Source organism: Salvelinus alpinus, chromosome 20 (assembly GCF_045679555.1).
Source record: "Salvelinus alpinus chromosome 20, SLU_Salpinus.1, whole genome shotgun sequence".
NCBI lineage: Eukaryota > Metazoa > Chordata > Actinopteri > Salmoniformes > Salmonidae > Salvelinus > Salvelinus alpinus.
The window spans coordinates 12,953,706-13,025,794 of NC_092105.1; the positions used below are offsets into that span (position 1 = coordinate 12,953,706).

General features: G+C 45.1%; 2 protein-coding genes across 3 annotated transcripts; both read right to left on the reverse strand.

The window, feature by feature from the left end:
* Positions 1 to 3,343: 3,343 nt before the first annotated feature.
* LOC139546314 (regulator of cell cycle RGCC-like) lies at positions 3,344 to 18,761 on the reverse strand. 2 transcript variants are annotated; one of them, XM_071354554.1, is made up of 5 exons: positions 18,500 to 18,761; positions 18,082 to 18,267; positions 6,504 to 6,614; positions 5,975 to 6,037; positions 3,344 to 4,351 (listed from the first exon to the last, which is right to left on the reverse strand). In XM_071354554.1, the coding sequence occupies exons 1-5, from the start codon at positions 18,654 to 18,656 to the stop codon at positions 4,344 to 4,346; spliced, it is 525 nt and encodes a 174-aa protein (XP_071210655.1). In that variant the 5' UTR covers positions 18,657 to 18,761; the 3' UTR covers positions 3,344 to 4,343. The 2 variants fall into 2 exon arrangements, with proteins under 2 accessions (XP_071210655.1, XP_071210657.1); XM_071354556.1 differs by having other exon boundaries at positions 18,587 to 18,759.
* A 9,210-nt stretch (positions 18,762 to 27,971) lies between these two features.
* On the reverse strand, positions 27,972 to 51,686 carry LOC139546315 (coiled-coil domain-containing protein 80-like). Its single transcript, XM_071354557.1, has 9 exons — positions 50,188 to 51,686; positions 48,406 to 49,262; positions 47,922 to 48,287; positions 47,229 to 47,385; positions 41,883 to 42,019; positions 39,358 to 39,509; positions 35,649 to 35,752; positions 33,588 to 33,671; positions 27,972 to 29,144 (listed from the first exon to the last, which is right to left on the reverse strand). The coding sequence occupies exons 1-9, from the start codon at positions 50,882 to 50,884 to the stop codon at positions 28,825 to 28,827; spliced, it is 2,874 nt and encodes a 957-aa protein (XP_071210658.1). The 5' UTR covers positions 50,885 to 51,686; the 3' UTR covers positions 27,972 to 28,824.
* Between the last annotated feature and the right edge of the window lie 20,403 nt (positions 51,687 to 72,089).

Here is a 72,089-nt window from a genome sequence, read left to right on the forward strand (position 1 = left end):
TTAAAACTGACTGCCCTGGCCCATAGAGAACTGTATGTAAAACTGACTGCCCTGGCCTTTAGAGAACTGTATTTAAATTTGACTGCCCTGGCCCATAGAGAACTGTATTTAAATCTGACTGCCCTGGCCTATAGAGAACTGTATTTAAATCTGACTGCCCTGGCCTATAGAGAACTGTATTTAAATCTGACTGCCCTGGCCCATAGAGAACTGTATTTAAATCTGACTGCCCTGGCCTATAGAGAACTGTATTTAAATCTGACTGCCCTGGCCCATAGAGAACTGTATTTAAAACTGACTGCCCTGGCCTATAGAGAACTGTATTTAAAACTGACTGCCCTGGCCCATAGAGAACTGTATTTAAATCTGACTGCCCTGGCCTATAGAGAACTGTATTTAAATCTGACTGCCCTGGCCCATAGAGAACTGTATTTAAAACTGACTGCCCTGGCCTATAGAGAACTGTATTTAAATTTGACTGCCCTGGCCCATTGAGAACTGTATTTAAATATGACTGCCCTGGCCCATAGAGAACTGTATTTAAAACTGACTGCCCTGGCCTATGGAGAACTGTATTTAAAACTGACTGCCCTGGCCTATAGAGAACTGTATTTAAAACTGACTGCCCTGCCAGTTGGTCAACGGGGTAGAGGGTAGAGGGCAGGTGCTAGGGGGGGGGGGGGGGCGTAGAGGGTAGAGGGTAGGGGGTAGAGGGTAGGGTGTAGAGGGTAGGGGGTAGAGGGTAGGCGGTAGAGGGTAGGGGTAGAGGTTAGAAGATAGAGGGTAGAGGGCAGGGGGTAGAGGGTAGGGTGTAGAGGGTAGAGGGTAGGGGGTACATGGTAGGGGGTAGAGGGTAGGGGGCAGAGGGTAGGGAGTAGAGGGCAGTGGGTAGAGCCAGGGGGTAGAGGGCAGGGACATTTGTGCAGGGGCTAAAGGGTAGGGAGTAGAGGGCAGGGGGTAGAGGGCAGGGGGTAGAGGGTAGGGGCTAGTGTGCAAGGGGGTAGAAGGCGGGGGCTAGAGGGGAGGGTCTAGAGGGCAGTGGCTAGAGGCCAGTGGTTAGAGGGCAGGTAGTAGAGGGCAGGGGGTAGAGGTCAGGTAGTAGAGGGCAGGGGCTAGAGCCAGGGGCTAGAGGGTAGAGGGCAGGGGCTAGAGCTAGGGGCTAGAGGGTAGATGGTAGAGGGCAGGGGCTAGAGCTAGGGGCTAGAGGGTAGATGGTAGAGGGCATTGGCTAGAGCCAGGGGCTAGAGGGTAGATGGTAGAGGGCAGGGGCTAGAGCTAGGGTCTAGAGGGTAGATGGTAGAGGGCAGGGGGTAGAGGGCAGGGGCTAGAGGGCAGGGGGTAGAGGTCAGGGGCTAGAGGGTAGATGGTAGAGGGCAGGGGCTAGAGCTAGGGGCTAGAGGGTAGATGGTAGAGGGCAGGGGCTAGAGCTAGGGGCTAGAGGGTAGATGGTAGAGGGCATTGGCTAGAGCCAGGGGCTAGAGGGCAGGGGGTAGATGGTAGAGGGCAGGGGCTAGAGGGCAGGGGGTAGAGAGCAGTGGCTAGAGGCCAGTGGTTAGAGGGCAGGGGGTAGAGGGCAGGGGGTAGAGGGTATATGGCTAGAGGGCAGGGGGTAGAGAGCAGTGGCTAGAGGCCAGTGGTTAGAGGGCAGGGGGTAGAGGCCAGTGGTTAGAGGGCAGGGGAGTAGATGGTAGAGGGCATTGGCTAGAGCTAGGGGCTAGAGGGTAGATGGTAGAGGGCAGGGGCTAGAGCTAGGGGCTAGAGGGTAGATGGTAGAGGGCATTGGCTAGAGCTAGGGGCTAGAGGGTAGATGGTAGAGGGCATTGGCTAGAGCTAGGGGCTAGAGGGTAGATGGTAGAGGGCAGAGGCTAGAGCTAGGGGCTAGAGGGCAGTGGAGTAGAGGGCTACCTCTGCCCTATATCCCCCTGCCCTCTACACCTTGCCTGGTCCATGTCGCTTGTCTTTCCCAATTTTATATACATGCCATTCAGCATCAGAGCACTCACCCACCCTACTGCCCCAACTTCAGTCTGTTTCATAACCACTAGATTTGTTGATGAATTGAGTAATGGTTACAAGAACCCTGGGATTTGGAATGTCTATTTCAGTGTGTCTGTCTCAGCCCCACAGAGCTACTGTATACACAGAGCTGCAGAGACACCAACAGCAGGTAACTGACTGCCACTCACACAGAGTGTCACAGGTATATAAGTCATAGAGACAGGGACACAGAGGGGGACAGTCATATAAGTCATAGAGACAGGGACACAGAAGGGGACAGTCATATCTTTCCCACGGTCTAGTTATCTAGGTTTTGTTGTAGGCTAGTTTGCAGTGTGTTAGGTAACAGGTGTTATCAAAGAGGATGTTGTTGCTAATTTGTTAGCTTCACCCTTTTCAAGACTAACTTTGAACAAGAAGTTAAGTTTAAAATGATCATCATCTGGTGAGTAGAACAGTATTTTTTTATTGCAGTTTGCTTGCTGTTGCTAGCTATCTTTTTGAAAATAACTTATCTGTGAAACATTGTTGGTTAAACTTTAAACATACAATATGTTACTAATTTGCAAAATGTACAATAGGTTACGAATTTGCAAAACGAATTCCAATTAGTTGTGGCTAAATTTAGTTGGTGGCTAAGGCTAACGTTAGCTGGGCTAGGCTAGGGGTTAGGGGTTAGGGCTAAGGTTAGGAGTTAGGCTGAAGGCTGAAGGGTTAAGGTTAGGGAAGAGGGGAAGGGTTCGCATAAAGGGTTAAGGTTATGGGCAGGGGAAGGATTAGCTAACATGTATGTATGTAACTGAAAAGTTGCTAAAATGCAAAAGTTGTCCATCATGAGATTTGAACTAGCAACATTTTTGCTAGACTTTCGTGTAATACATCCACCCAGCCACCCTACTTTTGTCGTAAGTAGCAATCTGTCTTCTGTAACCATACCAAATGTAGCATATCATTCTAATTTGAGTGTCCCGGAGATACATTTACTATATTACGTCTAGTCTATGAGACCAGGCTGGGACGTGGGCTCTGCTCACTCCTCCCTATGTGATTGAATGACATGTTATATCCTTCCTGTTCAAATAAATTAATTACAAAAAATACAATTCTGAGCAATTCTACCTGTCATTGTATGAGGTTGTTACAGCTGTTTGTATTTTGATATTCTGTAGTATAATACAACTGAACTGAGAACTACAAGGGACACTCAAGAACGAGACACTCAATGTGACGGGTCTGGTGTACTACAACGCTGATCCAGATTATAAGTATTAACATTCATTTAGCTAGTTTAGATGTTATACGGGATACCAATAATGTACGCAGGGGAAAAAAGACAAGAGACATGTTTTAAAAGAATAATATTTAACTTTAATATTATCTCTTATAGACAATAGACATTAGCTGTATTAAATACATGTTGTTGGATTCCCGTTTTTCAGAGTTCATCCACATTTTGGTTCACATTCTTTAAAAGCATCAATACATCTTAACTCCAGCCAATGAGTGACAAACCTAAAACCCATCATATAATGCAATGCAATAGAATCTGAAACAATTATTATTTACATATAGATACAAAAATATATATCACAAACAAGTATTATTGATAAATGTACAATGACCAGCTCTATAAAATTACAAATATACTTCTATTATAAAAAGCCATTTCTTAAATACTCTTCCTGCTCAAGTTTTGTATAATGGACGCATAGTATGTGAGATGGTGGTTTTCTGTCTGACAGTGTCCCAATACTTTTACAAAGCTTAATTTCCTTCATCTCCTTCCTAATATCCTCCCCTAGTCTCCTCCATGACTGGTAAAAGTTTATAAACTAGGGCTGTGTCAGAAATAATACCCGATGTTACATAGTGCAATAGAACATGAGGTGCTATTTCACATTTGCCCATTCTAACTGTGTAAACGAACCTATTTAACTTATCCAGTATAATCAGATCAGCTCATGAAGGAAAGGAGATGAGGAAGAGGAAAGGAGATGAGGAGATGACGCTGCTTTATACTATTGGGACACAGCCTTGAGATGAAGTTGTTCAGCACTTCTGACAGCCACTGTGACTGTCCCTGTCCACTCCTGGAGTTTGTGTGTGTGTGTGTGTGTGTGTGTGTGTGTGTGTGTGTGTGTGTGTGTGTGTGTGTGTGTGTGTGTGTGTGTGTGTGTGTGTGTGTGTGTGTGTGTGTGTGTGTGTGTGTGTGTGTGTGTGTGTGTGTGTGTGTGTGTGTGTGTGTGTGTGTGTGTTTGTTGGGGGGGGCGCCTGGGTGTCTGGACAGCCTCCTCTCGATGGCAACTCTCCAAAAAGGGTCTCAGTCACTTTCATTGGGCTCTATGTCACATGCCTAAGGAGAGACAGACAGACAGAACCAGACAGATGTTTAGTAATGGACTGTAGACTCCTCTACGTACCTCAGGTCAGACAGCAACGGACTGTAGACTCCTCTACGTACCTCAGGTCAGACGGATAGACCAAGGGGGCGGAGGTAAACAATGTAGACCCTAATAAAAATGCCAGGCTCTGCTTAACTTGAGAGGCAAATACTGTCCCTTTCCTTTACTTTATGTGACTTGCTGTCCCATTGCCTAATGTGTCTAACTGACTGACTGACCGTCCCTTTACTTTATGTGACTTGCTGTCCCATTGCCTAATGTGTCTAACTGACTTGCTGTCCCATTGCCTAATGTGTCTAACTGACTTGCTGTCCCATTGCCTAATGTGTCTAACTGACTTGCTGTCCCATTGCCTAATGTGTCTAACTGACTTGCTGTCCCATTGCCTAATGTGTCTAACTGACTTGCTGTCCCATTGTCTAATGTGTCTAACTGACTTGCTGTCCCATTGCCTAATGTGTCTAACTGACTTGCTGTCCCATTGCCTAATGTGTCTAACTGACTTGCTGTCCCATTGCCTAATGTGTCTAACTGACTTGCTGTCCCATTGCCTAATGTGTCTAACTGACTTGCTGTCCCATTGCCTAATGTGTCTAACTGACTTGCTGTCCCATTGCCTAATGTGTCTAACTGACTTGCTGTCCCATTGTCTAATGTGTCTAACTGACTTGCTGTCCCATTGTCTAATGTGTCTAACTGACTTGCTGTCCCATTGCCTAATGTGTCTAACTGACTTGCTGTCCCATTGTCTAATGTGTCTAACTGACTTGCTGTCCCATTGCCTAATGTGTCTAACTGACTTGCTGTCCCATTGCCTAATGTGTCTAACTGACTTGCTGTCCCATTGCCTAATGTGTCTAACTGACTTGCTGTCCCATTGCCTAATGTGTCTAACTGACTTGCTGTCCCATTGGTTAGAATGAGGAACATTCAGTACTCTAACCGTTATTAAAGGACTAGGATTCGCTGTCTGTAGGTCTTAAGAACAGCACCTGAACACTTCCATTGGCAAATCCATTCCAATCCTGACCTTTACAGTTGATATTCCACCCCAGGTTTTACACGGGAACATTCCAATGTAACCTTCCCTGACGCAAGTTCCAACACTCTGGAGTACTGGAGAAATCCAGAACAAATACACGGAGCTATGTTGGTCTGTATCCAGTACATAAACTCAGCTCTCTCTCTCTCTCGGGTTACGCTCTTACATAGGCTGTCACTGAGGCGGGGTGTGCATGTGTGTGTGTGTGTGCATGTGTGTGTGTGCGTGTGCGTGTGCGTGTGTGCGTGTGTGTCAAGGTATAATGACATGAGTGACAGCTGAAAGGGATATCTTTTCTTTACCTCCCACCTACCTAGAGGTCTCATCTGGCCCATCCATACATCCCCATACGTCCCAATACCCCAACCCTGCTTAGAGCTGACACCGCTTATTGAGCTTATTGTTTTGGATAACCAGAGAGTTATGACGATCATGTAGCTACAGTTTATGAGTGGTGGTTAGCATCGCTAACAGCGTTAGCAAACCCCTCCCTGAGTAAGTACTGTGAATGGTGCAAGGTATTAGCACTTACTGGCTAATGTCTTGTCAAGGTCAGCAATGAAGTCCTCCAGTTCTTTAGTGTCTCCCAGTTTAGCTGTAAACAACATAGAGAGACAGTCCAACAATGAAATAGCACTTGATAGTCCACCTGCAATTGCATAACCTAAAATGAACACACATCATGCATTGTGTGAATTGAACAACACATGGCACTGTCTACTACAAATATAAATACTACTACCTTACTAAAGAAGAAGAATGAGTCACTTGAACTGTAATGAGTTAATAAATGAACCACTGGAATAGCTGATGCTAGCTGAAGTGCTCTAAGCCCGAGGCAATATGTCTGCCTATCATAACATTTAACTTCTCCTAAAACACACATCATGTAGAATCCTGCCTCTGTTGTTCCGTCTAAACAGGAGTAATACAGAGCTGCACTTTGGCTGTCAAACGGAGATTCTAGTACTAGTCAGAATGACGTGTTTGTGTAAAGGTGTGTGTGTGTGTGTGTGTGTGTGTGTGTGTGTGTGTGTGTGTGTGTGTGTGTCGAGGCTCACCTTTGGGTGACGTTAAAGATGGGGGAGTGGTGGGGGAGGGAGTGAAGATGCTGGGAGAGTTCAATATCTCATCACTGAAACTGAAGCTGTTCCTGTTGAGTGACTCGGCACCTGAGAGAGAGAGAGAGAGAGACGAGAGAGGGACGAGAGAGGGACGAGAGAGGGACGAGAGAGGGATGAGAGAGAGAGAGAGAGAGAGAGAGAGACGAGAGAGAGAGAGAGAGAGAGAGAGAGAGAGAGAGAGAGAGAGAGAGAGAGAGAGAGAGAGAGAGAGAGAGAGAGAGAGAGAGAGAGAGAGAGAGAGAGAGAGAGAGAGAGAGAGAGAGAGAGAGAGAGAGAGAGAGAGAGACGAGAGAGGGACGAGAGAGGGACGAGAGAGGGACGAGAGAGAGAGAGAGAGAGAGAGAGAGAGAGAGAGAGAGAGAGAGAGAGAGAGAGAGAGAGAAAGAGAGAGAGAGAGACAGAGAGACAGAGAGACAGAGAGACAGAGAGACAGAGAGACAGAGAGACAGAGAGACAGAGAGAGAGAGAGAGAGAGAGAGAGAGAGAGAGAGAGAGGGATGTTTGTCAAGTCTCTAAAGGACGTGGCACTTGGTAGACAAACACCCCATGCCGCACTGGACAGAGGACCACCCAGAGACCCCTACCAGACCACTGCACCAACAAGGAGCCCCAGGCCCCTTCAACGCCACACCAGACCCAGCGCACCCCACAGGCCCCACCCACCACCAGACCATCACCACTTCCATCGGCTTAGCCAGACCGGACCGGGCCCAGCCTACTACCCCGCACCAGACCACCACCCCTACCAGACCAGAGAGGAAGCCCCACGGCCCAGACCTGGCCCCCCTCCACTCCACAGGGCCCAACAGCAGGACCAGCGCAGCTACGCAGAGGTTGTCAGAGGACAGGAGAACCCTGTGGGATTGAGTGAGATTAAACAGCTCCTCCAATACATCTGCACTAAACTGCACTAAACACACACGGACGCATGTACACACACACACACACACACACACACACACACCTATTGTACTAAAATGTACTTGTTCAATGAATAGGAATGTTTATATAACAGAAAAAATGTTGGCTGTTATCCTGTTTATCTCGCTCTTAACAACTTAATAGTTAGTTACTGTATTTCTGACTGCTATTCTTTCTTTTGGAACATGAAATCACTGTCAGTTAGCATGTGGAACATTCAGGGCCTAAACTCATCAACCTTTGGACTGAAGAGTTTAGCACTGGAGTTCAACAAAAATCTTAAAGATGTTGACGTCATCATTCTGCAGGAGACATGGTGTAAGGCTGACATTGTCACTCACTGTCCCACAGGTTACAGAGAGGTAATTGTGCCGTCACAAAAACACAGCTCTGTCAATAGAGGCAGAGACTCTGGAGGACTGATCATTTGGTACAAATCCGACCTACAACATCTAATTGATCCCCTCAAAATGGGCAAATATCACATTTGGTTAAAACTGAAAAAAGAACTTGTACTGACAGAAAAAGATGTGTTCCTTTGCGCAATTTATATCCCCCCCTCAGAATCCCCATATTACTCAGAGGAGATCTTCCCTTGAGGAAGAGACGTGCCATTTCCAGGCCCAGGGAAATGTGCTCATCTGTGGGGACACAAATGCGCGCACAGGAACACTACCTGATCTAACGAGCACACGAGGGGACAGCTTTATTACAGGCCATAATGTTTCTAACTGTCTTAATCTCCCCAATAGAAACAACAGTGACAGCACCGTCAACAAAAACGGAAGGGATCTGTTGCAGCTCTGTAGAAGCCTGGGTCTGTACTTTGTCAATGGTAGGTTACGGGGGGACTCTTTGGGGAGATTCACCTACTGCTCACCTCTTGGCCACAGTACAGTAGACTATATGATCACAGACATTGACCCCTTCTCTCTCAGCTCATTCACTGTCAAGCCACTAACACCTCTGTCTGATCACAGCCAAATTACATTGTTCCTCAAAAGAACAGACATGGAAACAACCACACATTCACATCCCAGTAAGCTGTACAACATCAGACATTCATACAGATGGGCCCAAAACAGCACAGAAGAATACCAGAAAGCAACCTGGAACCAAAATATCCAAACACTCTTAGATAACTTTCTGGATACCACATTCACTCACAGTAAAGAAGGCATCAATCTAGCAGTACAAAACATCAACTATATATTCAGGCAAACGGCAAAAGAAGCACAATTGAAATTGATAAAAAACAAAACAAAAAAGATCACAGATGACAACTGGTTTGATGCAGATTGTAAAATTATAAGGAAAAAACTTAGAACACTATCCAACCAAAAGCACAGAGACCCAAATAATGGTGAATTACGCCTTCATTACTGTGAGACTTTAAAACTCTATAAACGTACACTCAGAACCAAAAAAGCACAGTACAACAGAAAGCAGCTGACGCTAATTGAGGAGTCCATAAACACAAACAACTTCTGGCAAAATTGGAAAAAAATAAAAAAATCTAAACAAGAGGAATTAGCGATACAAAATGGTGACATTTGGACAACCCATTTTAAAACACTCTACAACACTGTTCAAATTGACACAAACGCAGAACAACGCCAAATTCATGAGAAGTTGAATGGATTAGAAAGAGCTATAAAGGACAATCAAAATCCACTGGACTCCCCAATTACTGACCAGGAGCTCTATAAGAAACTTCAGGCTCTCAAATTTAAAAAGGCATGCGGACCTGATGGCATCCTAAATGAGATGCTCAAACTCACTAGTGCAAAATTTCAGTTGGCTATATTAAAACTGTTTAATTTGATCCTGAGTGTAGGTTATTTCCCTGACATCTGGAATCAAGGACTCATAACCCCAATCTTTAAAAACGGAGACAAATTTGACCCTAACAATTACAGAGGCATTTGTGTGAACAGTAACCTGGGGAAGGTTTTCTGTAGTATTATAAATGTAAGAGTTCTAAACTTCCTTAATAAGCACAATGTCTTGAGTAAAAGCCAAATTGGATTTATACCAAAACATCGCACGACCGATCATATTTACACCCTACACACCCTGATAGATAAACATGTCCACCAAAATAATACCAAAATATACGCTTGCTTTATCGACTTCCAAAAAGCATTTGATTCTATTTGGCACACAGGACTGTTCTACAAAGTTATTGAAAGTGGTGTAGGGGGTAAAACATATGACATAATTAAATCAATGTATACTGGCAATACGTGCAGCATTAAAATTGGCAAGAAAAGAACAGAATTCTTTAACCAGGGGCGGGGCCTTCGTCAGGGTTGTAATCTGAGCCCAGCACTCTTCAATATTTACATCAACGAATTGGCCACTATTCTAGAAAAATCCTCAGCCCCTGGTGTTAGTCTCCATAATTCAGAGGTTAAATGCCTACTCTTCGCCGATGACCTATGCCTGCTGTCACCCACAGCACATGGCCTACAGCAGAGCCTGGACCTGCTAGAGCAGTACTGCCAGACCTGGGCCCTGGCAGTAAACCCCAAAAAGACTAAAATAATGATTTTCCAGAGAAGATCCAGATCTCAGGGAATTAGACCAAAGTTCTCAATTGGTACAAAATATATAGAGCACTGCACACACTACAATTACTTAGGTTTAAAAATAAGCTCAACTGGACACCTTAATGAAGCAGTGAATGAACTGAGAGAGAAAGCACGCAGGGCATTCTACGCAATTAAAAAGCAAATTCAAATTGAAATACCTATTAAAATTTGGCTAAAACTAATTGAATATGTCATTGAACCAATTGCACTTTATGGCAGCGAGGTGTGGGGTCCACTTGCAAAACAAGATTTCATCAAATGGGACAAACATCCCATTGAAACCCTGCATGCAGAGTTCTGTAAGATTCTCCTACATGTCCAGAGGAAAACTACAAACAATGCATGCAGGGCAGAATTAGGCAAATATCCACTAATAATAAAAACTCAAAAAAGAGCAATTAAGTTTTGGAAACATCTAAAATACAGTGACCCCCTCTCATATCATTACCAAGCCCTGCAATACCAAGAGCTGAACAAAGAAAAGAGTCCCCTCATCCAGCTGGTCCTGGGGCTGAGTTCACAAACCTGTTCTACTAACACACTGAAGCCTCAGGACCAGAACATCCAATCAATCAGGATAAACCAAATTACAACACAGTCAAAACAAAACTATATTGCTTATTGGGAAACACAAGCACAAGCACAGAGCAAAATGCAGTGCTATCTGGCCCTAAATCGACAGTACACCGTGGCTAAATATTTGACCATGGTTACTGATCAAAACTTTAGAAAAACCTTGACAAAGTACAGGCTCAGTGAGCACAGCCTTGCCATTGAGAAGGGTAGACACAGGAAAACCTGGCTCCCTGTAGAAGAAAGGCTGTGCAACCACTGCACAATAGCAGAACCTGAGACGGAGCTGCATTTCCTGACAAAATGTCAAAAATATAAAACAATTAGAGAGTGTCATTTCCCCAAATTTGAAACTCTTATTCAAGGTTTCAAAGACCTCTCTGATGAGGATAGGCTACCCGTCCTGTTGGGGGAGGACGCAGAGAGCTGTGGGTTGGCAGCGCACTACATTGCTGCCTGCCATAAGTTGAGGGACAGTGTCTGACAAACCAATCAACCTGCACATGTCCTTTACTGTATGTTTATTGTTATTGTTGAATGTATGGTTATTTTGACCCTTGGTTATTGTTGTTACTGTTGTCCCGTTGACAATTTTGATTCTCATTTTTACATTGTAAACAAGCTTTGGCAATATGTACATTGTTACGTCATGCCAATAAAGCAAATTGAATTGAATTGAATTGAATTGAGAGAGAGAGAGGGAGAGAGGGAGAGAGGGAGAGAGGGAGAGAGATCATCTTTCTGTAGCCCCCAAGAAGCTGTAGGGTCTATTGACTTCCTGACCAGCCGCCCCCCAGGTGGTACAGGTAGGCAACAACACATCTGCCAATCTGATTCACAAAACTGGGTTCCCTCACTGGTGCGTGCTTAATCCCCTCCTGTACTCCCTGTTCACCCACGACTGCGTGGCTAAGCAGGACTCCAACACCATCATTAAGTTTGCTGATGACACAACAGTGGTAGGCCTGATCACCGACAATGATGAGACAGCCAATAGGGAGGAGGTCAGAGACCTGACCGTGTGGTGCCAGGACAACAACGTATCCCTCAATGTGATCAAGACAAAGGAAATGATCGTGAACTATAGGAAAAGGAGGACGAGCACGCCCCCATTCTCATCAACGGGACTGTAGTGGAGCAGGTTGAGATCTTCAAGTTCCTTGGTTTCCACATCACCAACAAACTATCATGGTCCAAACACACCAAGACAGTCGTGAAGAGGGCACGACAACGCCTTTTCCCCTTATTAAGGAGACTGAAAAGATTTGGCATTGGTACCCAGATTCTCAAAAAGTTCTACAGCTGCATCATCGCGAGCATCCTGACCTTTTGCATCACTGCCTGTTATGGAAACTGCTCTGCGTCTGACAGACTTAGACTTAGTATTTTAATAAGTGAGGACTGAAATAATCTCCTCACTTCTCTGAATTTGAGTTGGTTTACTATTCTTGTGAGGACTTCTGGTTCTCACACACACACACACACACACACACACACACACACACACACACACACACACACACACACACACACACACACACACACACACACACACACACACACACACACACACACACACACACACACACACACACACACACACACACACACACACACACACACTACCACTCTCTCCTGCATTCCCCCACAGTGGTAACATTGGTTCAGACGACGTGTGGTCAAAACATTGGCTGTGTGACTTCGGAAGGGACACAATAAACACTTTCATTCCAACAGTAGATGTTTCAGCCACAGGAGATGACAGATCTGTTTCACTGTTTGTTTATATACGGGAAAGGAATGTTGGTGGGAGAAGGAGAGATCATCGTTGTTTCTTCTGAGTAAAATACAGAAAGGGGCTGTATAGTGGAATTCATTCCTCTTCTAAACAGCTCAGTTTAGTTTGACTATGAAGTCTGTATGTTCTGAAGTCAGGGTGAGTCCTGTAGATGGAGGGGCTGTTGTTTTACTATGGTCATGTTCAACAGAAATGTATTCCGTTCCCTGTGTGGTCTGTCTCCAATCCAAAAGGTACTAGAACTCCATTCAACTCCTTTCAGATTGAGGTCTGCTGGTTTAATGGTCTGTGATTTAGTCCTTGTAATACCCTCTTGACAGGTCTAACTAGGAGTATGGTATGGCTAACTAATAGAGGAGACACAGCTTAAAAACCTCCTCTCACTTTCGCTCTGTCTCTCCCTCTCTCTCTCGCTCTCCCTCTCTCTCTCTCTCCCTCTCTCTCCCTAACTCTCTCTCTCTCTTTCTCTCTCTAGCGCTCTCTCTCTCTACTCTTCCTCTCTCTCTCGTTCTCTCTTTCTCTCTTGCTATCTTTCTCTCTCTCTCTCGCTCTACTCCTCTCCTCTCTCTCTCTCTCGCGCTCGCTTTCTCTCTCTAGCTCTCTCTCTCGCTGTTTGTTTCTCTCTTTCTCTCTCTAGCTCTCTCTCTCTCTCGCTCTACTCCTCTCTCTCTCTCTCTTTCTCTCTTCTCTCTTTCTCTCTCTAGCTCTCTCTTTCTCTCTTTTTCTCTCTTTCTCTCTTTCTCTCTCTAGCTCTCTCTCTCTCTCTCTTTTTCTCTCTTTCTCTTTTTCTCTCTTTCTCTCTCTAGCTCTTTCTCTCTTTCTCTCTCTCTCTTTCTCTCTCTCTCTTTCTCTCTCTCTCTCTCTCTCTCTGTTTCTCTCTCTCTTTCTCTCTTTCTCTCTTTCTCTCTCTAGCTCTCTCTCTCTCGCTCTACTTCTCTCCTCTCTCTCTCTGTTTCTCTCTCTCTCTGTTTCTCTCTTCTCTCTTTCTCTCTCTAGCTCTTTCTCTCTTTCTCACTCTCTCTTTCTCTCTCTAGCTCTCTCTCTCTCTCTCTGTTTCTCTCCTCACACAAGAGTTCCACTGGATCCTGAAAGAATATTTATTATGTAGTATTACCTACCCTGACCTCCACCACACACACACACACACACACACACACACACACACACACACACACACACACACACACACACACACACACACACACACACACACACACACACACACACACACACACACACACACACACACACACACACACACACACCTTGATCAGAGTCCAGAGATCTTGGGGTTAGATTGAGCCGCTGCTGCATATTTGGCACACAGCCCCCAAATTCCAACCCAGCCATGTCTCTGTGGAAGCCTATATACCCTCTTAGATTTTATTGTCATAAGCAGTTATGCCATCTCTCAGACGTCAAGCTGTGCATTACCATACTGTGTGTGTGTGTGTGTACACTGTCTTAAAGACGTACTTCCACAGCTGGCTACGCCTCGGGCCCTAACCCAAATGTGATAGCCTCACACAGTTACACACAGACAGAAATATGCTCCCGTTCCCCCACTGGACAACGATTTCATTTCCCAACCACATGTGAGTGTTAGAGTTTCCGAGGGATGATGTGAAAAGAGAACTTCATGTAGTGTGTTCTAGAAACTCCACGTCTGCAGAACGAGTTAGGAAGGGGAGTGTCCAGGGTTAGAGTTAGAGGGTTGGGAAGGGGAGTGTCCAGGGTTAGGGTTAGAGGGTTAGGAAGGGGAGTGTCCAGGGTTAGAGTTAGAGAGTTTTGAAGGGGAGTGTCCAGGGTTAGAGGGTTAGGAAGAGGAGTGTCCAGGGTTAGAGTTAGAGAGTTTGGAAGGGGAGTGTCCAGGGTTAGAGGGTTAGGAAGAGGAGTGTCCAGGGTTAGGGTTAGAGGGTTAGGAAGGGTAGTGTCCAGGGTTAGAGTTAGAGAGTTTGGAAGGGGAGTGTCCAGGGTTAGGGTTAGAGGGTTAGGAAGAGGAGTGTCCAGGGTTAGAGTTAGAGAGTTTGGAAGGGGAGTGTCCAGGGTTAGGGTTAGAGGGTTAGGAAGGGGAGTGTCCAGGGTTAGAGTTAGAGAGTTTGGAAGGGGAGTGTCCAGGGTTAGGGTTAGAGTGTTAGGAAGAGGAGTGTCCAGGGTTAGAGTTAGAGAGTTTGGAAGGGGAGTGTCCAGGGTTAGGGTTAGAGGGTTAGGAAGGGGAGTGTCCAGGGTTAGAGTTAGAGAGTTTGGAAGGGGAGTGTCCAGGGTTAGGGTTAGAGGGTTAGGAAGGGGAGTGTCCAGGGTTAGAGTTAGAGAGTTTGGAAGGGGAGTGTCTAGGGTTAGGGTTAGAGGGTTAGGAAGGGGAGTGTCCATGGTTAGAGTTAGAGGGTTAGGAAGGGGAGTGTCCAGGGTTAGAGTTAGAGGGTTAGGAAGGGGAGTGTCCAGGGTTAGAGTTAGAGAGTTAGGAAGGGGAGTGTCCAGGGTTAGAGGGTTAGGGAGGGGAGTGTCCAGGGTTAGAGTTAGAGGGTTAGGAAGGGGAGTGTCCACGGTTAGAGTTAGAGGGTTGGGAAGGGGAGTGTCCAGGGTTAGAGGGTTAGGAAGGGGAGTGTCCAGGGTTAGAGTTAGAGGGTTGGGAATGGGAGTGTCCAGGGTTAGAGGGTTAGGAAGGGGAGTGTCCAGGGTTAGAGTTAGATGGTTAGGAAGGGGAGTGTCCAGGGTTAGGGTTAGAGGGTTAGGAAGGGGAGTGTCCAGGGTTAGGGGGTTAGGAAGGGTAGTGTCCAGGGTTAGAGTTAGAGAGTTTGGAAGGGGAGTGTCCAGGGTTAGGGTTAGAGGGTTAGGAAGGGGAGTGTCCAGGGTTAGAGTTAGAGAGTTTGGAAGGGGAGTGTCTAGGGTTAGGGTTAGAGGGTTAGGAAGGGGAGTGTCCATGGTTAGAGTTAGAGGGTTAGGAAGGGGAGTGTCCAGGGTTAGAGTTAGAGGGTTAGGAAGGGGAGTGTCCAGGGTTAGAGGGTTAGGAAGAGGAGTGTCCAGGGTTAGGGTTAGAGGGTTAGGAAGGGTAGTGTCCAGGGTTAGAGTTAGAGAGTTTGGAAGGGGAGTGTCCAGGGTTAGGGTTAGAGGGTTAGGAAGAGGAGTGTCCAGGGTTAGAGTTAGAGAGTTTGGAAGGGGAGTGTCCAGGGTTAGGGTTAGAGGGTTAGGAAGGGGAGTGTCCAGGGTTAGAGTTAGAGAGTTTGGAAGGGGAGTGTCCAGGGTTAGGGTTAGAGGGTTAGGAAGAGGAGTGTCCAGGGTTAGAGTTAGAGAGTTTGGAAGGGGAGTGTCCAGGGTTAGGGTTAGAGGGTTAGGAAGGGGAGTGTCCAGGGTTAGAGTTAGAGAGTTTGGAAGGGGAGTGTCCAGGGTTAGGGTTAGAGGGTTAGGAAGGGGAGTGTCCAGGGTTAGAGTTAGAGAGTTTGGAAGGGGAGTGTCTAGGGTTAGGGTTAGAGGGTTAGGAAGGGGAGTGTCCATGGTTAGAGTTAGAGGGTTAGGAAGGGGAGTGTCCAGGGTTAGAGTTAGAGGGTTAGGAAGGGGAGTGTCCAGGGTTAGAGTTAGAGAGTTAGGAAGGGGAGTGTCCAGGGTTAGAGGGTTAGGGAGGGGAGTGTCCAGGGTTAGAGTTAGAGGGTTAGGAAGGGGAGTGTCCACGGTTAGAGTTAGAGGGTTGGGAAGGGGAGTGTCCAGGGTTAGAGGGTTAGGAAGGGGAGTGTCCAGGGTTAGAGTTAGAGGGTTGGGAATGGGAGTGTCCAGGGTTAGAGGGTTAGGAAGGGGAGTGTCCAGGGTTAGAGTTAGATGGTTAGGAAGGGGAGTGTCCAGGGTTAGGGTTAGAGGGTTAGGAAGGGGAGTGTCCAGGGTTAGGGGGTTAGGAAGGGTAGTGTCCAGGGTTAGAGTTAGAGAGTTTGGAAGGGGAGTGTCCAGGGTTAGGGTTAGAGGGTTAGGAAGGGGAGTGTCCAGGGTTAGAGTTAGAGAGTTTGGAAGGGGAGTGTCTAGGGTTAGGGTTAGAGGGTTAGGAAGGGGAGTGTCCATGGTTAGAGTTAGAGGGTTAGGAAGGGGAGTGTCCAGGGTTAGAGTTAGAGGGTTAGGAAGGGGAGTGTCCAGGGTTAGAGTTAGAGGGTTAGGAAGGGGAGTGTCCAGGGTTAGAGTTAGAGAGTTAGGAAGGGGAGTGTCCAGGGTTAGAGGGTTAGGAAGGGGAGTGTCCAGGGTTAGAGTTAGAGGGTTAGGAAGGGGAGTGTCCACGGTTAGAGTTAGAGGGTTGGGAAGGGGAGTGTCCAGGGTTAGAGGGTTAGGAAGGGGAGTGTCCAGGGTTAGAGTTAGAGGGTTGGGAAGGGGAGTGTCCAGGGTTAGAGGGTTAGGAAGGGGAGTGTCCAGGGTTAGAGTTAGAGGGTTAGGAAGGGGAGTGTCCAGGGTTAGGGTTAGAGGGTTAGGAAGGGGAGTGTCCAGGGTTAGGGGGTTAGGAAGGGTAGTGTCCAGTGTTAGAGTTAGAGAGTTTGGAAGGGGAGTGTCCAGGGTTATAGGGTTAGGAAGGGGAGTGTCCAGGGTTAGGGTTAGAGAGTTAGGAAGGGGAGTGTCCAGGGTTAGGGTTAGAGGGTTAGGAAGGGGAGTGTCTAGGGTTAGAGGGTTAGGCAGGGTAGTGTCCAGGGTTAGAGGGTTAGGCAGGGTAGTGTCCAGGTTTAGGGTTAGAGGGTTAGGAAGTGTACAGGGTTAGAGTTAGAGAGTTAGGAAGTGGAGTGTCCAGGTTTAGAGTTAGAGGGTTAGGAAGGGTAGTGTCCAGGGTTAGAGAAAGTAAAGAGTTAGGGGGTTAGTGTGTGTGTGTGTGTGTGTGTGTGTGTGTGTGTGTGTGTGTGTGTGTGTGTGTGTGTGTGTGTGTGTGTGTGTGTGTGTGTGTGTGTGTGTGTGTGTGTGTGTGTGTGTGTGTGTGTGTGTGTGTGTGTGTGTGTACGGCTGATATAGTTCTTCAGCAGACCGGGAATAGCACTCGTTGGACACATGACAAGATATCACCTATCAGCTCTGTCTGGCACTTAACGAAGTAGCAGGAGTTGTGCGTCTCAGTGCAAACTGTAACGCTCCAAGGACCCTGTTTAACAGGAACATATCTAGGCTGCTGATAGCACCTCTCACTGCTTCAGTGTTTTCTATATGCTACACTCTTAGAAAAAAGGTATTCTCTAGAGAACCTACAAGGGTTCTTCGGCTGTCCCCAATAAGAGAACCCTTTGAAGAAGCCTTTTAGTTCCAGGTGTCGAATCAAATCCCTGAGCTGACAAGGTAAGAAATCAGTCGTTCTGCCCCTGAACAAGGAAGTTAACCCACTGTTCCCCGGTAGGCTGTCATTGTCAATAAGAATTTGTTCTTAACTGACTTGCCTAGTTAAATAAAAAAAATACAAATGTGGGTACCATGTACAACCTTTTCACAGCCCTATGGGGACTGCTGAATAATACTTTTTTTCTACGAGTGTACTGCTGAATGTAATTTCACCGCCAAAAGGTCTGGATCTTTATGGCACATTGGTGTGAAAAAAGATCGTTGGTTCAACCCCTGTTCCAGATATACTCCATAATAAATGCTACAATATATGTGTGTGTGCGTGTGGGTGTGGTTCACTTACTTTCCGAGTCGCTGATGCCGCTGTCACTGACGCTGGCGCTGCTGCGTCTCTTCGCTGTCTTCAGGTGCTCATCGTAGCGGAAGTGTCTTTTCTCCACCGGGGACGTAAAATCCTCGATCACCGCATCAAACTCACACAGCACGTCAGACAGATCATCATCCTCCTCAAGGAATGTAGCTGAAATAACTGATGAAAACAACCATTCCCATTCAAATGATATATTTTTAAAATTAATTTCAGTTATCCTAATGAAATAAATTGCTCTCTATTAATTGATCCTATCCCGTGCTAACGGTCTATGTTTTTGTTACATTGTTACATTGTAGTAAACACATTTTCAAATTCTAACAGATGTTGAATAACAACCACACTATCTGACATAACTTTAAGGATCCTTTTCTGCAAACGCTCAACTGACCCCATGCCTGGTACGTGTTCAATGCATTATGTATCGTCCAGTGGAAATCCCAAGAACAAATTAGATGGTCAGCATTCTTCAACTCACATTTGCCTTGAGACTTCAACTTTGGAGATTTCATTTTTATTGTCTTGTGAATCTCAAAACTATTCAACATAAGCTCCGCGGGTATTCCCAATAAAGACGTTCTAGCTCTCCGACTTCTCCTGTCCACTACTAGTCCGTGAAAACGACGCACTGTCTTTTTATGAAGTGTCCCGCGTCTCAAGATTGGTTTTAAACTCTTCCCTACCTACGGAAGAGGCGGCGTCTCGGAGGAGGCGGGAGAGAGAGAGAGAGTTAACGCACTATGCATCACTTTACTGGTATCCGTGACCATGTTCTATTCCTATGGAGATTATGGTGATGTTACGGTCGCTGACATCATCCCCCGTAAACTATGTTTGTGAAGAATGTGTGTGTCACTGAGCAGTAAGACATGTAATGCTTGTCGAGTATACATGTAATACTTTACTTTACGTTTAATTTATATCCCTGACCCTGAGCTTTCCATCTTTTATCACTGGGCAGGTTTTGAACCGAATTGGTCAAACTGTTTAAACAAATTTTAATGTGAAAATGAAGCTAACAAACAATGTATTTACCAATTGATTATTTGAAATGTCTACAATATCAATATCAATAATATTTAGATTTGGCAAGTTTTTAAAAAATAAAGTCAATTGTGAGACTTGTCGCTACATCTTTTATTTTCAACAGCATATTTCAACTGCCTCAAATGTGCCATTGTGGTCTATGCCAGAATTAAGTGGAACCAGAATTACATTCATACATCCAGCATACTAATCGAGTTAACCTACTGGTAGTATCCTCATTTGAGTGTGGAGGGACACCTTCTGGTATGAAGTAGAGTTGCAGCCCCTGCAGCTCGCTTATGTACGCCACTATCATGAAACACAATCCATTAAAACTCTGACTGATTCCTAACCTATGGTATCTGGTGTGAAAGACAGGGTGTGATTGGTGTTCCTGGTATCTGGTGTGAAAGACAGGGTGTGATTGGTGTTCCTGGTATTCTGGTGTGAAAGACAGGGTGTGATTGGTGTTCCTGGTATCTGGTGTGAAAGACAGGGTGTGATTGGTGTTCCTGGTATTCTGGTGTGAAAGACAGGGTGTGATTGGTGTTCCTGGTATCTGGTGTGAAATACAGGGTGTGATTGGTGTTCCTGGTATTCTGGTGTGAAAGACAGGGTGTGATTGGTGTTCCTGGTATTCTGGTGTGAAAGACAGGGTGTGATTGGTGCTCCTGATATTCTGGTGTGAAATACAGGGTGTGATTGGTGTTCCTGGTATCTGGTGTGAAAGACAGGGTGTGATTGGTGTTCCTGGTATTCTGGTGTGAAATACAGGGTGTGATTGGTGCTCCTGGTATTCTGGTGTGAAAGACAGGGTGTGATTGGTGTTCCTGGTATTCTGGTGTGAAAGACAGGGTGTGATTGGTGTTCCTGGTATTCTGGTGTGAAAGACAGGGTGTGATTGGTGCTCCTGATATTCTGGTGTGAAAGACAGGGTGTGATTGGTGTTCCTGGTATTCTGGTGTGAAAGACAGGGTGTGATTGGTGTTCCTGGTATTCTGGTGTGAAAGACAGGGTGTGATTGGTGCTCCTGATATTCTGGTGTGAAAGACAGGGTGTGATTGGTGTTCCTGATATTCTGGTGTGAAAGACAGGGTGTGATTGGTGTTCCTGGTATTCTGGTGTGAAAGACAGGGTGTGATTGGTGTTCCTGGTATCTGGTGTGAAAGACAGGGTGTGATTGGTGTTCCTGGTATTCTGGTGTGAAAGACAGGGTGTGATTGGTGTTCCTGGTATCTGGTGTGAAAGACAGGGTGTGATTGGTGTTCCTGGTATCTGGTGTGAAAGACAGGGTGTGATTGGTGTTCCTGATATTCTGGTGTGAAAGACAGGGTGTGATTGGTGTTCCTGGTATCTGGTGTGAAATACAGGGTGTGATTGGTGTTCCTGGTATCTGGTGTGAAATACAGGGTGTGATTGGTGTTCCTGATATTCTGGTGTGAAAGACAGGGTGTGATTGGTGTTCCTGGTATTCTGGTGTGAAAGACAGGGTGTGATTGGTGCTCCTGGTATTCTGGTGTGAAAGACAGGGTGTGATTGGTGCTCCTGGTATTCTGGTGTGAAATACAGGGTGTGATTGGTGTTCCTGGTATTCTGGTGTGAAAGACAGGGTGTGATTGGTGCTCCTGATATTCTGGTGTGAAAGACAGGGTGTGATTGGTGTTCCTGGTATTCTGGTGTGAAAGACAGGGTGTGATTGGTGCTCCTGGTATTCTGGTGTGAAAGACAGGGTGTGATTGGTGCTCCTGGTATTCTGGTGTGAAAGACAGGGTGTGATTGGTGCTCCTGGTATTCTGGTGTGAAAGACAGGGTGTGATTGGTGTTCCTGGTATTTTTATTTTGCTTCCAGGTAAGATTTCCTTTTGCTCATTGCTAATTAACTAAACTCTAATGATCTATTTGTATCATGAATTTTAATAGAACGTTTATTTTACATATCACATACAAATCAGTGTCATAGCATTGAGAGTAAACGTTTTTGGAACGTCAATGCACTACTGTATCATAAAAAAACAAGGACTTCTCTTTATTAGGCTACTGTACATATTGTCGATTAGTTTGAATTGAGAAAGTCACTGCATGAGCGGCAGCAGTAAATATATCAGGTCTCAGAATGTGAAGACAGGCTAATTTGCTCGGCCACTTGGGCATCAACAGCGTTGGAGAGCTGTGACAATGTCTGGGAGCCTCGCTTCTCCCCCTTAGGCAAACGGAAATGCAGATTAGAATAGTTATGGACACCATTACCAGTACAGCTGACAGGATAGACAGATCTGTCTGCTCCAGACTCAGGTACCCAGCTGACATCCAGCTTGTTGTCCAGACTGAGGTGGGAGGCAGTGCAGGTGTAGTTGTATCTCTCTCTCAGTTCCTCTGTACTGACCTCCAGACTCTTCCTCAGCTGGTACGTGCCGTCTCCATTGGGCAGCAGTTGCCCCCCACTCAAAGCCTGTTCTGCTATTGGCTGACTGTCTCTCAGCAGGGTCAGGTTGATGTGGCGGGGATAGAAACCAAACGCCAGACAGCTCACCTGCTGGACCGCTCCAGACATGGCTTTCTGTATGAGCCTGACTCTGGGACACACTTTATGCATTATACATTTCTTCTCTTTCTCCAGGAACGTTTTTATCAATGGTTATGTCTGAAAATCCTGTAGTATAGCCAATAGTCTACTGTATATGGGCTGTACTACAAGAAAGTCCTAATTATCTTGATGTTGCTGATAGTTTTGGCATTTTGGGAAACGACATTTGACGCTGTCGTTTCCCTTCCTATAGGGTGCTGTTATTTATGTTATGAATATTGATCCTAGTAGCAGATTTATAATTAAATCTGATATACACCAGAGAATAAAATGTCAATCTTACCTGCGTTTACCATGGTGTAAAATGAAACAACTAACAAAAAGACATAGTTTGCCCATGGTTTTGAAAGTGCTCACTACTTTTTCAGTACCCTCGCTTCAAAGCTCTCAAATAAGAGCTTGCACACTTTCACTTTCTTGGTGAACAGCCTGTGATGACCTTTGAACTGTCTGCAATGTAAACAGTCTCTCAAACACAGCAAAGGATTTTAAAGATAAATAGATGTTTTATTGCAGATAGAAAGGTTTTCTTTCTGCTGGTTACGGCACGTAGTGTGCCAAGCTCAAATCAGGATGCTGTCTCATTTAGCAAAAACTCTCCTGTCTCAGCCAAGATGGTGCCGACAGACGCGGTCGCCCTGTTGCTAGCTACTAGCCAACTTTGCATTATTTTATATCAAATCAAATTGTATTTGTCACATGCGCCGAACACAACAGATGTAGCCCTTACAATGAAATTGTCACGTTCCTGACCTGTTTTATGTTATTTTTGTATGTGTTTAGTTGGTCAGGGCGTGAGTTGGGGTGGGCATTCTATGTTTTGTGTTTCTATGTTTAGGTCACTTGTAATTAGCCTTATATGGTTCTCAATCAGGGACAGGTGTTTGACGTTTTCCTCTGATTGAGAACCATATATAGGTTGGCTGTTCACACTGTTTGTTTGTGGGTGATTGTCTTCCGTGTCTGTGTATGTTGCACCACACGGGACTGTTTCGGTTTGTTAGTTCGTTTGATGTAGTCTGTTCCTGTTCGTGAGTTCTTCGTGTCTTTATGTAAGTTCCATGTTCAGGTTTCGTCTACGTCGTTTTCTTATTTTGTAGTTTGTTGAAGTGTTTTCGGTTTTCGTCTGTACTTTAATAAACTTAATTATGTATTCACAACCCGCTGCATTTTGGTCCTCCGATCCTTCTCTCCTCTCCTCGTCCGAGGAGGAGGAAGATCTAGACACCCGTTACAGAAATGCTTACTTACAAGCACTTAACCAACAATGCAGTTAAGAAAAAAAAAGTTAATAAAATATTTACAAAATAAACTCAAGTAAAAAAAAAAAAAGTACACAAGAAAATATCAATAACGAGGCTATATACTGAATAATCCTGAATTTAAAATAGATTAAATTGAGATTGTGTCACTGGCCTACACTACTGGCCCACAATACCCCATAATGTCAATGTGGAGTAATGTTTTCAGACATTTAAACAAATTAATTAAAAATGAAAAGCTGACATGTCTTGAGTCAATAAGTGTTCAGCCCCTTTGTTATGACAAGCATAAAGAACTTCAGGAGTAAAAAATGTGCTTAACAAGTCACATAATATGTAGCATGGACTCACTCTGGGTGTATTAACAGTGTTTAACATGATTTTTTAATGACTACTTCATCTCTGTACCCCAACACATACAATTATGTGTAAGGTCCCTCAGTCTAGCAGTGAATTTCAATATCTCTTTCAGCATTGTGAAGTTATTAAGTACAGTTTGGATGGTGTATCAATACACCCAGTCACTACAAAGATACAGGCGTCCTTCCTAACTCAGTTGCCGGAGAAGAAGGAAATTGCTCAGGGATTTCACCATGAGGCCAATGGTGACTTTTAAACAGTTACAGAGTTTAATGGCTGTGATAGTAGAAAACTGAGGATGGATCAACAGCATTGTAGTTACTTCACAATGCTAGCTTAATTGACAGAGTGAAAAGAAGGAAGCCTGTACAGAATAAACATATTCCAAAACATGCATCTTGTTTGCAACAAGGCACTAAAGTAATACTGCAACAAATGTGGCAAATGAATTAACTTTATGTACTGAATACAAAGCACTATGTTTGGGGCAAATCCAACACATCACTGAGTACTGCTCTTCATATATTCAAGCATGGTGGTGGCTGCATCATACTATGGGTATGCTTGTCATCGGGAAGGACTAGGGAGTTAAAAAAAATAAAACAGAATAGAGCTAAGCACAGGCAAAATCCTGGAGGAAATCCTGCTATAGTTTGCTTTCCAACAGACACTGGGAGAAAAATTCACCTTTCAGCAGGACAATACCTTAAACACAAGGCCAAATATACACTGGAGTTGCTTGCCAAGACGACATTGAATGTTGCTGAGTGCCTAGTTACAGCTTTAACTTAAATCAATTTGAAAATCTATGGCACGACATACAAATAGCTGTATACAATGATAAAAAATTATCTTGACAAAGCTTGAAGAATCATTAAAAGAATAACTGGCAAAGATTGTACAATCCTGGTGTCCTTGAGTTCTTTAGTACCGGGTCGAATCCCTCTTTGCCTCCATAATAGCATGAATTATTCGGGGCATTCTAGAAGGTGCCTGAAACGTTTCATGGCATCAAGCAGTTGCTGCAGATTGGACGGTGGTGTATTCATGCTGTGAACAGCATGTTCCATCTCATCCCATAGATGCTCTATTGGGTTGAGGTCTGGGGACTGACCAGGTCACTCAAGTAAACTGAACTCACTGTCATGGTCCTACATGACTCAATATGTGTTATTTCATAGTTTTGATGTCTTCACTATTATTCTGCAATGTATAAAATAGTACAATAAAGAAAAACCCTTGAATGAGTAGGTGTGTCCAAACTTTTGACTGGTACTGTGAGCCCCCAATATTACAATTTGAACCAAATACTTTCCCTCATTCAATGAACCAGGAATGAAATGGCTAAAGTGGGCGACTTCAAAGAAAGGTAGCTAACTAAGACATTTCTATCTATTTGTAAGGCTAAAATATTAAATTTTCAGATCTTGACAGCATAGCAGTTACTTGTCAATTAGCCTATTCAAAAAAAAAAAAAAATGTACGTTGTCAGAAGTACGTTACATAGCCAGTATTGAATGACCAAAAATATAATTGGGCAAAAAAATCACTAACTAGCAATGAATATCAACAAATGTGCACATGCGGGCTTGCTTTGATCTCAAAAACGTATCTGATTGATAGACGGCATCGTGCCCGGCAATGCAAGCCTAGAATAAGTCTACTGCGATGCTCTCTGCAGAGATTGGGAAGACAGATGCATCTTATCCAAAGGACACGCTAATGTCATTCTAATTGGAGTAGCCTAATAGTTTGATATTGTGATTTTTGCCTGATTTTGTCTCACAATGAAATCTATAATCTCCTTGTCCGACAATTAGTTTTACTTGCCCCCGGACAAGTGTTAATGTTGAGTCCTGCTGTATGTGATAATCCACCCAAAGAGGGAAAACACAGCAGTGCAACGGACGGAGGAGTGTACTTAAAAACAGCGGGTGGCCATCCTATTGCCTTTGACCACCGAATATTGGCCGTCAATTTCACGTTAATTTCCTGTCGATTCTACATGTTAAATTTTCGCCGTTCGTTGACACCCAGCAGGTAACCGCTGACACGCCACGGCCACACACTGCTTTAAGACATTTGTCTTGCTGGTGTGTTTCCGCTCGGCGTCCCCTGTGTTTTGTGTTGTTTATGAGGAGGAGTTGGAGACGCTGACCAAGTCCAACACAGACAGCGAATCATAGGAGGAGGCTCTCTAGCCACCCATTATGACATCATAATGGCTCAACCCTGTGATGTCATGAGAAATCCACTTTGCACTGTTGGCCACTACATGTATTTATCCCTCAAACATAAACATGCAGCAGTAGGGAATGCTAGCCTTACCGTTATTCTTTACCCACACAGACCATACAGTAACCTCACACAGACCCTACAGTAACCTCACACAGACCATACAGTAACCTCACACAGACCATACAGTAACCTCACACAGACCCTACAGTAACCTCACACAGACCCTACAGTAACCTCACACAGACCCTACAGTAACCTCACACAGACCCTACAGTAACCTCACACAGACCCTACAGTAACCTCACACAGACCATACAGTAACCTCACACAGACCATACAGTAACCTCACACAGACCCTACAGTAACCTCACACAGACCATACAGTAACCTCACACAGACCATACAGTAACCTCACACGGACCATACAGTCACCTCACACAGACCATACAGTAACCTCACACGGACCATACAGTAACCTCACACAGACCATACAGTAACCTCACACAGACCCTACAGTAACCTCACACAGACCCTACAGTAACCTCACACAGACCATACAGTAACCTCACACAGACCATACAGTAACCTCACACAGACCATACAGTAACCTCACACAGACCATACAGTAACCTCACACAGACCCTACAGTAACCTCACACAGACCCTACAGTAACCTCACACAGACCATACAGTAACCTCACACAGACCATACAGTAACCTCACACAGACCATACAGTAACCTCACACAGACCATACAGTAACCTCACACAGACCCTACAGTAACCTCACACAGACCCTACAGTAACCTCACACAGACCATACAGTAACCTCACACAGACCATACAGTAACCTCACACAGACCATACAGTAACCTCACACAGACCATACAGTAACCTCACACAGACCATACAGTAACCTCACACAGACCATACAGTAACCTCACACAGACCATACAGTAACCTCACACAGACCATACAGTAACCTCACACAGACCATACAGTAACCTCACACAGACCATACAGTAACCTCACACAGACCATACAGTAACCTCACACAGACCATACAGTAACCTCACACAGACCATACAGTAACCTCACACAGACCCTACAGTAACCTCACACAGACCATACAGTAACCTCACACAGACCCTACAGTAACCTCACACAGACCATACAGTAACCTCACACAGACCATACAGTAACCTCACACGGACCATACAGTCACCTCACACAGACCATACAGTAACCTCACACAGACCATACAGTAACCTCACAGAGACCATACAGTAACCTCACACAGACCATACAGTAACCTCACACAGACCCTACAGTAACCTCACACGGACCCTACAGTAACCTCACACAGACCATACAGTAACCTCACACAGACCCTACAGTAACCTTACACAGACCATACAGTAACCTCACACAGACCATACAGTAACCTCACACAGACCATACAGTAACCTCACACATACCATACAGTAACCTTACACAGACCATACAGTCACACAGACCGTACAGTACCCTCACACAGACAATACAGTAACCTCACACAGACCATACAGTAACCTCACACAGACCCTACAGTAAGCGCGTAAGGCCCATGTGATTAACTCTGGTCACAGGGGTCCATGTTACATTCAGAAAACCGTATTTGATGACATGATGGTAGAACATGTAAGGTTGTGGTTTACATTACACACAGGGACCAACTGCCTTCCCTAATAGGTTACAGAAACCCACAGCTATAGAAATTACAAGTGTTCAAGGGTCTTTTGTACTCTCCTATACATACTTATTGTACCATAGAATTGACATGTATTCTGCCATGTATTCACAGAAAGCTTCTTGTGGAGTCGATATGAAGTGGTTATCAGTAATATCATTTTATAAATCAAATCAAACTTTATTTGTCACATGCGCCGAATACAAAAAGTGTCAACCTTACCGTGAAATGCTTCCTTACAAGCCCTTAACCAACAGTGCAGTTCAAGAAGAGCTAAGAAAATAGTAAAAAAAATAAAAAAATAACAATAATGAGACTATGACTTGGGTGACTTGCATCTCTGATGTGTTTTACTGTACATCTTTAAGGCAATGGACACCGGGTTAATAACATGTATTTTCTTACGATACAGTGCATAATTATTCAGTTCATAATTGCTCAGTTTCTCACACAAAATAGTCTATAGATTACCAAATGGACACATTTTGTTTTAGTTGCTGACTGTATTTTCCGTTCTGTTGGTCTGTATTGTTCAATCTGTATTGTTAAACTTGAACCAACAGGGGGCGGTGTAACATAATAAATTGTTATACTGCGCCTAAAGAACTTTTGACTACAATACAAAGTACTGAGATACAGTTTGTATTAAAACTCAGAGAAAAGTGTTATCAGGAAACAAAGCTTTATTTGTCATAAATATACAGTAAACAGAGACTATGTCTCTCATGCACAACAGAGTATGAATAAGAACCATATGTAACAACAGGAAAATTACAAAACAGAATGAAGTTGAAAGTTCATTGCAGAAACAGACTGTTATAGCCACAAGTTAAAAACAGACATCCAATACAAACAAAATGTTTGACTCATCCTTACACGTTTATCTACAATAAGGTCCTGACTGTGAAAGTGAACATGTACATTTGGTCAAGAATGGAAATGTAGTAGACGGAACACGTGAAATGTAAAACAACTGTTGATTGTAATTCTTAATTCAAAAGAACAAGACTGATATAGAGAAGGATTAGACAGAGATTGATGACATCACTATCCAACCCTTCTTTATTTCATTCTAGAACCAGGAAGCACAGAGGTAACCCCTAGACCATTTAACCCTACATAGACGTCCTGAAAACAAAAACCGCCATTCAAGAGGCGAGACAAAGGTTATACTCATGCCCCTCTCCCATGCACACGCATGACCAATTGGAAATCAACCCCTATCCCTAGGGGTTCTTAATTAATGCCTACAGATCCAAAACCAGTGGCTAAGTACAAGGAACATGGTGGAAAGCCCATCTAGACTACCATGGGGCTAGAAACCAGTGGCTAAGTACATCTAGACTACCATGGGGGTAGGTAGAGCCATACCTTACTGCTTACACCTATCTGATCCATTTGAATCTACAATGGGCCATCAAGAAGCATACATGGATAATGGCGAAAGAGATTGATTTGAGATTAAGTAACACACCCCTTAGTAACCATATCATTGCTTATAGACTATTGACACCACCTTTAGTAACCGTATCCCTGGTGATAGCCGTCCTGGTAACCGTCGTAGCCGTGGTGATGGTACCCGTAGCCTCCGTACTCGTCTTCCGGGCAGCGCATGCCCAGTGACTGCTGGATGGCCATCTCCTGCCTGCGGAGCTGCATAGAGTCCACCAGGTCGTAGATAATGGCCATGGACCACATGGGGCTCGGGTACCACGACTTGACGTTGCCATCCTTTCCCACCAGCAGCATGGAGAAGTACTCTGGGCTGATCTGGAAGTAGTTGCGGATGTCTTTGACCAGGGTGGCCGAGAGGCCCTCGCGCTCCACCGTGGCGCTGCCTGGAAGGAGGAGAGAGAGATGGATAGGAGTCAGTCAATATCCTTTGGTATGATTGATGTCTTTGACTGAAGAGGCAGAGAGCCGTACTCGCTCCTCGGCCAAGCTGCCCGTCTCAAGAGAAAGAAGAAATTAGGCCAAGCTGCCCCAGCCCCACCTCTCTGCCCCACCTCTCTGCCCCACCTCTCTACCCCAGCTCTCTGCCCCAGCCCCAGCTCTCTGCCCCACCTCTCTACACCAGCCCCACCTCTCTGCCCCAGCCCCATCTCTCTGCCCCACCTCTCTGCCCCAGCCCCATCTCTCTGCCCCAGCTCTCTGCCCCACCTCTTTGCCCCAGCTCCAGCTCTCTGCCCCAGCTCTGCCACACCTCTCTGCCCCAGCCCCACCTCTCTGTCCCAGCTCTCTGCCCCAGCCCCACCTCTCTGCCCCATCTCTCTGCCCCAGCCCCCCCTCTCTGTCCCAGCTCTCTGCCCCAGCCCCATCTCTCTGTTCCAGCTCTCTGCCCCAGCCCCACCTCTCTGCCCCAGCCCCACCTCTCTGTCCTAGCTCTCTGCCCCAGCCCCACCTCTCTGCCCCATCTCTCTACCCCATCTCTCTACCCCAGCCCCATCTCTCTGTCCCAGCTCTCTGCCCCATCCCCACCTCTCTGCCCCATCTCTCTGCCCCAGCCCCACCTCTCTGTCCCAGCTCTCTGCCCCAGCCCCACCACTCTGTCCCAGCTCTCTGCCCCAGCCCCACCACTCTGTCCCAGCTCTCTGCCCCAGCCCCACCTCTCTGTCCTAGCTCTCTGCCCCAGCCCCACCTCTCTGCCCCATCTCTCTACCCCATCTCTCTACCCCAGCCCCATCTCTCTGTCCCAGCTCTCTGCCCCATCCCCACCTCTCTGCCCCATCTCTCTGCCCCAGCCCCACCTCTCTGTCCCAGCTCTCTGCCCCATCCCCACCTCTCTGCCCCATCTCTCTGCCCCAGCCCCACCTCTCTGTCCCAGCTCTCTGCCCCAGCCCCACCACTCTGTCCCAGCTCTCTGCCCCAGCAACATCTCTCTGCCCCAGCCCCAGCTCTCTTTCCCTGCAAGCTACCACTTCATTCAAGGAAAGCTCCCAAAAAGAGCTCATATGAATGCTATTTGGATGGGCAGAGAAATGAATGGGAGGGTTTACATATTTCCTCCCTAACACCCCCACCACAGCAAATGTCTGTGTGCTTATGCAGCTGTGAGGGGTGTATGGATGGAGGGCTGTATGTGTTTGTGTTGATGGTGTGGTGTAGGCAGCAGCACCAACATGTTTTTGAGGTTGAGCCCCATACCACAGAGGAAAGATCAAACAAGTGTATCTGGTAGCATGGAGAGAATAAATAAACAAGGCTGGGCTATAGGGATGTGGACCGGGGGAGACAGTAGGAGTTAGGGCTGAGGCTGGGCTATAGGGATGTGGACTGGGGGAGACATTAGGAGTTTGGGCTGAGGCTGGGCTATAGGGACGTGGACCGGGGGAGACAGCAGGAGTTAGGGCTGAGGCTGGGCTATAGGGATGTGGACTGGGGGAGACATTAGGAGTTAGGGCTGAGGCTGGGCTATAGGGACGTGGACCGGGGGAGGCAGCAGGAGTTAGGGCTGAGGCTGGGCTATAGGGATGTGGACTGGGGGAGACATTAGGAGTTAGGGCTGAGGCTGGGCTATAGGGATGTGGACCGGGGGAGACAGCAGGAGTTAGGGCTGAGGCTGGGCTATAGGGACTTGGACCGGGGTAGACAGCAGGAGTTAGGGCTGAGACTGGGCTATAGGGATGTGGACCGGGGGAGACAGCAGGAGTTAGGGCTGAGGCTGGGCTATAGGGACTTGGACCGGGAGAGACAGCAGGAGTTAGGGCTGAGGCTGGGCTGTAGGGACAAGGACTGGGGGAGACAGCAGGAGCTAGGGCTGAGACTGGGCTATAGGGACGTGGACCGGGGGAGACAGCAGGAGTTAGGGCTGAGGCTGGGCTATAGGGACGTGGACCGGGGGAGACAGCAGGAGTTAGGGCTGAGGCTGGGCTATAGGGACAAGGACTGGGGGAGACAACAGGAGTTAGGGCTGAGGCTTGGCTATAGGGACAAGGGCTGGGGGAGACAGCAGGAGCTAGGGCTGAGACTAGGCTATAAGGACGTGGACTGGGAGAGACAGCAAGAGCTAGGGTTGAAGCTGGGCTATAGGGACGTGGACCGGGGGAGGCAGCACTAGTTAGGGCTGAGACTGGGCTATAGGGACGTGGACTGGGGGAGACATTAGGAGTTTGGGCTGAGGCTGGGCTATAGGGACGTGGACCGGGGGAGGCAGCAGGAGTTAGGGCTGAGGCTGGGCTATAGGGATGTGGACTGGGGGAGACATTAGGAGTTTGGGCTGAGGCTGGGCTATAGGGACGTGGACCGGGGGAGACAGCAGGAGTTAGGGCTGAGGCTGGGCTATAGGGATGTGGACTGGGGGAGACAGCAGGAGTTAGGGCTGAGGCTGGGCTATAGGGATGTGGACTGGGGGAGACATTAGGAGTTAGGGCTGAGGCTGGGCTATAGGGACGTGGACCGGGGGAGACAGCAGGAGTTAGGGCTGAGGCTGGGCTATAGGGATGTGGACCGGGGGAGGCAGCAGGAGTTAGGGCTGAGGCTGGGCTATAGGGATGTGGACTGGGGGAGACATTAGGAGTTTGGGCTGAGGCTGGGCTATAGGGACGTGGACCGGGGGAGGCAGCAGGAGTTAGGGCTGAGACTGGGCTATAGGAATGTGGACCGGGGGAGACAGCAGGAGTTAGGGCTGAGGCTGGGCTATAGGGACTTGGACCGGGAGAGACAGCAGGAGTTAGGGCTGAGACTGGGCTATAGGGACGTGGACCGGGGTAGACAGCAGGAGTTAGAGCTGAGACTGGGCTATAGGGACTTGGACCGGGAGAGACAGCAGGAGTTAGGGCTGAGACTGGGCTATAGGGATGTGGACCGGGAGAGACAGCAGGAGTTAGGGCTGAGACTGGGCTATAGGGACAAGGACTGGGGGAAACAGCAGGAGTTAGGGCTGAGGCTGGGCTGTAGGGACAAGGACTGGGGGAGACAGCAGGAGCTAGGGCTGAGACTGGGCTATAGGGACGTGGACCGGGGGAGACAGCAGGAGTTAGGGCTGAGGCTGGGCTATAGGGACGTGGACCGGGGGAGACAGCAGGAGTTAGGGCTGAGACTGGGCTATAGGGATGTGGACCGGGGGAGGCAGCAGGAGCTAGGGCTGAGGCTAGGCTATAGGCACAAGGACCGGGGGATACAGCAGGAGCTGGGCTGAGGCTGGGCTATAGGGATGTGGGCTGGGAGAGACAGCAGGAGTTAGGGCTGAGACTGGGCTATAGGGTCTTGGACTAGGGGAGACAGCAGGAGTTTGGGCTGAGGCTGGGCTATAGGGACGTGGACCGGGGGAGACAGCAGGAGTTAGGGCTGAGGCTGGGCTATAGGGACAAGGACTGGGGGAGACAACAGGAGTTAGGGCTGAGGCTTGGCTATAGGGACAAGGACTGGGGGAGACAGCAGGAGCTAGGGCTGAGACTAGGCTATAAGGACGTGGACTGGGAGAGACAGCAAGAGCTAGGGTTGAAGCTGGGCTATAGGGACGTGGACCGGGGGAGGCAGCACTAGTTAGGGCTGAGACTGGGCTATAGGGACTTGGACCGGGAGAGACAGCAGGAGCTAGGGCTGAGGCTGGGCTATAGGGATGTGGACCGGGGGAGGCAGCAGGAGTTAGGGCTGAGACTGGGCTATAGGGACGTGGACCGGGAGAGACAGCAGGAGTTAGGGCTGAGGCTGGGCTATAGGGACAAGGACTGGGGGAGACAGCAGGAGTTAGGGCTGAGGCTGGGCTATAGGGACAAGGACTGGGGGAGACAGCAGGAGTTAGGGCTGAGGCTAGGCTATAGGCACAAGGACCGGGGGATACAGCAGGAGCTGGGCTGAGGCTGGGCTATAGGGATGTGGGCTGGGAGAGACAGCAGGAGTTAGGGCTGAGACTGGGCTATAGGCACAAGGACCGGGGGATACAGCAGGAGCTGGGCTGAGGCTGGGCTATAGGGATGTGGGCTGGGAGAGACAGCAGGAGTTAGGGCTGAGGCTGGGCTATAGGGACAAGGACTGGGGAAGACAGCAGGAGTTAGGGCTGAGGCTGGGCTATAGGGACTTGGACTGGGGGAGAGCTGGAAGCTGGGCTATAGTCTTGGACTGGGGGAAACAGCAGGAATTTGGGCTAAAGTTGAGCTACCTGCCTGCTGTGACAATTAAACAACATCAGACATTCAACAGCATGGGTGTATTAACTGAAGAACAAAACATAACACAGCCCATTTATCCTCCATGTGTTTCCTGTTTTGCTTCATCTTCACAGCCATTTCCTGTATGAAGTATGATACACATAGGCGGTGGGGAGATAACAGGGATCTCACCGTTGATTGGATAGAGCTCTAGGACTCCTCCCTGATCCACTGCCTCCATGCCGACCAGCTTCAGGATGGAGATGTGTCTCAGGCCTGGGTCACCATGGAAACCATCACCATGCAGACAAACACACAACAGAGAGGCCGTAGTAGCACATTAGAACAACAAAATACCCAACAACAACATCTTACAACGTAAACTCAAACGTCTCCTATTGAGCATCTAAGTCAGGGTTCTTCAACCTGTAAACAATAAGGAAGAGAGGCGTTGATTGGTTAGGAAATCTTTATAGATTGAAGGTGCTCCTTAGTAAGAGAGAAACCTGTAGCGCTACTGAGTATGCAGGGTTTTGATCCTACCCCCTGCAATAACAGACACCTGATTCAGCTAAGTAACGGCCCAGAGAGAAGACCTTGATCTCCAGGATCAGAGTCGGAGACTCCCCCAAAACGGATATAATTCAACCACTTGTTTCATATTCATCTCTAAACGTATTTATTCAATATGTGGATGCGGTCGTTCCTGATCAGAACCATCTGTGAGTTAGTCGTGATAATAGAGAGGGAATGTGAAGGACTTGTGTCCTGCTGAGCCAGACAGCTGGTTGTTCTGAAGACAGAAAAGCCACAGTAACCACATGAAAACACTGCTCTCTAAGGTGAGAGCCAAGAGCTGAATACCGCGGTACGAACCCAAAGCAGAGTCAGCAGCTAGGAGAAGCCTTGTTTATCAGAGAGGCCAGGTTTGAACACACACACACACACCTAGCCAAGAGAAACAGAGGAGGGGATCACAGTCTTTGATCTGAGACTATAGAACTGGTAGATGAGTAGTGAGTTACACTTCCATGAACCTTTTCTGAGGGATGTATGTTGTGTGTGTGTGTGTGTGTGTGTGTGTGTGTGTGTGGTTGTGTTGTGTATGTGTGTGAGTGAGAAACAGTGATCCTGGTCCTCCTCAGTTTCAGCGACTGCAACACATGTATTATGACTTTTTCAGCGTGTTTACCTTTCAAGATAAAATGTAACAGATGAAATGAGAGCCCGAGTGTTGTTGACTGTGTTCTTCCAGATCAGGTCTGAATGGAGGCTGTTGTAAATCTAATATGATTTACACCTGCTGTGAACCACAGGGAGCAGTATGTGTGTGTGTGTGTGTGTGTGTGTGTGTGTGTGTGTGTGTGTGTGTGTGTGTGTGTGTGTGTGTGTGTGTGTGTGTGTGTGTGTGTGTGTGTGTGTGTGTGTGTGTGTGTGTGTGTGTGTGTGTGTGTGTGTGTGTGTGTGTGTGTGTGTGTGTGTGTGTGTGTGCTGATTTACATATGTTGTGTGTGTACCAGAGGTTGGCACAACAAGTCCCAGACTGGTAAAACTCCTGACCCTATATGGTCTGACATGATTCATTTGTTGTTAAAAGGTTTAATATTGGTAATGGTGGAACCAGAATTTTTCAGAGCAGGTCACATGGTTTAAAAAAAAAAAAAATCCTGGAGAAACTCCTGACCGTGGGAAGGATGAAAATCCTGTTAAAACTACAGCAACCTTTTTCTTGTTCATATTAATGATATTTTAAGGAAGGACTAGAGGGGTTTCCTATACACACACACACAGAGAAAGCAAAATGCACAGTAAAACGGCTGAGCTTGCTTTATTCAGGTTTGCATCGTGTAGTCCCGCACTATGCAACCGTAGGCCTTAATTAAAAGTGAACTCAGTCTATGTCAGCTATTGTGTTTATTGATAAATTCCAGTGTCAATATATTTCAGTCAATATATTTTATTAAACAAAATCAAAAGTGGTGTGGAAAGTGTGTCCTCGCTACAAGTTTTCCGGAGGCCCTGGTGAGACCACGGGATGATCCACACAGAGCCCAGAATACTGCTGGCAGCACGCTGCTAGTGGATGGCTCTGATTTGACAACTGCCCACTTTGTGTGTGTGTGCGTGTGTGCCTGTGTGCGTGTGAGCAGTTTATGGCCTGCTTCAGAAACAACGTGTCTTCCTGTTGATCTGAAAGGATAGGATAAATATGGTAAATACGGTAATAACTTAATGATTCCTTCTTATACTCACCCAGGTTGCAGGCTTGGCTGGTCAGGGCGTGAAGCTGCTGCTGATAGGACCATTCCTCATCGTTGGGGGCGGAAATTACAAACAGGCGACGCCTCCAACGGAACCTGAGGACCCAAAGACGGAACGAGGATGAGATGCAGTAGGATTAAACTATACGGTGATGTCATCAATCTCACGTATTTAAAGATCCTACAAGGCTCTTCCTCAAGACTTGAACCAAGTCACTTCCTGTATAAACACTGTGAGTCACTGTCATTAGAACCAACAACCAACTGACATCCTTTCAACGTCTAGTTTAGATTTACATCTGGTTGAGTTGTCAACTAACGTGAATTCAATGTGAAATCAACAAAACATGTCACCATGTCATTGGATTTCGGTAACAAGTTATGTGAAAAAAAGACATTTCTTTACGTTGATGACTCTACAATCAGTTTTCCATGTTGATTCAACCTCATCACATATAACTTTTTTTATTTTGAAATGATGTGTAACAAAGTTGACTCAACCAGTTTTTGCCCAGTGGGAAATCATTTCCTGTCTGAACACTGTGGGTCATGGTCATTAGACTGGAATTTAGTCTCCATGGCAACAAACCACAGTCAATCTGGTTAAAAGTCAAAACTTTGGACACATACTCATTCAAGGGATTTTCTTCATTTTTACTATTTTCTACATTGTAGAATAATAGTGATGACATCAAAACTATGAAATAACACATATGGAATCAAGTAGTAACCAAAAAAGTGTTAAACATATTCAAAAATATTTTCTTCAAAGTAGCCTCCCTTTGCCTTGGTGACAGCTTTACACACTCTTGGCATTCTCTCAACCAGCTTCATGAGGAATACTTTTCCAACAGTATTGAAGAAGTTCCTACATATGCTGGCTTGTTGGCTGCTTTTCCTTCACTCTGCGGTCCAACTCATCCCAAACCATCTCAATTGGGTTGAGGTTGGGTGATTGTGGAGACCAGGTCATCTGATGTTGCACTCCATCACTCTCCTTGGTCAAATAGCCCTTACACAGCCTGGAGGTGTGTTTTGGGTCATTGTCCTGATGAAAAACAAATGATAGTCCCACTAAGCGCAAACCAGATGGGATGGCATATCGCTACAGAATGCTGTGGTAGCCATGCTCGTTAAGTGTGCCTTAAATTCTAAATAAATCACAGACAGTGTCACCAGCAAGCACCCTCACACCATCACAGCTCCTCCTCCATGCTTCACGGTGGGAACCATACATGCGGAGATCATCCGTTCACCTACTCTGTGTCTCACAAAGACACGGCGGTTGGAACCAACAATTTCCTACTTGGACTCATCTGACCAAAGGACAGATTTCAACGGGTCTAATGTCCATTGCTCGTGTTTCTTGGCCCAAGTAAGTCTCTTCTTCTTATTGGTGTCCTTTAGTAGTGGTTTCTTTGCAGCAATTAGACCACGAAGGCCTGATTCACGCAGTCTCCTCTGAACAGTTGATGTTGAGATGTGTCTGTTACTCTGTGAAGCATTTATTTGGGCTGCAATTTCTGAGGCTGGTAACTCTAATGAACTATGGACTTGGTCTTTTACCAAATAGGGCTATCGTCTGAATACCACCCCTACATTGTCACAACACAACTGATTGGCTCACACACGTTAAGAAGGAAAGAAATTCCACAAATTAACTTTTAACAAGGCACACCTGTTCATTGAAATGTCTTCCAGGTGACTACCTTATGAAGCTGGTTGAGAGAATGCCAATGGTATGCAAAGCTGTTATCAAGGCAAAGGGTGGCTACTTTGAAGAATTTCAAAACACTTTTTTGGTTACTACATGATTCCATATGTGTTATTACATCGTTGTGATGTCTTCACTAGTATTCTACAATGTAGAAAATAGTACAAATAAAGAAAAAGCCTTGAATGAGTAGGTGTGTCCAAACTTTTGACTGGTACTGTAAAAGTACATACATAAAAGTATGTGGACCCCTTTCAAATTAGTGGATTCGGATATTTCAGTCACACCCGTTTGTGACTGGTGTATAAAATCGATCACACAATTATGCAATCTACATAGACAAACATTGGCAGTAGAATGACCTTACTAAAGAGCTCAGTGACTTTCAACCTGGCACGGTCATAGGGTGCCAATTTTACAACAAGTCAGTTCGTCAAATTCCTGCACTGCTAGGGCTGCACTGCTAGAGCTGCCCCGGTCAACTGTAAGTTCCGTTATTGTAAAGTGGAAATGTCTAGGAGCTACAAAGAGTCAGCCGCAAAGTGGTAGGCCACACAATTTGACAGAACGGGACCACCGAGTGCTGAATTGCGTAGCGCTGTCCGCGGTTAAAACACTCACTACCGAGTTCCAAACTGCTTCTGGAAGCAACGTCGGCACAATAACTGTACGTCGGGAGCTTCATGAAATAGGTTTCCATGGCCGAGCAGCCGAGCAGCCGCACACAAGCCTTAGATCACTATGCGCAATACCAAGTGTTGGCTGGAGTTGTGTAAAGCTCACCGCCACTGGACTCTGGACTGGAAACACGTTATCCAGAGTGATGAATCACGCTTCACCATCTGGCAGTCTGACGGACGAATCTGGGTTTAGCGGATGCCAGGAGAATGCTACCTGCCTGAATGCATAGTGCCAACTGTAAAGTTTGGTGTAGGAGGAATAATGGTTTGGGGCTGTTTTTCATGGTTCGGGCTATGCGTCTTAGTTCCAGTGAAGGGAAATCTTAATGCTACAGCATACAAGGACATTCTAGACGATTCTGTGCTTCCAACTTTGTGGGAACAGTTTGGGGAAGGCTCTTTTCGGATTCAGCATGACAATGCCCCCGTGCACAAAGTGAGGTCCATACAGTTTTTTTTTCTCCCAAGATCGGTGTGGAAGAACTTGACTGGCCTGCACAGAGCCCTGACCTCAACCCCATCGGACATCTTTGGGACAAATTGGAATGCCGACTGCGAGCCAGACCTAATCGCCCAAAATCAGTGCCCGACCTCACTAATGCTCTTGTGGCTGAATGGAAGCAAGTCCCTGCAGCAATGTTCCAACATCTAGTGGAAAGCCATACCAGAAGACTAGAGGCTGTTATAGCAGCAAAGGGGGGACCAACTTCATATTAATGCCTATGATTTTGGAATGAGATGTTCGATAAGCAGGTGTCCACATACTGTTGGTCATGTAGTGTATATACGGGACAATAGTCAATCGATCCAAGACCAAGGTGTTAGTGTATCCTACAATACTGGAAATAAAATATTCATTTAGCAGACACATTTATCCAAAGAGACTTACAGTTATGTGTACATGCATTTTTTTTTACGTATGGGTGTTAATATTAATGTTGACATGGCTATCTGTCAATTCTGACCACTCCTCAGCCAGATCCCTACCTGGCAGAATGAGGCAATATTCCCACCGGCTACGGAGCAAAATGTCTGTTTCATATGGAGCAAAATGTCTGTTTCATATGGAGCAAAATGTCTGTTTCATATGGAGCAAAATGTCTGTTTCAGATTCCAGCCGTTCCCAGTCTCAGCCATAGGCGTGAGAGACACGCACACACACACACACACACACACACACACACACACACACACACACACACACACACACACACACACACACACACACACACACACACACACACACACACACACACACACACACACACACACACACACACACACACACACACACACACACACACTACCTGGAGAGGAAGTTCTCAAGTGATCTTGGTTTGTCCTCCTTCTTGCAGGCCACTCCATCTCTCTTCTGCTGTTCCATCTCTCTGATGCGAGAGGTGAAGGTGTCGACGTAATCGAACACAGCCTTCATGGCAATGGGAACCTCATAGGATTGCTGTTGGAGGGACACACATCATCAAGTCAGTGGACCAAAAAGGTAACCAACCATTGAAGGATTTGAGTGTATAATCCCTATTATTCTAGTGGTCAGGAGAAAAATGTAAGAAATGCTATTCCTATGTTATAATGATTCCAGTATTCCTAGAAAAACCTCAAACCCTGTATCCTGTATTCCAAGAGACTGAGCAATGTGTTCCAGTTTGCTATGACTTCACAGGCATTCTCTGCATGTTTCTGAGAAGCACAACCAGAGCAGTGGGCCATGGGGTTCAAGACATTGGGCCATGGAGTTCAACACAGTGGGCCATGTGGTTCAAGACATTGGGCCATGGGGTTCAACGCAGTGGGACATGGGGTTCAACACAGTGGGCCATGGGGTTCAACACAGTGGGCCATGGGGTTCAACACAGTGGGCCATGGGGTTCAACACAGTGGGCCATGGAGTTCAACACAGTGGGCCATGGGGTTCAACACAGTGGCCATGGGGTTCAACACAGTGGGCCATGGGGTTCAACACAGTGGGCCATGGGGTTCAACACAGTGGGCCATGGGGTTCAACACAGTGGGCCATGGGGTTCAACACAGTGGGCCATGGGGTTCAAGACAGTGGGCCATGGGGTTCAACACAGTGGGCCATGGAGTTCAACACAGTGGGCCATGGGGTTCAACACAGTGGGCCATGAGGTTCAACACAGTGGGCCATGGAGTTCAACACAGTGGGCCATGGGGTTCAAGACAGTGGGCCATGAGGTTCAACACAGTGGGCCATGGGGTTCAACACAGTGGGCCATGAGGTTCAACACAGTGGGCCATGGGGTTCAACACAGTGGGCCATGGGGTTCAACACAGTGGGCCATGGGGTTCAACACAGTGGGCCATGAGGTTCAACACAGTGGGCCATGGGGTTCAACACAGTGGGCCATGGGGTTCAACACAGTGGGCCATGGGGTTCAACACAGTGGGCCATGGGGTTCAACACAGTGGGCCATGGGGTTCAACACAACTCTGTTCAGAACGTGATAAATTCCACCATGCAGCTTATTTTTTAGGAACAGCAGGGATCCCAGCATAAAACATGATATTTTATAGGGCACACGCCCCCATCTCTCTCATACCCACACCCTGTAATAGACTTTCCTGTCTGTAATATACTTTCCTGTCTGTACTGACAGCAGTAGAGGGTTGGTTAAACAGTCTTTGTTTAATATGTCTAAAAACAGCCTGCCGATTTACACACACACACACTGCTGTTATGAGATGGTCATGTTGTGTGAATTGAACCAGTGTTTGATCACTGCAGGATGTTGACAGTATGGTGAAGGCTGGTCAACCAACATCAGTATTGGTCTAATGGGCTCAATAGAGAGGTTAGGTGTGTGTGCTCCATTTAGTTCACTTGGCAAGACGGTTGGGTTGAGTACAGGCTTTAGGTCTAAATGGAATGGTCCCAAAAGTACCCACAATCAGGTGGACCAGATGAGCTAAATTAAGCATATCTATTAGGAAAGAGAGAGATACAGAGAGAGCGAAACAGAGAAAGAGAGATATACAGAGAGAGCGAAACAGAGAAAGAGAGCGATACAGAGAGAGAGATACAGAGAGAGCGAGAGATACAGAGAGATAGAGCGATACGGAGATACAGAGAGATACAGAGAGAGAGAGAGAGAGAGGGATACAGAGAATGAGAAAGAGATAAAGATAAAGAGTGGTATACAGAGAGAGAGAGATACAGAGAAAGAGAGCGATACAGAGATACAGGGAGAGAGCGAGAGATACAGAGAGAGAGAGATACAGAAAGATACAAGGAGATACAGAGAGATACAGAGAGAGAGTGATACAGAGAGAGTGAGAGAGAGAGAGAGAGCGAGCGAGAGAGAGACTGATAGAGAATGAGAGCGCGATACAGAGAAAGAGAGATATACAAAGAGAGAGAGATACAGACAGAAAGAGAGAGATACAGAGAGAGAGAGATACATAGAGAGAGAGATACACAGAGAAAGAGAGAGATACAGAGAGAGAGAGAGATACAGAAAGAGACAGAGATACAGAGAAAGAGAGAGAGAGATACAGAGAAAGAGAGAGAGAGATACAGAGAGAGAGAGAGAGAGAGAGAGAGATATAGAGAGAGAGATACAGAGAAAAAGAGAGATTGAGAGATACAGAGAGAGAGACACAGAGAAAGAGAGATACACAGAGAGAGAGAGATACAGAGAAAGAGACAGATACGGAGAGAGATACAGAGAGAGAGAGATACAGAGAGAGAGAGATTCAAAGAGAGAATGAAAGAGATACTGATAGACAGAGAGTTAACCCCATAGAAATCCTATGAAATGATTGTTCCAAATCATAATTGTATTGGTAACCCCACCTTGAATCTCATGTCAGTGTCAGTGACGACCATGTAGAAGTGGTTGAAGGTCATACTGAACTCCTTCCTCAGCTCCGTAATCACATCCTGGTTCACCAGGTCTTCCTGACGAAGACCTTTCATAGGCTTATCATTCTCTGAGAGGGGAGGAATGAGAGAGCGAGAGAAAGAGAGAGACAGAGACAGAGTGAGAGAGAGAGAGAGAGAGAGAGAGAGAGAGAGAGAAAATGAAGAAAGAGTCAACAATTTTTTAAATTGTGCATAAGAGTGCATTTTCAGGTAAGGAAGCTGAAACAACAACAAAAACAAAGCCTAGTACAACTACAGCCATTGGGAAACACGGATTGGACAACCCCCTTCCAATCAGGGACCGGATTGGTTGACATATGACCGACCAGAAGACATGTGCAGCCTCAAAAGTAAACATAGGTCCATATCAGTCCACAGCATGTTCAGGATAGATTATTAGTACTCCACCTATGCCTGTCTCTTCAGCTCTGCAAACAGTGGTAAGGAGGAGACGAGTGGAAGGGACTAAGAGTTGTTTTCTGATGAGCATCTCTCTGAGGTAAAATAATCTCAAGGGCAGAGATTTACCACCCAAAAGAAGGCCAATCGTGTGTTTACTCTAGGTTTACTGCCTCCTCTACGGAGAAGAGACACACACGCACACACACACACACACAAACACCTCAGTCACTCACTCACTCATTCACACTGACACCCGCTCTATTACAAAACACTGGCACTTCCCTCTCTCAAAAAGATTTAAAGGAAGATGGCTGAAGCGGGACAAGCCAACCTAGATTGTTTATCTTATTTTTATTTCCTTCAAATCTAAGGATTTTCTCACTCTGTTTTAACATGGATATTCCTCCTCAAAAAATGTAGTCACATTTTTTCCCCTCCTCTGTTTCCCAGAAGACCACAGCTGTCTTCAGTATGAGGTGATGATAGAAGACCACAGCTGTCTTCAGTATGAGGTGATGATAGAAGACCACAGCTGTCTTCAATACGAGGTGATGATAGAAGACCACAGCTATCTTCAGTATGAGGTGATGATAGAAGACCACAGCTGTCTTTACTATGAGGTGATGATAGAAGACCACAGCTGTCTTTAATATGAGGTGATGATAGAAGACCACAGCTGTCTTTAATATGAGGTGATGATAGAAGACCACAGCTGTCTTTAATATGAGGTGATGATAGAAGACCACAGCTGTCTTTAATGAGGTGACGATAGAGGACCACAGCTGTCTTTAATGAGGTGATGATAGAAGACCACAGCTGTCTATAATGTGAGGTGATGACAGAAGACCACAGCTGTCTTTATTATGAGGTGATGATAGAAGACCACAGCTGTCTTCAGTATGAGGTGATGGTAGAAGACCACAGCTGTCTTCAATACGAGGTGATGATAGAAGACCACAGCTATCTTCAGTATGAGGTGATGATAGAAGACCACAGCTGTCTTTACTATGAGGTGATGATAGAAGACCACAGCTGTCTTTAATATGAGGTGATGATAGAAGACCACAGCTGTCTATAATGTGAGGTGATGACAGAAGACCACAGCTGTCTTTATTATGAGGTGATGATAGAAGACCACAGCTGTCTTCAGTATGAGGTGATGGTAGAAGACCACAGCTGTCTTTAATATGAGGTGATGATAGAAGACCACAGCTGTCTTCTGTATGAGGTGATGATAGAAGACAATCTGTCTTCAGTATGAGGTGATGATAGAAGACCACAGCTGTCTTTATTGTGAGGTGATGATAGAAGACCACAGCTGTCTTCAGTATGAGGTGATGGTAGAAGACCACAGCTGTCTTTAATATGAGGTGATGATAGAAGACCACAGCTGTCTTCTGTATGAGGTGATGATAGAAGACCACAGCTGTCTTCAGTATGAGGTGATGATAGAAGACCACAGCCGACTTTATTATGAGATGATGATAGAAGACCACAGCTGTCTTTAATATGAGGTGATGATAGAAGACCACAGCTGTCTTCTGTATGAGGTGATGATAGAAGACAATCTGTCTTCAGTATGAGGTGATGACAGAAGACCACAGTTGTCTTTCATTTGAGGTGACGACCGAAGACCACATCTGTCTTTATTATGAGGTGATGATAGAAGACAAGCTGTCTTCAGTATGAGGTGATGATAGAAGACCACAGCTGTCTTTAGTATGAGGTGATGGTAGAAGACCACAGCTGTCTTCAGTATGAGGTGATGATAGAAGACCACAGCTGTCTTCAGTATGAGGTGATGATAGAAGACCACAGCTGTCTTCAATACGAGGTGATGATAGAAGACCACAGCTATCTTCAGTATGAGGTGATGATAGAAGACCACAGCTGTCTTTACTATGAGGTGATGATAGAAGACCACAGCTGTCTTTAATATGAGGTGATGATAGAAGACCACAGCTGTCTTTAATATGAGGTGATGATAGAAGACCACAGCTGTCTTTAATGAGGTGACGATAGAGGACCACAGCTGTCTTTAATGAGGTGATGATAGAAGACCACAGCTGTCTATAATGTGAGGTGATGACAGAAGACCACAGCTGTCTTTATTATGAGGTGATGATAGAAGACCACAGCTGTCTTCAGTATGAGGTGATGGTAGAAGACCACAGCTGTCTTTAATATGAGGTGATGATAGAAGACCACAGCTGTCTTCTGTATGAGGTGATGATAGAAGACAATCTGTCTTCAGTATGAGGTGATGACAGAAGACCACAGTTGTCTTTCATTTGAGGTGACGACCGAAGACCACATCTGTCTTTATTATGAGGTGATGATAGAAGACAAGCTGTCTTCAGTATGAGGTGATGATAGAAGACCACAGCTGTCTTTATTGTGAGGTGATGACCGAAGACCACAGCTGTCTTTAGTATGAGGTGATGGTAGAAGACCACAGCCGACTTTATTATGAGATGATGATAGAAGACCACAGCTGTCTTTAATATGAGGTGATGGTAGAAGACCACAGCTGTCTTTATTATGAGATGATGATAGAAGACCACAGCTGTCTTCAGTATGAGGTGATGGTAGAAGACCACGGCTGTCTTCAGTATGAGGTGATGGTAGAAGACCACGGCTGTCTTCAGTATGAGGTGATGGTAGAAGACCACAGCTGTCTTCAGTATGAGGTGATGATAGAAGACCACAGCCGACTTTATTATGAGATGATGATAGAAGACCACAGCTGTCTTTAATATGAGGTGATGATAGAAGACCACAGCCGACTTTATTATGAGATGATGATAGAAGACCACAACTGTCTTCAGTATGAGGTGATGGTAGAAGACCACGGCTGTCTTCAGTATGAGGTGATGGTAGAAGACCACAGCCGACTTTATTATGAGGTGATGATAGAAGACCACAGCTGTCTTTAATATGAGGTGATGATAGAAGACCACAACTGTCTTCAGTATGAGGTGATGGTAGAAGACCACAGCTGTCTTCAGTATGAGGTGATGGTAGAAGACCACAGCTGTCTTCAGTATGAGGTGATGATAGAAGACCACAGCTGTCTTCAGTATGAGGTGATGGTAGAAGACCACAGCCGACTTTATTATGAGGTGATGATAGAAGACCACAGCTGTCTTCAGTATGAGGTGATGATAGAAGACCACAGCTGTCTTCAGTATGAGGTGATGGTAGAAGACCACAGCCGACTTTATTATGAGGTGATGATAGAAGACCACAGCTGTCTTCAGTATGAGGTGATGGTAGAAGACCACAGCTGTCTTCAGTATGAGGTGATGGTAGAAGACCACAGCTGTCTTTAATATGGGGTGATGATAGAAGATCACAGCTGTCTTTAATATGAGGTGATGGTAGAAGACCACAGCTGTCTTTAATATGAGGTGATGATAGAAGACCACAACTGTCTTCAGTATGAGGTGATGATAGAAGACCACAACTGTCTTCAGACCACAGCTGTCATACATCAATGTTATTCTCCGAGGCTACCCAGAACATATCTCAGTTCACGTGATCAAAACAATCTTTAAGCATGGATTCTGATTGGTCAGACCAGCGTTGAATAAACCTTAGCATGAGTACTTCCTGTTTGAGGTTCTGCCGATATGAAGGGAGGAGCAAAATGGAGTCGTGATCTGATTTGTCAAAGGGAGGGCGGGAGAGGGCCTTGTAGGCTTCCCGCAAGAGAGAATAGCAATGGTTGAGTGTTTTCCCAGCGCGAGTACTGGGACCCAACAGTCAATGTGTTGATAGAACTTCGGTAGCGTTTTCCTCAAATTTGTTTTAATAAAATCCCCAGCTACAATATATGCCGCCTCAGGATATGTGGTGTCCAATTTGCATAAAGTCCGGTGTAGATCCTTGAGGGCCGCTGTGGTACCGGCTTGAGGGGGAATATACACCGATGTGACTATAACCCGAAGAAAATTCTCTTGGGAGGTAATACGGTCGGCATGTGTTTTTTGGACACATATTTTCGCCCCTTATTTTTTGGGAATCTTCATGCATAAACAGATATCTCTACCTTAAACTGACAGATTTACATGAGGATTTTTTTATTATGTCTCTTAGATTGACCAATGGGTACTTCAAAAGACTCTGAAGGATTACCTCAGAAAGCTTAGTTAAGATAAGTTCACAGACACAGACCCTGTCTTCTCCTCCTGACACAGACCCTGTCTTCTCCTCCTGACCCGGACCCTGTCTTCTCCTCCTGACAGAGACCATGTCTTCTCCTCCTGACCCAGACCCTGCCTTCTCCTCCTGACCCGGACCCTGTCTTCTCCTCCTGACCTGGACCCTGTCTTCTCCTCTTGACCCAGACCCTGTCTTCTCCTCCTGACACAGACCCTGTCTTCTCCTCCTGACACAGACCCTGTCTTCTCCTCCTGACACAGACCCTGTCTTCTCCTCTTGACCCAGACCCTGTCTTCTCCTCCTGACACAGACCCTGTCTTCTCCTCCTGACACAGACCCTGTCTTCTCCTCCTGACACAGACCCTGTCTTCTCCTCTTGACCCAGACCCTGTCTTCTCCTCTTGACCCAGACCCTGTCTTCTCCTCCTGACACAGACCCTGTCTTCTCCTCCTGACACAGACCCTGTCTTCTCCTCCTGACCCGGACCCTGTCTTCTCCTCCTGACCCGGACCCTGTCTTCTCCTCCTGACCCAGACCCTGTCTTCTCCTCCTGACCTGGACCCTGTCTTTGTGAAACCCTTCCATATCTTTCGTCCTCTGTATACTGTTTACCATTCAATGTTTATAGTGCCCCATTCACCTCCATTCACCGAACCATTTTCACCATTGTCGACCCTGTCTGTAGTGGTATGATGGTTAAAGGTACTTACCTAGCTGGTAGTGATCTATCTTCATGGTGGAGTTGGTGAGCGAGCCAAAGATGGTGATGATGGAGACTTTCCTGATGGCCATCTCACACACCGTCTCCAGGTACTCATCTTTCTGTTGCAGGTACATAGTGCTCTCCTCACTGGGGGTTGTTATGATCTGGAGACACACACACACACAGAGAAAGAAAGACTGGGTTAGACCGGGTTACACACACATGCATGCACACACTCGCACGCCAGCACACACACACACACCGCTGTTGAGATTGTGTTTACATTAGACAGCGGGGAGGGAGAGGATGAGGACTGTGTTTCCCACCCTGCCCTTGGCTGCACTCCTATGAAAGGCTGTAGTCCAATCTATAACAACACAACTGTACTATACAGTCTGCTAGTACTCTAAAGCTGTTAAGTCAGTGCTAGGCAGTTTACTACAGCGCTTATATCAGTGCTATGACGTTTCTGCCTGTGTGCTATTGCTGCTATTGTATTGTGGCTTTGATACGTTATTGGGATGTGGAACACATTGGATTTAAATCCAATTTATTTTTGTTATTAGTTACAATATCCCATATATTGCTTCATTAGTTCTCTAAAGTCTTCTATTTGTTTCAGTGGTGCGTTTGTAGTCCTGGCGGTTTCTCTGGGGATCCTGGCGCCACACCGAGAAACAACGGGAAACACTTTTCTTACCACGAGTCGTCTCCTGTTCTCAAAGTAGTCCAGGAAGGAAGCCATGGATCCGCTAGGAGGCGGAGGCTTCTTGGTGGGTTTGTAGTACTCCTCTTTCTCAGGATTCTTTGACACCTTCTTTCCGTTCTTCTTTCCGTTGTTTTTGCCCTCCTTCCCTGCCTTCGCTCCTCTCCTCTCTGCCTTGTCCCTCTTGGCGCCCTTGTCTGGTTTGCCCTTCTTCTTTTTCTTCTTCTTCTCAGTATTGTCGTGTTTTCCCTTGCCCCTCTTGGCTGGGCTGACCTCTGTGTTGACCTCTGTCTGTGTCTCTGGGTCGCTGACGGTGGGCCGGCCAGATTCGTACTTCTCCTCATACTCATTATTTAACACCTGGATGAGAGGAGAGGAGAGGAGGAGAATACTTAATTGATCACCAAAATCAAGCCTGATGCAACATTCTATCTCAACAGCAATGTAATAAGTGAAATGTAATAAGTCCACGGCATACCATTTCATTCTTCCTCTTGGTCGGTTTGCCCTTGGTGGGTTTGTGCTGGGTGGGCACCACTTCTGCCTGCTGACGGCCATTGTGGTCCTTCCCCTCCTTGTCTGTTCGGTTGTCCCCAGACGGGGTGGTCTTGGCTGGGTACCTGTCCCTCTGCCTCTCCCTGTCTCTGCGGTTATAGTAATATGGCTCAGCTGTGGTCCTAGGGGCAGGCAGCCAGTCAGGGGTGGTCTGGGCTTTTGTGGGTCTCTGGGTTGTGGTGGAAGTAGCAGTGGTGGTCTGTTGTGTGGTTGTAGTCTGTTTAGTTGTGGTCGTTGTAGTCCTTTTAGTCGTGGTTGTTGTGGGTTTTGGTGTGGGTTTTGGTGTGGGTTTTGGTGTGGTTGTCGTGGTAGCTTTTGTCGTGGTAGCTTTTGTCGTGGTAGCTTTTGTCGTGGTAGCTTTTGTCGTGGTGGCTTTTGTCGTGGTAGCTTTTGTCGTGGTGGCTTTTGTCGTGGTCCTTGTGGGTCGCATAGTTGTGGTAGTTGTTGCTTTGGTAGTTGTCGTCGGCCTCGTTGTCGTTGTGGCAACAGTGGTGGTTGTCGTGGGTCTCCTCATTGGCTTCCTCACCGGCTTCCTCTCTCGGGGCGGGTCTACCTGTCCACCTGTTTCCACTACCGTCCCTGAGTCTCCACCCCCCTCCTCCACCTGGCCCTCTACTCCCGCCCCTTTACACTTCTGGACGAATCCCTTCTGTCGGATCTTCTCCAGCTTCCTCATTGGTGCCTTGTCGATGACCTCGTACATGGCCTCCAGCCTGACTGGATAGGGGTACCTCTCCTCCACCTGGAGGGTTTTCCTCAGAAGTACCATTCCAAATTTACCTGGACAGGACAGGGTGACAGATAAGAGATTACATTTACTGAATAAAATAGTCTAGCTTTCATGGCTTTGGCCACAATCAACATGCAGAAAGGAGACAATCTCACCAAGCACGCTGTAAGCATCCCAAACTTACCTGGAAAGACTCAGATTTATGTTGTTACCCTCACAATTTAATATTAATGTTCACTGCTTTTCAGCATATCATATGCAGCAAACATGCAAATAGCCAACCCCACACAACCCTGTAACCCCCACATCAAACAGGTGACAGGTTTGAATAGTCTAGGACAGGTGTGACCAGTATGGTAATGGTTCATTGCTGGGTTGTTGGCGTTGTGTCATTAAGTTGGTTTGTTTTGTTAAAAACTGCTGGGGTATTGATAATGTGTGCTGGGTTATTGAGATCACAGGAGGCTGCTGAGGGGAGGTCGGCTCAAAATAATGTCTGGAAGAGAGTAAATGGAATGGCATCAAACTCATGGAAACCAACTGTTTTATGTATTTGATACCATTCAACCTATTCCACTCCATCCATTACCATGAGCCCGCCCTCCCCAAATAAGGTGCCACCAACCTCCTGTGATTGAGATATGACCAAGTGGCTCAGATCAGAAGAGATGTTGCTTAGTAGGGGCGTGGCTTTGATATAGTTCATTTTGGGTACCTGTGACAGTAAATGCCATTCCGGTTCATCTGTTCTGTTGTATTGTTATCACATATTACACAAGAAGCTTGAAAGTATGGGTCTTTCCATACTGTCCCATGCTGGGATACGTAAACAATAATGTTATTGGAATATGTAATGTGCAAAAGGAAGGACATTTTTCATTTGTCATATACAAACTTAACATGATGAACAGGAGTGACAGATCTGCCAACACTGAAGGACTAGGGGATAGTTTTCAGATAGGACCATGCCTTTACCTTTCTCCAGTTTGAGGAAGGTCATGAGGCGGGGGATGAGCGCTGTGTCCAAAGGTTCCTCCATCACCTTCCCCTCTCTGGTGATCCGCCTCACCTTCCCACCCATCTCCCCCTCCTGGTGGAATATCACGATCTGCTGCACATGCCGCTCCGCCAGCTCACAGTACACGTCTGGCTTCAGCAGTGTCATCATTAGCCGGTAGTAACCGTCTGAGTCGTGCGGGGCAGAAATCACCAGAATTCGGTTTTTCCCTGCAAAACTCGCCAGGAGGTTAGGTGAGCCTACACTGCTTGGTATGCGGGTCTGTCTGGTCCTCACCCTGAGAGTGCCTTCATCCTGAAGCATGACAGGATGGAGGGGAACACGCTGCCCGGCTGCCCTCCTCCCTACTGCCCCTGCCAGCGCTCCACCTCTTCTGCCTTGTCCAGCCCCAGTCCTGGCCCGAGGAACAGAGGCCTGGTCTGCCTGCATGTCCTCTCCGCGCGTAGCGCTGAGACCGGTGGGCACCGAGGCTGAGCTGGGTCCAGGGCGGGAGGTCCCTCCCCCGCCGACAGGGTGCTTTCTGCCGGCTGCGCCCGGCTGCAGACGCCCGTTGTTGAGAATGGGCATCTGTTTGAGATGGGTCTGTTTGTCTGCGTGTCCTGCCCACGCTAGCAGACAGAGCAGAAACAGACCCAGAACAAACGCTCCCCGCATTATGGGAAGCTGTCAATTACAATGAACAATCTGACAGAGTGAGAAATATTCAATAGTGTACATGGGACCTGTATGTCTATTTAGAACATTTGTTTTCAGTAAATAAAAAATACAGTACAGCGCAGTAAAAAATAGAGTGCAAGAGAGAGGCAAACACATTAGTGTTGTGTTTTAAAGCAGTGGAACAGCAGATAACCCCAACCCTCCTTCACCAGCCTGCTATCAACATGACAGCTGCATGAAAACGTAGACAGGAAAACTCAACAAACTAGCCACTCATTGACGGAGTCAGCAATTCCTAAAAATCATTCCGGGTATTAGAAACCGTTATTCCAAACCTCCAAGTTCAGCTCTCCAAATCACCACACTATTTAGGGAAAAGACGCTGACTTTGTGCTTCTGGAATTTCTTTGCATATCAGTTATACACTCCAAGTGTACACAGCATTTTAACATCCACAAGTTAACAAGTTAACTGATACAGCACTCTCGAAAATGAATACGTTTTACTTCATTCTCTGACCGTTATTTGAAAAGACTGTCCAACTATCCAAATAAGCCATCTAAAAAAATTGGAGTTTTCGGCATAGAAGTCTTTGTCCGGATTCAAGAGGAAAACCTGTAGAGAGTGGCTCTTCTGTATGGGAAACGCATCTCTATCTCCAGTCTCTCGATTTCCCAACCTAAAACTCTGCCGCTATCCCAGTAATGTCCACACAAACCATCTGCCCTGCCTTCGACTCTTCTCGCTGGTGCGGCGGTGCTATACAGCACCAGCCCCTGCACAGCGGGTTGCCAGTTGCAAACTAAATCTCTTTATCTGGAAATGTTGTAGTCTTTCAGTCTTTTGGGAAACCCTTCTGAATAAAACTACTCTTATAAAACACCAAATGATTCACAAAATACAATATCTAATTTATGAATGAACTTTTAAATTTACTGCTCATTTAAATTCAATTTAAAGTTTGGATTTTATTCACAACTGGCAACCCCGCTGGAGAGAGCTCTCTGGGAAGAGAACTGACCATAGCTAATCTCAATGTCAAGTTCCTCCCATAAACTGTAATGAGGAACGGCTTCTATTGCCCACATCCATTCCCTTTGAAATGTTCCAAAATAGCCGGGGCTTTCCCCATGCAAGACTTGTTCAAATGGCAACAATAATAAATAAGCGGCGCATTAAAGATGAATGGACTTTTGGGTCATTTAAGAACTAAAAGCTTTGGTAAATTTAGACTGAGACTTTGGCAGTGCATCTATTCTCCTCTAAACTGTAGGCTACATATTATTACTGTAAGCCTCCACAGAGTCAAGTTGTGTAACTATGATACGTATCCCTCTGTATACTTCATAAAATATAATTACAATGCATTATAACCTCTTTATACGATTCTCATTTATCCCACAGGAGTTTTTTCAACCGCTCAGCTCATTGCCAACATGGGTTGAACAACCTGGTTTGTAGCCACGTTTACTGCCTCATCTCTCATGGGTTCTCTGCCATGCTTATATTTCCAGAAGTGTTTCAAGATGAAAGTTGCAAAGGTGTGTGTGTGTGTGTGTGCTTGCATACGCGTGTGTGTGCGTGCGTGCGTGCGTGCGTGCGTGAGTGCGTACGTGAGTGAGTGTACGGCTGCTATAGTTCTTCATCAGACCGGGACACAGTTCTGTATGGAACTATACAAAGTATCAGGAATCGTGTGTATCAGTCAAAGTGCAATTGTAACGCTTCAATTACCTATATACAGTATATATATATATATACACACATACACACATTACCAGTCAAAAGTTTGGACACTCCTACTCATTCCAGGGTTTTTCTTTATTTTTACTATTTCTACATGGTGGAATAATAGTGAAAACATCACAACTATGAAATAACACATATAGAATCATGTAGTAACCAATAAAAGTGTTAAACAAATCCAAATCTATTTTATATTTGAGATTCTTCAAAGCACAGTGGCTTGCAAAAGTATTCACCCCCTTTGGCATTTTTCCTATTTTCTTGACTTACAACCTCGAATTAAAATTGATTTTTGGGGGGTTTGTATCATTTGATTTATACAACAAGCCTCCCACTTTGAAGGTGCAAAATATGTTTTATTGTGAAACAAACAAGAAATGCGACAAAAAAACAGAAAACTTGAGCTTGCATAACTATTCACCCTCCAAAGTCAATACTTTGTAGAGCCACCTTTTGCAGCAATTACAGCTGCAAGTCTCTTGGGGTATGTCTCTATAAGCTTGGCACGTCTAGCCACTGGGATTTCAACCCATACTTCAAAGCAAAACTGCTCCAGCTCCTTCAAGTTGGATGGGTTCCCCTGATGTACAGCAATTTTAAGTCATTGCACAGATTCTCAATTGGAATGACGTCTGGGCTTTGACTAGGCCATTCCAAGACATTGAAATATTTCCCCTTCAACCACTCCAGTGTTGCTTTAGCAGTATGCTTGTGGCCATTGTCCTGCCGGAAGGTGAACCTCCGTCCCAGTCTCAAATCTCTGGAAAACTAAAAACAGGTTTCCCTCAAGAATTTCCCTGTATGTAGCACCATCCATCATTCTTTTAATTCTGACCAGACTCCCAGTCCCTGCCGATGAAAAACATCCCCACAGCATGATGCTGCCACCACCATATTCACTGGTGTTCTCGAGGGGATGAGAGGTGTTGGGTTTGCGCAAGACATTTTCCTTGATGGCCAAAAAGCTCAATTTTAGTCTCATCTGACCAGAGTAACTTCTTCCATATGTTTGTGGAGTCTCCCACATGCCCTTTGGCGAACACCAAACGTGTTTGCTTATTTTTTTCTTAAGCAATGGCTTTTTTCTGGCCACTTCCGTAAAACCCAGCTCTGTGGAGTGTACGGCTTAAAGTGGTCCTATGGACAGATACTCCAATCTCCGCTGTGGAGCTTTGCAGCTCCTTCAGGGTTATCTTTGGTCTCTTTGTTGCCTCTATGATTAATGCCCTCATTGCCTGGTCCTTGAGTTTTGCAGGGTTTGTTGTGGTGCCATATTCTTTCCATTGTTTTATAATGGATTTAATGGTGCTCCGTGGGATGTTCAAAGTTTCTAATATTTTTTTAGCAAGTTCTTCTTTTCATTTCACTCCACCAATTTTGACTATTGTGTGTATGTCCATTACATGAATTCCAAATAAAAATGTATTTAAATTACAGGTTGTAATGCAAGAAAATAGGAAAAATGCCAAGAGGGATGAATACTTTTGCAAGGCACTGTAGCCACCCTTTGATTTGATGACAGCTTTGCACACTCTTGGAATTCTCTCCACCAGCTTCATGAGGTAGTCAACTGGAATGCATTTAAATTAACAGGTGTGCCTTGTTAAAAGTTAATTTGTGGAATTTATTTCCTTCTATTTCCTTCACAACACAACTGATAGGCTCAGTTGTGTTGTGAAGGAAATAGAAGGAAATAAATTCCACAAATTAACTTTTAACAAGGTAGGGGTGGTATACAGGTAGGTGTTGTAAACAGAAGATAGACCTATTTAGTAAAATACCAAGTCCATATAATGGCAAGAACAGCTGAAATAAGCAACGAGAAATGTCAGTCCATCATTACTTTAAGACATGAAGGTCAGTCAATACGGAACAGTTCAAGAACTTTGAAAGTTTCTTCAAGTGCACTCGCAAAAACCATCAGGCGCTATGACGAAACTGGCTAACATGAGGACCGCCACAGGAATGGAAGACCCAGAGTTGCCTCTGCTACAGAGGATAAGTTCATTAAAGTTACCAGCCTCAGAAATTGCAGCCCAAATAAATGCTTCACAGAGTTCAAGTATCAGACACATCTCAACATCAACTGTTCAGAGGAGACTGTGTGAATCAGGCCTTCATGGTCTAATTGCTGCAAATAAACCACTACTAAAGGACACCAATAATAAGAAGAGGCTTGCTTGGGCCAAGAAACACGAGCAGTGGAGATTAGACCGGTGGAAATTTGTCCTTTGGTCTGGAGTCCAAATTGAAGATTTTTGGTTCCAACTGCCTTGTCAACGTGAGACGCGATGTGGGTGAACAGATGATCTCTGCTTGTGTATTATTTCCCACCGTGAAGCATGGAGGAGGTGGTATGGTGTGGGGTTGCTTTGCTGGTGACACTCTGTGATTCATTTAGGATTCAAGGCCCACTTAACCAGCATGGCTACCACAGCATTTTGCAGCAATATGCCATCCCATCTGGTTTGTGCTTAGTGGGACTATAATTATTTTTTTCAACAGGACAATGACCCAACACACCTCCAGGCTGTGTAAGGGCTATTTGACCAAGAAGGAGAGTGATGGAATGAAGGAGAGTGATGGAATGCTGCCATGAATGACATGGCCTCCACAATCACCCGACCTCAACGAAATTGAGATGGTTTGGGATGAGTCGGACGGCAGAGTGAAGGAACAGCTGCCAACAAGTGCTCAGCATATGTGGGAACTCTTTCAAGACTGTTGGAAAAGCATTACAGTTGAAGCTGGTTGAGAGGATGCCAAGAGTGTGCAAAGCTGTCATCAAGGCAAATGGTGGCTATTTTGAAGAATCTCAAATATAAAATATATTTAGATTTGTTTAACACTTTTTTGGTTACTACATGATTCCATATGTGTTATTTCATAGGTTTGATGTCTTCACTATTATTTAAAAAATGTCACGTCCTGACCTTAGTTCATGTTTTATGTCTCTATTTTAGTTTGGTCAGGGCGTGAGTTGGGGTGGGCAGTCTATGTTCTTTTTTATGTTGTTGTATTTCTGTGTTTGGCCTGGTATGGTTCTCAATCAGAGGCAGCTGTCGATCGTTGTCTCTGATTGAGAATCATACTTAGGTAGCCTGTTTTCCCACTATGGGTTGTGGGTAGTTGTTTCCTGTTTTGTTTTCACCATTCAGGACTGTTTCGCTTTTCTTTGTCAGTCACTTTGTTATTTGTATTTTTTCGTGTTCTGTTATATTGAAGTAACATGGACACTTACCACGCTGCATTTTGTTCCGATCCTTCATATTCCTCATCTGAAGAAGAAGACAATCGTTACACAGAAAAAGAAAAACCCTGGAATGAGTAGGTCTTCTAAAACTTTTGACCGGTATATATATATATATATATATATATATAATATAAATACCATTTTAGTTCTAGTAGTATGATTGCCCTGTAGCTGTAAGATCGTTGGTTCTAGCCCTGTTTCAGATATCCTCCTAATATTCGCTACATTGTGTGTGTGTGTGTGTGTGTGTGTGTGTGTGTGTGTGTGTGTGTGTGTGTGTGTGTGTGTGTGTGTGTGTGTGTGTGTGTGTGTGTTAGACAGTATCACAGAGCAATACAGTTTAACAGCCATGCAATAATAGAATCATTGACCTCTGTACAAACAGAGAGAAAGCCATTCTATCTTTATTCACCCTGGTAAGAGGACTTTATCTCAAAGCCCTGATGCTGACTAGTGAAGAAGTGGAGAGCAGCTGGGAATGATGAACATTCCTCTCCTGTGTCTTTGAGCAAGGCAGTTAACCCCCAACCCTTTCCGTTTTTCTTTCCACTGATGCTGAACCAATTAAAACTCTCCCAGGGAACCGTCTGCTATGGGCCAGCCCTGTGTACCCCAATATGATCACTCCGAACTTCAATACACACACACACACACAGCTGGCCAGCGTAAATGTTTTATAGAGGATATGAAAGGAAACTATCAGTATCTTGACTGGGGATGTTAGTGCACACACACACACACACACACACACACACACACACACACACACACACACACACACACACACACACACACACACACACACACACACACACACACACACACACACACACACACACACACACACACACACACACACACACACAGACACACACACAGGTCGTTGAGTAGAACATGAGATGTCCAGATGCCTGTGTGTGTCAGTAGTAGAGTAGTCTGATTCTAACACAGGATTCATAGTAGAGAGAAGCCAACCAGAATACTGTCTTCATCTGCCTCCATTATCTCAACCAATCATTACTTTTTATCATTCAAATCACATTAAAGCGTACGTGGTATTTTACTGGCTCGCAATGCTTTGACACATTTCATACAATACTTTCTATTACAGCATAATCTCTATTTTATTTGGTTCCATCTCTTTTACATCTAATTCATTGTTTTTAAACTTTAGATCCAATTGTTGCTTCGTTGTGCCACTTTTCTCTGGTAAGTAACGTATATTATTTTGATATAAAGGGCTTCTTGCCGTCACATCTTAGATTGCATTCCATCTTTGTTGTTTACTCAGTGAAGCCTGTACTGGAGTGAACTGCGTGTGTGGGCGTGTAACCTCTGTATTGAAAACCGGATGGGAATTAAGTACATGCTTCAGTCAGGGTTGATATAGGCTGATTCAAAGTGTGTAGTCTCTGTAGTGGGCTGAAACCCACTGAATGTTGGTTGTAATTACAGAGTAAGGCATGGAGAGAGTTCTCATATGTTTCATTCTACAGAAGAGGAAGGAAACAGGAGTTTTTGTTTTTCAACAGCACCATGAAAGCTTTAATATGGGTGGTATCAAACAGACGGCCCTCTGGCGTGTGTCTCATGGTTGACTTACTATCCACAATATAGAGAAGGAGCCAATGACATGTTGGACCTGTTAGTGTACAATCACCTTGAGTCAAGCAACAGTGAGCCCCACTAACACATCAACAGCAGTAAGGTTTTGTTACCCAGTATGTCCTGTCTACTCTCCCATGCCATAGAGATAATGTTGTATCTCCATTTTAAAGTATTCCGTTTTTTCCTTTTGATGTTTGAAAAGTGTAAAGCTAATATTGGTGACTGGCGAACCAAATCTTTTGTTGTTCATGTATTGTGGACAGTAGATGGAGTTGATATAGACTACATATACAAAAGTACGTGGAGTCAGCTATTGCAGTCACACCCGTCGCTGAGAGGTGTATAAAAAATCAAGCACACAGCCATGCAATCGCCATAGACAAACATTGGCCTTACTGAAGAACTCAGTGGCTTAATGTATTGTGTAGATGGTTGTAACATCTTAAAGCCATTTACAAACCAATTAAGGTAATACTCAGATTTGCTGATTGCTCCCCACCCATTGGAATCCTCAACCAGTTGACTACTTTAAAATGCTGGAAGCCCTCAATAGCAATGTGCATGCTAAAAAAAAGAAGTTATTTCCAAGTAATGACCTCCATGTCCCATTTGTAGACATTATTGACCCCTGGCAGGTCAATGAGAGAGGACTACCAGCACGTGCACACACAGATGGGTATTTACCCTGTTTAATTATTTAAAATTATCACCCGTTTATAGTGCCAGTTGAAGTGGATTTTTCCCAGTCGTAGGTGGTAAATATCACCTTCCCACTTTGATATGAACTCAGCATCAGTCCCGGAGATAATGTCTGTGCTGCTGGAGGATTGTTCAAGTCGGTTGCTCATCAGTTGGTTGAATTGTTTGTTTGGCAGCCACTCGTCGTCTTCCGTTGTAGTCAAGCGTCTGTGGCACCCAGCCCACGTTCCGGTCCAGTCCGGTGCTACAGAGAGGAAAACACGCATGGGCAGGGAGCCATTCTGAACAGAAGTATTCCACCACACATGTATGGTCCACCTCTGGTGGCAAGGACATCAGCGGCTGGCTGGCTGGCTGGCTGGCTGGTTGTTGTTGTTGTTGTTGCAGCAGTTTGGCAGTAGTCTTCCTCCTCTAGCAGACAACCCCAGAGTGAAATGGAAATTCCATTTTAAGAAGTTCAGATAGCTCGTTAGTCAATGAGGCCCAGGTCTGGCAGACCTTGGCCAATTCTCTTCTCCAAGGCGAACAGCCAAGGGGGCGGAGTCTACAATAAATACATTAAGACAACAAGGAAGAGAACACAGCAAACCAAGGTAAATTATGCCAAGTAAAAAGGTGCATAATTTCTAAATGAAAAATCACTGCAAAACTCTAAATACATAATAAATACACAAAGAAAGGACTGATCTCCAATTTGGGGAAGAACAAGGAAAGGCAATATGTGACACGTGTGTGTGTGTGTGTGTGTGTGTATTACACATTCCCATTATAGTAAAGTCCATTTCAGCTGAATGCATTCAGTTGTACAGCTGACTAGGTCTCCCCCTTTCTCTTCCCAGACTGAGGGAACCAGCCAGGTCACCCAGTGATACAAGTCAGTTTTTGACGTCCATCCACGTCTGAGGACGTCGGGAGATGATGTAGGGGCCACTAGGGGCAACAGTGAGCATTGTTACCTTCTAGTAGGTTTGGGTTTGCTAGGGCGTTGTGGACGGGCATGCCGGATGGGAGTAAGCATCTGCCTCTGGTGCCAAAGGTCACATGTTCAAAGAGATAGAAAGCTGTTTTCGAGATTTTGTTTTTCAGCCTATCCCAAACCTTAACCCTTCTGAGTTAATACCTAGCCTTCTGATTTCAGAGTTAATACCTAGCCTTCTGATTTCAGAGTTAATACCTAACCTTCTGAATTCAGAGTTAATACCTAACCTTCTGAATTCAGAGTTAATACCTAACCTTCTGATTTCAGAGTTAATACCTAACCTTCAGATGTCAGAGTTAATACCTAACCTTCTGATTTCAGAGTTAATACCTAACCTTCTGATTTCAGAGTTAATGCCTAACCTTCTGATTTCAGAGTTAATGCCTAACCTTCTGATTTCAGAGTTAATGCCTAACCTTCTGATTTCAGAGTTAATGCCTAACCTTCTGATTTCAGAGTTAATGCCTAACCTTCTGATTTCAGAGTTAATACCTAACCTTCTGATGTCAGAGTTAATACCTAACCTTCTGATTTCAGAGTTAATACCTAACCTTCTGATGTCAGAGTTAATACCTAACCTTCTGATTTCAGAGTTAATACCTAACCTTCTGATGTCAGAGTTAATACCTAACCTTCAGATTTCAGAGTTAATACCTAACCTTCTGATGTCAGAGTTAATACCTAACCTTCTGAATTCAGAGTTAATACCTAACCTTCTGAATTCAGAGTTAATACCTAACCTTCTGATGTCAGAGTTAATACCTAACCTTCTGATTTCAGAGTTAATACCTAACCTTCTGAATTCAGAGTTAATACCTAACCTTCAGATGTCAGAGTTAATACCTAACCTGCAGATGTCAGAGTTAATACCTAACCTTCAGATGTCAGAGTTAATACCTAACCTTCAGATGTCAGAGTTAATACCTAACCTTCTGATTTCAGAGTTAATACCTAACCTTCTGATTTCAGAGTTAATACCTAACCTTCTGATTTCAGAGTTAATACCTAACCTTCAGATGTCAGAGTTAATACCTAACCTTCAGATGTCAGAGTTAATACCTAACCTTCAGATGTCAGAGTTAATACCTAACCTTCTGATGTCATAGTTAATACCTAACCTTCAGATTTCAGAGTTAATACCTAACCTTCAGATGTCAGAGTTAATACCTAACCATCAGATTTCAGAGTTAATACCTAACCTTCTGATTTCAGAGTTAATACCTAAACTTCTGATTTCAGAGTTAATACCTAACCTTCAGATGTCAGAGTTAATGCCTAACCTTCTGATTTCAGAGTTAATACCTAACCTTCAGATTTCAGAGTTAATACCTAACCTTCAGATTTCAGAGTTAATACCTAACCTTCTGATTTCAGAGTTAATACCTAACCTTCAGATTTCAGAGTTAATACCTAACCTTCAGATGTCAGAGTTAATGCTTAACCTTCTGATGTCAGAGTTAATACCTAACCTTCAGATTTCAGAGTTAATACCTAACCTTCTGATTTCAGAGTTAATACCTAACCTTCTGATTTCAGAGTTAATACCTAACCTTCAGATTTCAGAGTTAATACCTAACCTTCAGATTTCAGAGTTAATACCTAACCTTCAGATGTCAGAGTTAATACCTAACCTTCAGATGTCAGAGTTAATACCTAACCTTCAGATTTCAGAGTTAATACCTAACCTTCAGATTTCAGAGTTAATACCTAACCTTCAGATGTCAGAGTTAATACCTAACCTTCAGATGTCAGAGTTAATACCTAACCTTCTGATTTCAGAGTTAATACCTAACCTTCTGATTTCAGAGTTAATACCTAACCTTCTGATTTCAGAGTTAATACCTAACCTTCAGATTTCAGAGTTAATACCTAACCTTCTGATTTCAGAGTTAATACCTAACCTTCTGATTTCAGAGTTAATACCTAACCATCAGATTTCAGAGTTAATACCTAACCTTCTGATTTCAGAGTTAATACCTAAACTTCTGATTTCAGAGTTAATACCTAACCTTCAGATGTCAGAGTTAAAGCCTAACCTTCTGATTTCAGAGTTAATACCTAACCTTCAGATTTCAGAGTTAATACCTAACCTTCTGATTTCAGAGTTAATACCTAACCTTCTGATTTCAGAGTTAATGCCTAAATTTAACCTTTAACACTTCGAAATTTGATGTTTGGAACAACTTCGAAGTTTGACGTTTGACAAACATGGATGAATGTCTAATTCTGATGTGAGTGTGTGATAGCTTGTTGGAGGGAACAGGTCATGCTTACTAGAAAATCCTCCCAGCTGCTAACATGGTACTGTATACTTGGCTAGAGTCAGTTTTACGCCCTTGTAAAGATACCCTCCACTGCCCTAACCCTAACTATAACCCTGTGCATGCCTCCATGCGTGTGTGTGTGTGTGCATGCCTCCATGCGTGTGTGTGTGTGTGTGTGCTGATTTGCCTGTGTGTCTCCTCACAGCACACATGACATTGTTTCCTTGTTAATAAGCCTAACAAGGTATAACGTCCCTCTTGTTCTATGTCCTCTGTAGAGCACAGCACACATATAAATGAATGATTTGTTCAGCACACTGAAACAGACACCCCAAGTCCTACTGTGAAGACGTGTCCTCCGCTGAGAAGACCTGCTTAACCATGACTCCATTAACATCTTCATTTACAAATGTTCCTCATAGGGAGACAAGGAAAATCACAACACACACACACACATACACACACACACATTCACTCATATACTGGTGAATAACTTCGTTAGGTGCTGTGTGATCTGAATGATTCCCTGGCCTCTGTAATTCAGGCGGAAGAAAATACTAAAACATATGTTATGATCCACCTCTCAAAACAAAGTTTGTGTTTGTGTGTATGTATCAAATCTAATTTTATTGGTCACATACACATGGTTGGCAGATGTTATTGAGAGTGTAGCGAAAATGCTTAGATGTATGTAAGCGTGTGTGTGTGTGCGTGCGCACTTTGGTGCGTGTGAAATACTTACACTAACGTTGTATAATACTTACACTAACATTCTCGTCTCAAAACACGAGACACGAGACAAGACACGAGGCAAAGAACATTCCTGAATTCCATTAAGTGGGGATAAGGAAGAGGACAAGCATGTTGTTGATGCTGGATCTCTCTGGTATAGAAATATAACAGGAAGATCACATAGATCTGCCTTAATGTTGCTGGACCCCAGGAAGAGTGTGTGGGGATTCCTAATATACACAAATACACAAATCTACAGTAGAAATGCTGCTGTTAGAGGATAGATTCCATGTGTGGCAGTAAGAGGGCTTGGTACAGTAGTCAAGGTGTCACAACACATAGAAGAGGATAAATTCATTTTCCACACAATGTGGAAATCCAATTTATTCCATCGAAATTGGCCCTTTAAGCTTAAAAGTCAATCAAACGCTTCTCCAAATGATGATATTAATTCAAGACATTCCGTTTCAATGCTCAGGAGTTTGTTGTTGCACAGATTGGATAATAACTAGCAGACTTCAGAGCACTGGAACTATTAACCTTGGTTGGAGCCACACACACACACACACACTTGCAAGCACACACTTAAAGTGAATAGTTTTTGAGTGGATTTTCCCTATAAAGGGCAAATGCTCCACTTTCCAACCTCATAGTGATCATCTCCAGCACCAAACCAGTGTCTACTTACCGGGATGTGAAAACTACGACTGTCTATTATCTGTGGTTAGAAAGATAAGAAGGTCCTCAAAACAAATGCTTCTCTGTGACATCACAGGGTAGAATTAAAAGTAATAAACTGTGGATTTTCAAAACCTGCAATGAGTTTGTCACCCAAGGGAGTTTTTTTTTAAATGTCTGCCTGTATAGCAGTGAATCTCATAGTGGTTAAAAAAAACAAAACACTTTTTTCAAATGTTTTAACCTTTGATGTCATCGGGTAGAAGATTTGAAATGTATATATTGTGCTGGAGATAATGAACGTGAGGTTGAAAAGTGGAGGAGTCGCCCTTTAACATCCAAATCAGAATAGAAATGCCGAGACTGGAATCACCATCAGCGGTTGTGTGATAGAGATTAAAATAAACTGTCTGGTTGGGATCCCACACACACACACACAGTACACCACACACATACACGCGCACACACACACAAGCATGCATACACACTCACGAAAACTCACACTAACTAGCTGGAGATTTCTAGCTGGAGTCGGAGAGGCCAGAAACTGCTTTTGCTATTGTTTGAATTAGAGCCCAGTCAGTCTTTATAAAAGCTGTGTAAATGTGTTAGCCACACCCAGGGGTTATGGATGACTACAGTTCAGGGCACATGAATTTTCTCCCCTTTATTTGTTTAAGTTTTAACATCAATCAATTCAAACCGGGGGAAAAATAAATGTGAAAAACAAAAGCAAAAACACACTGTACGTTACTGTATTTTGACATTTATCGCTGTATGTTGTAGGGCGGCCCAGCCCTCAAAGTGACTCTTATCAACACTACAAAAGTTTTGAAATATATTTCAAAGATATATATATATACAGTGCCTTCAGAAAGTATTCAGACAACTTGACTTTTTCCACATTTTGTTGCTTTACAGCCTTTCTCTAAAATTAATTAAATTGTTTTTTTCCCTCATCAATTTACACACAATACCCCATAATGACAAAGCAAAAAACGTTTTTTGAATAATTATTAAAATATACACAGCCGAAATATGACATTTACATAAGTATTCAGACCCTTTCCTCAGTACTTTGTTGAAGCACCTTTGGCAGTGATTACATCCTTGAGTCTTCTTGGGTATGACGCTACAAGCTTTGCACACCTGCATTTGGGGAGTTTCTCCAATTCTTCTCTGCAGATCCTCTCAAGCTCTGTCAGGTTGGATGGGGAGAGTAGCTGCAAAGCTATTTTCAGGTGAACTTCAGAGATGTTCGATCGGGTTCAAGTCCGGGCTCTGGCTAGGCCATTCAAGAACATTCAGAGACTTGTCCCGAAGCCACTCCTGTGTTGTCTTGGCTGTGTGCTTAGGGTTGTTGTCCTGTTGGAAGGTGAACCTTCGCCCCAGTCTGAGGTCCTCAGCGCTCTGGAATAGGATTTCATCAAGGATCTCTCTGTACTTTATTCCGTTCATTTTTTGCCTTGATCCAGACTAGTCTCCCAGTCACTGCAGCTGAAAAACATCCCCACAGCATGATACTGCCACCGCCATGCTTCACCGTAGGGATGGTGCCAGGTTTCCTCCAGATGTGACGCTTGGCAACCAGGACAAGGAGTTCATCTTCAAGATGGTGCCGACAGAGATGGTCGCCTCGCTTCGAGTTCTTAGGAAACTAGTGCCTTGCAAAAGTATTCCCCCACCTTGGCATTTTTCCCATTTTGTTGCATTACAACAAGGACGAGACAGCCTACAGGGAGTAGCTGAGGGCACTCGAAGTGTGATGTCAGGAAAACAACCTCTCACTCAAAGTAAAAAACAAAGCAGCATGACAATGCTCCAGCATGACAATGCCACCAGCCATACTGCTCGCTCTGTGCGTGATTTCCTGCAAGACAGGAATATCAGTGTTCTGCCATGGCCAGCGAAGAGCCCGGATCTCAATCCCATTGAGCACGTCTGGGACGTGTTGGATCGGAGGGTGAACCTATCCCATCTCTTCCACTGATGACTTAATTAAGAAGTGAAAATGTGACTTTGAAAGGAGAGGAGGAGAGGGCTGCAGTCACAGGGCAGAGGGCAAGTTTCTGCCTCGGAGCAAGCCAACACAGACTTGTCCCCTTTCCACCATTTCTACCATTACTGCAGAGAGCATTAGAGAGGCCTGTGGCATTGATCTGCCTAACCTTTTGATGACCTTTTGGCGTCAGAGGTCAAGGTTAAATGTTTGTAGCCCTTTACACTCGGACCTGTATAAAATTGCAGAGTTGCACCAAAATTGGAACGTAGTGGCTGTACAGTAACATGCTATACATGACGTCAAAGATCAAGCTCTGCGCTTCACAGCTCTGTATGGGTTTTGACTGACAGCTGATCTGAACTTGAGCACCACACACAACAAGAAGTTGCCCCCTTCCCACCTGCTAGTTGGGCATCTTTTGCAAATGTTTTGTTGTCTGAGTGAGGGAAATGCTGTAAATCAATCTATTTTGAAAGATGAGGCTTTGAGGATTATAATAAATAATGTCAGAAAAGAATGCCAAACACCCATGAGTCCAAATGTGCACTTCATATTTCCAAATCATAAAAGTCATGTCATATACAGTTTCAACGTTTATGATCACTATGTGTGACGTACAGTTACAAGATAACACGGTACCTGGGTTGTTCTGAACAAAATTAGCCTATGTTAATTTATCGGGAAGAAAATTAGCCACGGCACACACACCTGAATGCACTCATGACTCTTTACTACAGTTTACGCACCAAATTTCTCTGAATTGCCTTGTGAAAGTCTAACACCGTAAGATCGGATTTTATAACTTACTTAGTCAAGTTTGCAATAGAACAAGCTTTCAAATCATTCCCACCTGACCCAAGTTTGTGATTTATAATGGACCGTTTTGGGATTACGTAAACCACAACAGTAATTGTGTGATGTCGGGGAAGTGGTTCATCAGCTTAGAGCCCCAAACAAAAACACCTTTGTAGTTGAAGACTCTTTAAGTCATAAAAGTGCATTCAAATCAAATCAAATCAAGTTTATTTTATATAGCCCTTCGTACATCAGCTAATATCTCGAAGTGCTGTACAGAAACCCAGCTTAAAACCCCAAACAGCAAGCAATGCAGGTGTAGAAGCACGGCGGCTAGGAAAAACTCCCTAGAAAGGCCAAAACCTAGGAAGAAACCTAGAGAGGAACCAGGCTATGAGGGGTGGCCAGTCCTCTTCTGGCTGTGCCGGGTGGAGATTATAACAGAACATGGCCAAGATGTTCAAATGTTCATAAATGACCAGCATGGTCAAATAATAATCAGGAGTAAATGTCAGTTGGCTTTTCATAGCCGATCATTAAGAGTATCTCTACCGCTCCTGCGGTCTCTAGAGAGTTGAAAACAGCAGGTCTGGGACAGGTAGCACGTCCGGTGGACAGGTCAGGGTTCCATAGGCAGAACAGTTGAAACTGGAACAGCAGCAAGGCCAGGTGGACTGGGGACAGCAAGGAGTCATCATGCCCGGTAGTCCTGACGCATGGTCCTAGGGCTCAGGTCCTCCGAGAGAGAGAGAGAAGGAGAGAATTAGAGAGCGCATACTTAAATTCACACAGGACACCGGATAAGACAGGAGAAGTACTCCAGATATAACCAACTGACCCTAGCCCCCCGACACATAAACTACTGCAGCATAAATACTGGAGGCTGAGACAGGAGGGGTCAGGAGACACTGTGTCCCCATCCGATGATACCCCCGGACAGGGCCAAACAGGAAGGATATAACCCCACCCACTTTGCCAAAGCACAGCCCCCACACCACTAGAGGGAAAGCTTCAACCACCAACTTACCATCCTGAGACAAGGCCGAGTATAGCCCACAAAGATCTCCACCACAGCACAAACCAAGGGGGGGGGGGGGGGGCAACCCAGACAGGAAGATCACGTCAGTAACTCAACCTACTCATGTGACGCACCCCTCCTAGGGATGGCTTTAAAGAGCACCAGTAAGCCAGTGACTCAGCACCTGTAATAGGGTTAGAGGCAGAGAATACCAGTGGAGAGAGGGGAACCGGCCAGGCAGAGACAGCAAAGGCGGTTCGTTGCTCTAGAGCCTTTCCGTTCACCTTCACGCTCCTGGGCCAGACTACACTCAATCATATGACCTACTGAAGAGATAAGACTTCAGTAAAGACCTAAAGGTTGAGACCGAGTCTGCGTCTCTCACATGGGTAGGCAGACTATTCCATAAAAATGGAGATCTATAGGAGAAAGCCCTGCCTCCAGCTGTTTGCTTAGAAATTCTAGGGACAATTAGGAGGCCTGCGTCTTGTGACCGTAGCGTACGTGTAGGTATGTACGGCAGGACCAACTCGGAAAGATAGGTAGGAGCAAGCCCATGAAATGCTTTCTAGGTTAACAGTAAAACTTTGAAATCAGCCCTTGCCTTAACAGGAAGCCAGTGTAGGGAAGCTAGCACTGGAGTAATATGATCAAATTTATTGGTTCTAGTCAGGATTCTAGCAGCCGTATTTAGCACTAACTGAAGTTTATTTTGTGCTTTATCCGGGTAGCCGGAAAGTAGAGCATTGCAGTAGTCTTACCTAGAAGTAACAAAAGCATGTATTAATTTTTCTGCATCATTTTTGGACAGAAAATGTCAGATTTTTGCAATGTTACGTAGATGGAAAAAAGCTGTCCTTGAAACAGTCTTGATATGTTCGTCAAAAGAGAGATCAGGGTCCAGAGTAACGCCGAGGTCCTTCACAGTTTTATTTGAGATGACTTTACAACCATCAAGATTAATTGTCAGATTTAACAGAATATCTGTTTGTTTCTTGGGACCTAGAACAAGCATCTCTGTTTATTCCGAGTTTAAAAGTAGAACGTTTTCAGCCATCCACTTCCTTATGTCTGAAACACAGGTTTCTAGCGAGGGCAATTTTGGGGCTTCACCATGTTTCATTGAAATGTACAGCTGTGTGTCATTCGCATAGCAGTGAAAGTTAACATTATGTTTTCGAATGACATCCCCAAGAGGTAAAATATATAGTGAAAACAATAGTGGTCCTAAAACGGAACCTTGAGGAACACCGAAATGTACAGTTGATTTGTCAGAGGACAAACCATTCACAGAGACAAACTGATATCTTTCCGACAGATAAGATCTAAACCAGGCCAAAACTTGTCCGTGTAGACCAATTTGGGTTTCCAGTCTCTCCAAAAGAATGTGGTGATCGATGGTATCAAAGGCAGCACTAAGGTCTAGTAGCACGAGGACAGATGCAGAGCCTCGGTCTGACGCCATTAAAAGGTCATTTACCACCTTCACAAGTGCAGTCTCAGTGCTATGATGGGGTCTAAAACCAGACTGAAGCATTTCGTATACATTGTTTGTCTTCAGGAAGGCAGTGAGTTGCTGCGCAACAGCTTTTTCTAACATTTGAGAGGAATGGAAGATTCGATATAGGCCGATAGTTTTTTATATTTTCTGGGTCAAGGTTTGGCTTTTTCAAGAGAGGCTTTATTACTGCCACTTTTAGTGAGTTTGGTACACATCCGGTGGATAGAGAGCCGTTTATTATGTTCAACATAGGAGGGCCAAGCACATAAAGCAGCTCTTTCAGTAGTTTAGTTGGAATAGGATCCAGTATGCAGCTTGAAGGTTTAGAGGATTGAATTAGGAACTCTGCACACTTTGGAGAGGTGTGTGGCCACTTGGAGATACCAGTTAGTCCTCACTCAAACCATTGTACATTTTTTATCTTATGTTGCACCTACCCCATATTTTCTAGGAATAGTCTTATCATGTTACTGAAAGTATCAAGAGTATTTTCAGATTTCGTTATCAACAAATCCTATGAAAAGTACTGTAAATGTAAAATGCACATGAAATCAACAGTGTAATGTTTGGATTTAGTCTTGTGTCAGGTGAACTGATGTAGAAAAACTACAGAACAGTATTCCTTCTTTCTTTTCTTTCCAAAACACTTGAGTGTCCCTGACCTCTGACCCTAATCTCTGACCAACTATCTCACTTTCTCTCTCTTAGAACCATCTTCTTGACCCTAACCAGTCAGGCTTCAAGACAGGTCACTCAACCAAGACTGCTCTTCTCTGTGTCACGGAGGCTCTCCGCACTGCCAAAGCTGACTCTCTCTCTCTCTTCTGTTCTCATTCTCCTAGATCACGGTTTACAACTCAACAGTGTCCCCCTCCCAGAGTGCAAAGAACCTTGGTGTGACCCTGGACAACACACTGTCGTTCTCTGAAAACATCAAAGCAGTAACGCGCTCCTGCAGGTTCATGCTCTACAACATCCGTATAGAATGAACCTGCATGACACAGGAAGTGGCGCAGGTCCTAATCCAGACACTTGTCCTCTCCCATCTGGACTACTGCTACTCTGTTGGCTGGGCTCCCTGCTTGTGCCATCAAACCCCTGCAATTTATCCAGAACGCTGCTGCCCACCTGGTGTTCAACCTTCCCAAGTTCTCCCATGTCACCCACTCCTCCGCTTCCATTCAAAGCTTGCATCCACTACAAGACCATGGTACTTGCCTACAGAGCAGCAAGAGGAACTGCTTCTCCCTACCTTTAGGCTCTGCTCAAACCCTATTCACCAACCCGAGCACTCCGTTCTGCCACCTCTTGGCTCTCCCACTCCTATGGGAGGGCAGCTCCCGCTCAGTCCAGTCCAAGTTCTTCTCTGTCCTGGCACCCAAATTATGGAACCAGCTTCAACCATGAAGCTAGGACAGCAGAGTCCCTGCCCATCTTCCGAAAACATCTGACACCCTACATTTTCAAAGAGCATCTTAAATAATGCCACAGCCCCCCCCCCACCCCATGTAAAGGGTTAAAAGGCTTGAGTATTACTTATTTCTCTGTATTTCATAGAGATTAATGTAAAATCAGCTTTCAGCTTTTTGCTGATAGTGACCTCCCTTCAGAGCGTTCCTCTCCACGTTACAGTATACTGTTTTACAGACTAGAATAACACATTTACCCCCCCTGTTCCTCCTTTTTTTCATGTCATAGGCAGCTAATGTATTGTTCACATCCAAGAGGATATAACGAAGAGCAAACCACATAGAAACATACGCACACACGCATGCAGTGACGCACTCTCTCTCTCTCTCTCTAAATTCAATTTCAATTTAAAGGCTTTAATGGCATTGGAAACATATGTTTAGATTGCCAAAGCAAGTGAAATAGACAATAAACAAAAGTGAAATAAACAATACAACATTTACAGTAAACATTACACTTACAAATGTTCCAAAAGAATAGAGACATTTCAAATTATGTATATATACAGAAAGATGAACAGTCTTTTAATCTCTCTCTCTGTCTCTCTGTCTCTCTGTCTCTCTGTCTCTCTCTCTCTCTCTCTCTCTCTCTCTCTCTCTCTCTCTCTCTCTCTCTCTCTCTCTCTCTCTCTCTCTCTCTCTCTCTTGAGTCTCTCTCTCTCTCTCTCTCTCTCTCTCTCTCTCTCTCTCTCTCTCTCTCTCTCTCTCTCTCGCTCTCTATCTCTCTCTCTCTCTCTCTCTCTCTCTCTCTCTCTCTCTCTCTCTCTCTCTCTCTCTTGAGTTTTCTCTCTCTCTCTCTCTCTCTCTCTCTCTCTCTTGAGTCTTCTCTCTCTCTCACTCTCTCTCTCTCTCTCTCTCTCGAGTCTTCTCTCTCTCTCTCTCTCTCTCTCTCTTGAGTCTTCTCTCTCTCTCTCTCTCTCTCTCTTGAGTCTTCTCTCTCTCTCTTTTGAGTCTTTTCTCACTCTCTGACTCTCTCTCTCCTTCTCTACCACTCTCCCTACTCCTCCCTTCTCTCTGTGTTGTGGTTCTAAGCCGTAAAAAGAGTTTGGGTTGAAACATCCGTTCCTGATTTTAGGTCTGTGCTCTCAGTCCTGGAGGAAGCAAAGGTTCTCTGAGAAAGATATCATTAGGCTCTAACAGATTCTCACATCAGCTGTGGTAGATCTGTGCTCACTGGTCAGAAGTACTGACTATCTTGCAAGACACAGCTAATATTGATAGGATGTATGAACAGTCCCAAAACATGACAGTATTTAAAACTTGCATAAGTGTTGTGTGTGTGTGTGAGTGTGTATGTGTACATACATTGAACAGGGCTTTCAGGTAAAACAAAAAAAATAAGTAAAAAGATATCTTAATTGAAAATGACTCAAGTAAAAGTAAAATTCACCCAGTAAAATACTACTTGAGTAAAGGTCTAAAAGTATTTGGTTTTAAATATTTATGTATCAAAAGTAAAGTATGAATAATTTCAAATTCTTTGTTAAGCAAACCAGACGGCATCAGTAAAAAAAAAATCATTTACAGATAGCCAGGGGCACACTTCAACACTCAGACATCATTTACAAACGAAGCATGTGTGCTTAGTGAGTCCGCCAGATCAGAGGCAGTAGGGGTGACCAGGAATGTTCTCTTGATAAGTGCGTGAATTGGACCATTTTCCTGTCCTGCTAAGCATTCAAAATGTAATGAGTATTTTGAGGGTCAGGGAAAATGTATGGAGTAAAAATAACATAATTTTCTTAAGGAATGTAGTAAAGTAAAAGTTGTCAAAAAATATATATATAGTAAAGTACAGATAGCCCAAAAACGACTTAAGCAGTACTTTAAAGTATTTTTACTTAAGTACTTTACACCACTGGCCCCAATGCCCACCAACCAACCTACAGTAACAACCTACAGTAACAACCTACAGGCCAATTGCCACACACACACACACGTGCGATGAGAGGTTGTCTATGGTCCACTGTTGAGTGTGAAACCCTCTCTTCCTGTCTGGTGTGAACTGAGGACACATCGGACAGTGACAGGTTTACATTGAAGGGGATCAAATATAGACACACACACACACACTCTTCCAAGAGCCTTGCCAGTGCCTGCGGAGTATGACAGGTTGACTTTGAGGGGGATTAAGGATGTTTGCCCAGGCCAGCTCAGAGCCCCAGCCTTGCAGTGTCTCCCCAGTGTCTCCTAGTGCCAAGTCCCCCTCCGGCTTGCTGCTTTGTCTAACTTCCGCCAGGCACAGAGACAGTACTGATCTCTGACTGGGGCATGGTGAATATACCACTCCACTCGAACAGACTAATGTCTGGGGCTTGGTGAATGGGGCCCTAATACCAGCTCAATGAAAGGAGAGAACAAGGAGAAAACACACACATATGCACATCACCAAGGCACACACACACACACACACACACACACACACACACACACACACACACACACACACACACACACA

Excerpts from the sequence above, each read along its gene's own strand:
- LOC139546315 (XM_071354557.1), bottom strand. The coding sequence starts at position 50,884 with ATGCGGGGAGCGTTTGTTCTGGGTCTGTTTCTGCTCTGTCTGCTAGCG. Across the intron at positions 39,510-41,882 it reads ACACTGACATGAGATTCAAG|CAATCCTATGAGGTTCCCAT; the intron begins GTGGGGTTACCA and ends TCCCTCCAACAG. Across the intron at positions 35,753-39,357 it reads CTTGAGAACTTCCTCTCCAG|GTTCCGTTGGAGGCGTCGCC; the intron begins GTAGTGTGTGTG and ends TTGGGTCCTCAG.
- LOC139546314 (XM_071354554.1), bottom strand. The coding sequence starts at position 18,656 with ATGTTGAATAGTTTTGAGATTCACAAGACAATAAAAATGAAATCTCCA. Across the intron at positions 18,268-18,499 it reads GAACACGTACCAGGCATGGG|TTATTTCAGCTACATTCCTT; the intron begins GTCAGTTGAGCG and ends TGTTTTCATCAG. Across the intron at positions 6,615-18,081 it reads CGGCATCAGCGACTCGGAAA|GTGCCGAGTCACTCAACAGG; the intron begins GTAAGTGAACCA and ends TCTCTCTCTCAG.